Here is a 63,023-nt window from a genome sequence, read left to right as displayed (position 1 = left end):
TTGAAAGTTGGCATGCAGGTACAGCAGGCGGTGAAGAAGAGAAATGGTATGTTGGCCTTCATAGCTAGGGGTTTTGAGTATAGGAGCAGGAAGGTCTTACTGCAGTTGTACAGGGCCTTGGTGAGGCTTCACCTGGAATATTGTGTTCAGTTTTGGTCTCCTAATCTGAGGAAGGACATTCTTGCTATTGAGGGAGTGCAGCGAAGGTTCACCAGACTGATTCCAGGGATGGCTGGACTGACATATGAGGAGAGACTGGATCAACTGGGCCTTTATACACTGGAGTTTAGAAGGATGAGAGGAGATCTCATAGAAACATAAGATTCTGACGGGACTGGACAAGTTAGATACGGGAAGAATGTTCCCGATGTTGGGGAAGTCCAGAACCAGGGGACACAGTCTTAGGATAAGGGGTAGGCCATTTAGGACTGAGATGAGGAGAAATTTCTTCACTCAGAGAGTTGTTAACCTGTGGAATTCTCTACCGCAGAGAGTTGTTGATGCCAGTTCATTGGATATATTCAAGAAGGAGCTAGATATGGCCCTTACAGCTAAGGGGATCAAGGGGTATGGAGAGAAAGCAGGAAAGGGGAACTGAGGGAATGATCAGTCATGACCTTATTGAATGGTGGTGCAGGCTCGAAGGGCGGAATGGCCTACTCCTGCACCTATTTTCTACGTTTCTATGTATTTGGATTTCCAGAAGGCATTCAATAATGTGCCACATAAAAGGTTACTGCACCAGAGCTCTTGGGGCTGGGGGTAATATATTAGCGTGGATAGAGGATTGGCTAACTCAGAAAACAGAGAGTCGGGATAAATGGGTAATTTTCAGGTTGGCAAACTGTAACTACTAGTAAGGTGCCACAGGGATCAGTGCTGGGGCCTCAACTATTTACAATCTCTTAACGACTTGGATGAAGGGACCAAGTGTAATCTAGCCAAATTTGCTGATTTTACAAAGGCAGGTGGGAAAGCAAGTTCTGAGGAGGACGCAAAGAATCTGCAAAGGGATATAGACAGGCTAAGTGAGTGGGCAAAGATTTGGCAGATGGAGTATAATGTGGGAAAATTTGAGGTTATCCACTTTGGTAGGAAAAATAAAAAAGCTAATTATTATCTAAATGGAGAGAGATTACAAAATGCTGTGGTACAGAGGTATCTGGGGGTCCTTGTACATGTAACACAAAGTTAGTATGCAGGTACAGCAAGTAATTAGGAATGCAAATGGAATGTTGACCATTATTGCAAGGGAGATGGCGTATAAAGGTAGGGAAGTCCTGCTACAACTCTACAGGGCGTTGGTGAGACCACACCTGGAATACTGTGTACAGTTTTAGTCTCCTTATTTAAGGAGGGATATATTAGAGGTAGTTTAGAGACAGTTCATGAGGTTGATTCCTGAGATGAAGGGGTTGCCTTATGAAGAAAAATTGAGCAGGCTGGGCTTATACTCATTGGAGTTTAGAAGAATGAGAGGTAATCTTATTGAAACATAAGGGGGCTTGACAGGGTGGACGCAGAGAGGATGTTTCCCCTTGTGGTGAATTCAAAACTAATAGGCATAGTTTCAGAATAAGGGGTCGCCCATTTAAAACAGAGTTGAGGAGGAATTTCTTCTCTCAGTGGGTCATGAATCTTTGGAATTCTCTACCCCAGAGAGCTGTGGAGGCTGGGTCATTGAATATATTTAAGGTAGAGATAGACAGATTTTTGAATGACAAGGGAGTCAAGGGTTGTGGGGAACCGGTAGGGAAATAGAGTTGAGGCCAAGATCAGATCAGCCATGATCTTGTTGATACTGGATTCTTTTCCCTTCAATCTGTTTCAGCGAATTCACTGACACACGAACACTTTTAGTCTTAGCAACCTAAGACCTTTATTCTGTAGATTCTCCGGCCGGGACCTGTTAAGATAAAGGGAACACTCTCGATTCGAGCCTGTCCACCTTTCTCCTGACAAGTCCCGTAACAGTACAAAAGCTCAACACTTATACATTGTTACAGCAGAACACATTTGAGTGACACTCAGTTTATACAATCATTGGTCGATTTCCCCCATAGCATACCCAATTGCAGGCTAACAACTCTTTGACATAGGGCGGGCTGCAGGGATGTGTTTATTGTTTCGATTTTCATAGCATTTCCCTATTTCATGGCTGGATATAGCAGCCCCTCGTCTGACTCATGTCTGACTTTTGCTTTTTCGCGTAACTCGTGTTTGACCACAATCCTTTGTGTCGACAGGGCAAATATCACAGCTGGACAATTTCTCTTGGCCATTTTCCCATAATCCCTTACTAACACATTCTCAAACCTTCTATCTACATTCTCAATCTTATTGAATGGCGGAGCAGGCTCCCAAATGGCCTACCCCGGCTCCTATTTCTTATGTTCTTATTCTCTGGCGTTTAGAAGAATGATAGATGATCTTATTGAAATGTATAAAATTCTTAGAGGGCTCGACAGGGTAAATGCTGCAAGATGTTTCTAGAAGTAGAGGTCACAGTCTCAGGATAAGGGGCAAGCAAGAGGGTTGTGAATCTTTGGAATTCTCTACCCCAGAGGGTTGTTGATGCTCAGTCATTGAGTATATTCCAAGACTGAGATCAATAGATTTTTGGGCACTAAGGGAATCAAGGGATATTGAGATAGGGCAGGAAACTGGAGTTGATGTACAAGATTAGCCATGATCTTATTGAATGGTTGAGTCTAGAACTAGAGGTCATAGTCTCAGGATAAGGGGTCAAGGAGCCATATGGCCTGCTCTTGCTCCTATTTCTTATATTGTCGCTATACCCAAGTTCGTAGAATTTACAGCATAGAAACAGGCCATTTGACTCAACAGGTCTATAACAGTATTTATGCTCCACATGAACTTCCTTCCATCCGCTCCCACCCCCTCCGCTTTACTTCATCTGACCCTATCACCATATCCTATTCCTTTCTCCCTCCTGTACCTATTTAGCTTCCCCTTAAATGGATCATTTAGGTAGAATCATGTACACCCATTTAATTTATGCCCAGGTGAAGAATGACCATGGATTGTCCTGGCAAGGGAAGGCTTGTGTATTGCATGGCTACAAATAAAAGTAAATATGGTTAGTATTCCAACATTCTATGCTAACATATTCACCCTAAGCAAGGCCTAGCAGCCCCTGTGTCTGTCTTAAAATAACACAAAAAAATTAAGAGATAAACTGCAACTGTTAGAAGTCTGAAATAAGAGTAGACAGTGTACAAGTCTGCGAGCACCCGGAAAGGAAAAGTGAACTTGTCCTCCTATTTCACCTCTTAGTTTTCAGCTCTTTCCAGTTTTTTTTTTTAAACCACTTTGCAGTCTTTTCAACCCATGAACTGCTTCCCTGTAACATGTGTTACTAACCCTGGTGGTTTACTGTGGTTCTCCCCTTTTCTCGATCGGCGCTTTAAAGAGATTTTTCTTCCGATCGAGTTCTGGTGGAGTTGTACTCCAGCTGTCAAACTTCTCTTTTCTGATTATTGACGGATGTGCTATGCATGTCGAGCGATTTCTGTACTTTTACCAAAACAATAAGAACTGAGAGGTTATACCTGTCAGGAAAGATTGAACAGGCTGGTGCTCTTGAAGCTGAGGGGTGACCTGATAAAGGTCCTCAAGATTATGAAAGGGTTTGATAAGGTAGACAAAGAGACCAAAACTAGGGGGGCATAAATGTAAGATAATCACCAACAAATCCTCGAGGGAATTCAGGAGAAACTTCTTTACCCAGAGAAAGGTGGAACTCGCTACCACAAAGCAGCCCGTTTGATTGGCAACCTTAAACATTCACTCCTTCCAACACCAGCGCACCATGGCTACAGTGTGAACTATCTACAAGATGCACTGCAGCAACTCACCAAGTTTTGTAACAGTAACCTCCCAAACCCACGACCTCTGTCACCTAGAAGGACAAGGGCAGCAGGTTCATGGGAACGCCATCACCGTCAAGTTTCACGCCAAGTTACACACTACTGATTTCGAAATATATTGCTGTTCATCGTCACTGGGTCAAAATTCTGGTGCTCCCTCCCTAACAGCACTGTGGGAGTACCTTCACCACTTGGACTACAGCGGTTCAAGAAGGCTGCTCACCACCACGTTCTCAAATGCAATTAGGGATGGGCAATAAATGCTGGCCTTGCCAGTGACGCCCACATCCCCTGAACGAATAAAAAGAAAACAAAGAGTATTTGAGGTCAATAGATGCATTTAAGTGGAAGTTAGATAAACATGAAGGAGAAAGTAATAGAAGGTTATGCTGATAAGATTAGATGAATAAGGTTGGGAGGAGGCTAGTGTGGAGCATTGACACATCGACCTATTGGGCTTAATTGCTATAGTTTCTATAGGTATATAAAAAGGAAAAGAGTGGCTAAAGTAAATGTTGGTCCCTTAGAGGACGAGACCGGGGAATTAGTAATGGGGAACATGGAGATGGCAGAAACTCTGAACAAATATTTTGTATCACTCTTTACGGTAGAGGATACTAATAATATTCCAACAGTGGATAGTCAAGGGGCTATCGGGGGGGGAGGAACTTAACACAATCACAATCACTAAGGAGGTGGTACTCAGTAAGATAATGGGACTAAAGGCGGATAAATCCCCTGAACCTGATGGCTTGCTTCCTAGGGGTTTAAGAGAAGTAGCAGTAGGGATAGTAGGTGCATTGGTTGTAATTTACCCAAATTCCCTGGATTCTGGGGAGGTCCCAGCAGATTGGAAAACTGCAACTGTAACGCCCCTATTTAAAAAAGGAGGTAGACAAAAAGCAGGAAGCTATAGCCCAGTTAGCCTAACATCTGTGGCTGGGAAGATGTTGGAGTCCATTATTAAAGAAGCAGTAGCAGGACATTTGGAAAAGCATAATTTGGTCAGGCAGAGTCAGCATGGATTTATGAAGGGGAAGTCATGTTTGACAAATTTGCTGGAATTCTTTGAGGATGTAACCAACAGGGTGGATAAAAGGGAACCAGTGGATATGGTGTATTTGGACTTCCAGAAAGCATTTGACAAGGTACCACATAAAAGGTTACTGCATAAGATAAAAGTTCATGGGATTGGGGGGTAATATATTAGCATGGATAGAGGTTTGTCTAACTAACAGAAAACATAGTCGGGATAAATGGTTAATTCTCGGGTTGGCAATCAGTAACTAGTCGGGTGCCGCAGGGATCAGTGCTGGGACCCCAACTATTTGCAATCTATATTAACGACTTCAGAAGAAAGGACCGAGTGTAACGTAGCGACGTTTGCTTTTCCTCCCATCTTTGTATTATCAGCAATGTGTGAGGAGGACACAAAAAATATACAAAAGGACATAGACAGGCTAACTGAGTGGGCAAAAAATTGGCAGATGGAGTATAATGTGAAAAGTGAGGTTATCCACTTTGGCAGAAAAAAATCAAAGTGCAAGTTATTATTTAAATAGAGAAAAATTCCAAAGTACTGCAGTACAGCAGGACCTGGGGGCACTTGTGCATGAAACATAAAAGGTTAGTATGCAGGTACAGCAAGTGATCAGGAAGGCCAATGGAATCCTGGCCTTTATTGTAAAGTGGATGGAGAATAAAAGTAGGGAAGTCTTGCTACAGTTATACAGGGTATTGGTGAGGCCACACATGGAATACTGTGTGCAGTTTTGGTTTCCATATTTACAAAAGGATATACTTGCTTTGGAGGCAGTTCAGAGAAGGTTCACTAGGTTGATTCTGGAGATGAGGGGGTTGACTTATGAGGAAAGGTTGAGCAGGTTGGGCCTCTACTCATTGGAATTCAGAAGAATGAGCGGTGATCTTTTCAAAACGTATAAGATTATAAGGGGGCTTGACAAGGTGGTGCAGAGAGGATGTTTCCACTGATAGGGGAGACTAGAACTAGGGGACATAATCTTAGAATAAGGGACCCCCCATTTAAAACTGAGATGAGGAAGAATTTCTTCTCTGAAGTTTGTAAGTCTGTGGAATTCGCTGCTTCAGAGAGCTGTGGAAGCCGGGACATTGAATAAATTTAAGACAGAGATAGTTTCTTAACCGATAAGGGATTAAGGGATTATGAGGAGCGGCAGGGAAGTGGACCTGAGCCCATGATCTTATTAAATGGCGAAGCAGGCTTGAAGGGCCGTATGGCGTACTCCTGCTTCTATTATATTCTTATGTTCTTATTAATGACCTGTTTCTGTGCTGTACATTCGATGTAACAAGCCCACCGGCTACAAGGACAGCACTAAAACAGTTAATGTGACAACAGGTAATAAACCATTTTCCATACATCAGGAGCCTACTGTCAACAAGGGCAAACATCATTGACAAGGTCCAGCACCGCCTTCAGTGTGCCAGTGCAGCCTTTGATCACCAAAGGAATAGAGTGTTTGAAGACCAGAACCTTAAAACCAGCACAAAGCTCATGATCTACAGAGCAGTAGTGATATCTGCCCTCATATATGCTTCTGAGAAATGGACTATATACAGCAGGCACATCAAAGCACTGGAGAAGTACCATCAACGCTGCCTCAGGAAGATCCTGCATAGCCATTGGCAGGATAGGTGCACCAATGTCAGTGTTGTCGCACAGGCCAACATCCTCAGCATCGAAGCATTGACAACGCTCAACCAGTTACGATGGACAGGCCACATCGTCCGTATGCCCGATACGAGACTCCCAAAGCAAGCGCTCTACTCAGAGCTCTGACAGGGCAAACAAGCCCCAGGTGGGCAGAGGAAACACTTCAAGGACACCCTCAAGGCCTCCTTGAAGAAGTTCAACATCCCCACCGACACCTGGGAATCCCTGGCGCAAGGTCGCTCAAAATGGAAGAGAATAATCCGTGAGGGTGTCGAACACTTCGAGTCTCTTCGCTGGGAGCAAGCGGAGACCCAACGCATACGGCGGAAGGAGCGCAGGACAACCCAAGCACTTTAAAAAACCAGCACTTCAGTCAACCTACTTTCAACCACCATCTGTCCAACCTGCGACAGAGACTGTAGCTCCCGCATTGGAGTTAAGTCATCTAAAAACTCATTTTTAATGTGGAAGCATGTCATCTCGACTCCGAGGGACTGCCTATGATAATGAATAAACCTGAGTAATAGCTGTCCCTGAAATATCCTAATTGTGGGGACCATTTCTCTTTAAATGAACAAATCAGATGCAGACCTCCTTTGGCTTCGGCTGTGGGGAGGAGCTCGCGTGTTGTGCAAGGTCCACCTTTAACCTCTGCACCGTGCGCTGTTTGGAGGCTGGGGGGAGAGGGAGTGGGGTGTTGAGCTTGTAGATACGGGTAAGGGAGTTAGACAGTGTTAAGGAGGCAGGTATTGTGGAGGAGCGTTTAGCTATTGTGGAGCTGTTAATGTTACAGCCAACTTGTGTGCAGGTGTGGGGTCTTGAGACTGGACCACGGGCCCGAAGGCAGGAAACCAGATGAACAACACTTATCGCTCTACCCACCGCGCATGGCGTGACCTTTGATTTCTGCTTCAGATTAACAATGTGATCGCTTGAATAGATCAAGAGCGAGAAACCAGAACGCCTCGATTTTAACTTCCAGCGCTCAACATGGTCTGCAGATCTCACCTCCCAGCGCAGTTACTGAAACCGCAAGCCTGCAAGTGCGATGTTTGTTCTCCATTGCGCGGGGGGCAGAGCGACATCATGTGGTGGTGTTGCTCATCTGGATTGCACACCACATTAACTGGAAAACAATACTCTCCTCCCCCCACCCCCGCAAACCAAGTCCGGGTTTGCTGCCCAGCCGGTGCTCAGATCCAAATGCCTGTGCTCAGTATGTTTGGAAGAGCTCAACTTTACTCTATACTCATCCTAGCTGTTATTTGCACAGGTAAATGTTTTCATTTTAACAAGCCTTACATAGAACAAGCTATAAGTTAAACTGAAGAAAAAAAATCACAGTTTATGTATATTGCATTGAATGATATCTCTATTTATGATTGAAGTAGTTTCATTTTGTTCTTTGGAGGCTAACAGTTCCTCTGGTCGCTATATGTTTAAGGGCAGGGGCTAGCGAAACTCTGAAAGCAGCTCGCCAGCACTTAGCGACTAGAGGGGACGTTGTTGCCCCGTTTTCCTCTCGAAGTATTAATTTCCACGTGTCCTCCCTTCCGTAAATAAATGTTTGTGTTTGCAGCCGCCGCCGGCGACGCCACAGTGAATCAGTGGCTTGATAAAAACGATATAATCACAGGACAGACCGCGACTTTTCACTGCTCGTTCCCCCTGTTCAGAGATAAAAATAAAATCGCAGTCCATTGGTGGAAAGAAGGTACGCGGGAATTCTTAAGACAAGATCCCAGGAGAAACTTCAAGGTTGAGAGTAAAGCGAGCGCCACGTTGCGCCTTCTGGACGTGCGTTTCGGAGATGCTGGAGTCTATTATTGCAGAGTGGAAGGTCAATATGTCGGAAATAGTACCGGAGTGAAGCTTAATGTAAGGGGTGAGTGATCATTCTCAGCGGTTTCTACAAATATTGGAAATCGGGCCAGTGAGATAGGATACGGGAGCAGTGAGGTAGGACACCGGGCCAGCAAGATAGGACACCGGGCCCAGCGAAATGGGACACTGCGCCAGTGAGATAGATTACCGGGCCAGCGAGATAGGACACCGGGCCAGCGAAATGGGACACTGCGCCAGTGAGATAGATTAGCAAGCCAGTGAGATGGGGCACTGGGCCAGTGAGCTAGAATACCGGGCCAGTGAGATAGATTACCGGGCCAGTGAGATACGTCAGAGGGATGGAGTGAGAGAACGGCGGTGTGGGATAAAGCGAATTGCCATTAATTGCTCATTTACGACTCTTCATTATGGGACCCTTACAGACTAAGCAGTGCACGGCAGACCGTTGTGGCGGTGACTGGGGAGCTGAAAGAACTTTGGTGCAGCTGTACCCAGCATCAGTCACTGTGGCTACGGGAGGCCGGGGCTTTTGTTCATCTTCGAGTGAAGGTTGAGAGAAGAAAGCAGAGAGCTGAATATTTCACAACTCATCTCTTACCTCGGCATTCGTCTGTTGTTACCGCAGGCTCCTACCTTAACAGCTATTTCAACATCACTTACTGCAGAAGATAAAACGTTATTTTTAAAGTACATTCCACAATCGTCTCTGGCAGTTACAGGATGTTGATTTGAAATGAAACGAGCGTTTCTTATCCATCACCTCCTGTCCAGTGAAATCTCTAACTTGCCCTCCAGTCTTGCATGTTTTACATTAGAATGAAATGTGGTAATTAAAATACAATCTAAACATTTCATTCTTACCCCTTAAAATCAGTTCGTCGAGGTTTTCCGAACGGAAAATCGCGGGCTGGGCAGCACAGAAGCGGAAACCTCGGCCAAGTCTTTGCCTGGTCGGCCGCGGATCGAAAATATTTCAACTCGTACCGGGCAACATTGAAGCTTTGTTGGGCAAGATTTCTGTAAGGAAAACTGCAATGTTTTCTGCAGATTAGTGGCTTTAAAAATACCCGCCCAGTTGGATTCAGTTACAATGTCTTGCAGTGTAAGGTGGCTCTGCCCATGGAAGGGAATCTCACAACCATGAAAACAGAATTGAAAGTAAGCTGGGAATTTCAAGGCTGCTGTCCAGGATACATTGAGAAACTGCCAGCGAAACTGAAGCCAATTAACAGATACCCTAACCCACGGGAGGGTGAAGCAATGATTCATTCTAAATGGCCCCGGGGTAGGATTTCTCTCTTCCCGTCGGTGTAGACACGAGTGGAGATTTCCTCTGGTTAGGCATCTCGAGTGAAATGGTTGACACTATGTACCAGTTTGCGCCAAATAACCAACGAATAAATTCCCCGAAACTCTGTGTAATTCCACACAGGGATCAGAAGAATTATTCAGGGATGGCGGGTTGCTACCGGATTATGGCATACCGCCGACTGCAGTCATTGCACGATCTATGCTGTAAATCAAACATGAAAAATATTACCGCGACCTATTCATTAGCACAGGCTGTATTAAGTGTATGTTTAGCTCTTCTGCCTTCATTTAATTTAAAAAAATGCTGAATAGATGTAGAACAGGCGGCGGATCAAATATCGTCTATTTTAAACAAACGCCAAAAATCGCTGTGCATTCAGAGGGACGTTTCTCTCAGGAGTCGGACTGTGAAGAAAGTGGGGGTAATTTTGACTTTGTGCATTAGTTAAAGGGATGATAGCGAATCGACAGCTCACTTTACAACTCTCTCAAATTTTATTTCCATTGATCGCACAAAGTTAAAATTACGCCCAGTGGTCCTTAACTATTGTTGCAAAATTATTATAACAAATTGCAACTCATTGGCTGTCTAACTGTATCACTTTGTATATTGGAGCAACATATAAGGAATCACAATAACAAACACCCACGTTCCAGGATTAAACAGGAGAGCAATTCCTCCCTAAATTAAGTTCCAACATCTATTTTAAGGTGTGCTGGTGCTGCGGCCGTCAATTCAGGAGTGGCCTTCAAGAGGGCGAGTGTCTCAAAGGGGAAAGGATTGTAAGGGTTCGTCCACTGCATCTGGCCCGCCGGCTTCAGCTTGCACTCTTCTGGTCTAAGTGAAACAGTCATTGGATTAGTCCTAAATCTAAATAACAAACCCTCCGATCCCTGAAAAGCAATAGGAAATATTATTCTAAACCTGAAAACGCGGTATTTAAATGTTAAACATATAACCATTCAACTTCATTTCAAATGTATGCTCCTTCCAAACTATTAACGGACAATTCAACGGGTCCGAACAGAGCCACCTCACATTAGCGTTTCCAACCTTGACGCGCCCCTGTGGAACAGCTCTCACGAGCAGAGGTGCCAACTGTAATTCGGTAAGAAAATTCAAGGTCCAATTTTGCGAAATTGGAGTTTAATGGTCATTTGAATCAGGGCCACATTGGGGATAACCTGGGATTTATTTTGTCATACAAACTATGTCCTGTCATTTATGATCTTAGTATATGCTGGTTAGCTTCCAGCTATCGTTTCCAATTTGTCATTTCCATTATTCGATGGGATGCTGATGTAGTTTAAAAGTAGTCACTGGCCGAGGTTAAACAGCTCCGTTGTAAATGCAAAAAATGTGACGACTTTTATACAGTCATTTTCCTCAGCATTCTTCTTTTACCGTAACGTTCAATATATCTTGAGATATAGAGAATTGACAGATTAACATTCAACCCGGCAGCCTATCTTTAACCATCGCACCAAGCTATTGTTTAATTAAAGATTGCTTCATATTGCTGAAAGTAAATTATTTATAGCATAGAATGACAGACATAACGGAGAAAAAGTCATTCAGCCCACCTAGTCGGTGTCATTCTAAATTCTGCACATAAGTAGTAGTCCCTATCTCAAATACCCGCCATTATCCCATTATCCCCTTTCCTTCACCCTCCATTCAAACTATTATAAGTTAACATGGTCTCTGCCTGAATCACTAACTCCAGTAGTGCATTTATTCTACTGACACACAACCCTCTTCGTCAAAAAACATGCTTTTTCTGCCCTTTGTCCCAAATTTCTCACATTTAATCTTATATCTATATTTCCTGGTTCTAGACTAATTTATTATAGTTTCATGGAGTTGCTTTAATTCTAGATGCAGATGTTCTTACTTATCAGCCTTGGTTCAATGGTAGCACTGTTGGGTGTGAGTTCAAGCTGCACTCCAGGATCTTGAGCATGTAATCTAGGCTGAAAGTTCAATGCTGTACAGACAGAGCGTTAAACCAAGTGCATGACACCCCACTCAGGTGAAATCATAGAAATTTACGACACCGGAGGCCATTTGGACCATTGTGTTTGTGCTGGCCGAAAAAGAGGTCCGTAGCCTTGTGGGTTACAACATTTCGAGTGCATATCCACAAGTACTATTTAAATGCGGTGAGGGTGTCTGCCTGTAACACCCTTCCAGACAGTGAGTTCCAGATCCCCACCATCCTCTGGGTGAAAAAATTCTCTTCAACTCCCCTTTAATCCTTCTCCCAATTACTTTAAATCTATGCCCCCTGGTTATTGACCTCTTTACTAAGGGAACTAGGCCCTTCATATCCACTCTAAGGCCCCTCATAACTTTATACACCTCAATTAAATGCCCCTCATTCTGCTCTATTCCAAAGAAAACAATCCCAGCCTATCTAATCTTTCCTCATAGCTAAAATACTCCAGTCCTGGCAACATCCTCATAAATCTCTTCTGTACCCTCGCTAGTGCAATCACATCTTTCCTGTAATGTGACCAAAACTGCACGCAGTACTCTAGCTGTTGCCTAACTAGTGTTTTATACTGTTCTAGCATAACCCTCCTGCTCTCATATTCTCAACTTGGCTAACAAAGGAAAGTATCCTGTCTGCCTTCTTAACTACCTTATTTATCTGTCCTGCTACCTTGAGGGATCTGTGGACATGCACTCCAAGGTCCCTCTGTTCCTCTAAATTTCTCAGTATCCTACCATTTATTGTGTATTTCTTTGTCTTGTTCGCCATTCCAACTTGCTTCCCTGGATTTAATTCCACTTGCCACTTTTTGTCCACCTCACCAGTCCATTGCTATCTTCTTGCCGTCTACAGCTTCCTTCTTCACTATCAACCACATGGCCAATTTTTGTATCATTTGCAACTTCCTAATCATGCTCCCTACTTTTAAGTCTCAATGATGTATACCACAAAAAGCAAGGGTCCTAGTACAGAACATTGTGGAACTCCACCGGAAACAACTTTCCAGTCACAAACACCCGTTGATTATTGCTCTTTGCTCCCTGCCACTAAGCCACTGTTGGATCCCACTTGCTACTTTTGCTTGGATCACATGGGCTTTTATTTTTCCAACCTGTATGCCATGTGGGACCATATGAAAAGTCTTGCTAAATTCCATGTACACTACATCATATGCACTACCCTCACGACCCTTCTTGTTACCACCTCAAAAAATTCAATCATGTTAGTCAGACACGATCTTCTCTTAATAAATTCATGTTAACTATCCTTGATTAATCTGTGCCTTTCTAAATGACGATTAATACGGTCCCTCAGAATTTGTTCCAATAATTAGCCCACCACTGAAATTAGGCTGACTGGCCTATAGTTATTCGGTCTATCCCCTACTTCCTTTTTAAACAACAGTACCATGTTAACAGTCCCCCAGTCCTCTGGCACCACACCTGTACCCAGAGAGGATTGGAAAATGATGGTCAGAGCCTCAGCTATTTTCTCCCTTGCTTTTCTTAACAGCCTGGGGTACATTTCATCCAGGCCTGGTGATTTAACTACTTTTAAAGATGCTAACCCCCTTAATCGTTAGTCTCTCACTATTTTTATCCGTCCAATATTTCACACGCCTTCTCCTTAACTACAATGTCTGCATCATGCTCCTCTTTTGTAAAGTCAGACGCAAAGTATTCAGTGAGAACCATACCCACATCTTCCGTCTCCACACACAGGTTACCTTTTTGGTCTCTAATAGGCTCTACACTTTTCTTAGTTATCCGCTTGTTCTTTATGTAATTATAAAACATCTTTGTAAAAAATCCCATGGCACTATTTGAAGAAGAGCAGGGTTGTTGTTCCAGTGTCATGGCCAAAATTTATCCCTCAACCAACATCATCAAGAACTGATCATTTATTTCATTACTGTTTGTGGGAACTCTCTGTGGACAACTTGGTTTTGTTAGCTGCTTTGGAACATCGTGAAAGATGCTCAATAAATGCAAATTTTGCTTTGACAGTAAAGTGAATTTCATCTGACAATGGGAACAATGCAGATGCAAATATTTTAGCATTTTAGCTCCTGAGAAAATATAACATCACAAAGCTCAGCATTCTTTTTGTGATTTAAAAAAAAAAATAAAAATGTGCTCATCAAGGTTAATGCTGGTGAATGGAACACTTCCCATTTCCGGTATCCAGTGTTAGCATCAAACACTCCCAGATCAGGTACAGCATAGCCAATGCACAGTAAATCTCTCTTTGCTCTGCTCCAACCATCTGCTCCAGCCCTGATCTCGGAAGAGCACTCCTCTACTGCAACAGTGTGGATTTTTTTCCATCTTTCATAGCAGCTATAATGTGGTCACTCTGTGTGACAATTAGTGTGGCTTTAGGGACAGTTTTGTGTTGTAAACCCATGCCCACTAGCAACTCGACGGACTCCATGTTCATTTCACATAGGACGTTCACAGCTGGCGGTCAGAGGGTATTCTTATCCCATCAATCTGGGTGGGATTTGAACCCAGATCCCGGAAGAAAAAGGCCAGTGCCTAAACCACTATGGCACCCATTTCCCTGTTTGCTGCAAGCAATTGATATAATGATAGGCACGTTATTTATGATGCTAATTACACTAGGTATTGGTTGAATATGAATGAGCAAATCACAAGTTTCTAGGGGGTAATTTTACCTATGGGTGATAGCGAATAAGCCGCCCATTATACACCAAGCCCAATTTTGTTTTCTTTGAAATCAATGGAATGAAATATTGGGCGGGGCTATAGTGGGCGACCAATTCATTATTGCCCATTTTATACCATTGCTCAGAGTTAAAATTACTCCAAGTCTTTAAAACTAAGTATTGCAGACTAACTTTTGAAATTAAATAATGAAATACACAGTGTGGAGAAATAAAATGCTAGAGGGGAGAGAGACATTTCTTCTGTGGGCTGTAGGTAGCGGAATGGTAAGTGCATTACTCCTGGGCATGAAGCTGGCAGGCTCCCTACCCAAGATTGTCTGCGGGAGGCCTGGCTGATATTAACGGCTGAGCCTCATACGGATCTGTGCTGACCAGCTGCCCGCAGGCAGCAAATATGTGTGAAGAGGTAGTCGCCTGGCTGCCAGCAGGCATAGATCGGGCGGCCCGGGGGCCTCCAGTTGTCACTGGTGCAAGTTTGGGGGAAGGATTCTGCAGGGACCTGCAGTTGGGAAGTGGGGGTTCTAAGGCACCAGAGGCCAAGGCTTTCTTTGTGGGGTCCAGATGAGCGCTCCTGCTCTTTCTAGCCCAACATATGTAAGTTTAAAATACTTCTTCGTTGGCGAGTTTTGCTGAGCTGGATGCCCATGGTGGGTGCTCTGCTCAGTATGCATTAAAATGCCATTGGGATCCTATGCACATCATTGGATCCTAATTGCCATTTATAATTGAAGCTCCTGTCTGAATTATGGGGTGACTCACCTACCGGCAAAAAGGTTAAATGTGCTTTAGAGCAATTGGGGCAGTAAATAGAGCTGCTCTATTTTAAACCCTGCTTGGGCAGAGGGAGTTAAAATTCCTCCTGTTGTCCTGCTTTAAGGCCACTTACCTCCAGTTTTGTGAAAATGTTCAAATCAACATGGATTCAAAATTTTGTATTTTAATTACGTTTGCATGTCTCTAAGACACAAAGTGATACAAAGCTGAAAGATAAAATGAATATGAAGAGGTAACATTTTAGAAAAACAGTTTGAGTTTCATGTGAAATACTGCATGCAGTTTGGGTGGAGATAAGGAATAATAAGGGGAAGAAGTCATTGGTGGGCGCAGTCCATAGGCACCCTAACAGTAGCTACACTATTGGATGGAGTGAATATAAATCCAAAAATAACAGAGGCTTGTAAAAAAGGAATGGCAATAATCATGGGCGATTTTAATCTTCATATTGATTGGACAAATCAAATTGGCTAAGTTAGCCTTGAGGAAGAGTTTATAGAGTGTATCTAGGATAGTTTCCTTGAACAGTATGTTGCAGAACCAACCAGGGAGCAGGTTACCTTAGATCTGGTGCTGTGTAATGAGACAGGATTAATAAATGATTTCCTAGTAAAGGATCCTCTAGGAAAGAGTGATCATAGCATGGTTGAATTTCAAATCAGTTGTAGGGTGAGAAAGTTGGATCTCAAACCAGTGTCCTAAGCTTAAATAGAGGAGACTACAAAAGTATGAATGCAGAGCTGCCTAAAATGGACTGGGAAAATAGATAAAAGTGTAAGACGGTTGATGAGCAGTGGTGGACATTTAAGGAGATATTTCATAACACTCAACAAAAATATATTCCAATGAGAAGGAAAGACTTTAAGAGAAGGGATAACCACCCATGGCTAACTAAGGAAATAAGGGATGGTATCAAATTGAAAACAATGGCATGCAAAGTGACCAAGAATAGTGGGAGACCAGAGGATTGGAAAACTTAAAAAAAAACAGCAAAGAACGACTAAAACAATAATGAAGAGAGGGAAGATAGATTATGAAAGTAAACTAGCAAGAAATATAAAAACAGATAGTGGCTGCAGAGATAGTGGAATCATTGGTTGTAATCCACCAAAATTTCCTGAATTCTGAGGAGGTCCCAGTGGATTGCAAAACCGCAAAAAATGAGGCAGACAGAAAGCCAGGAAACTATAGACCAATTAGCCTAACATCTTTCATTGGGAAAATGCTGGAGTCCATTATTAAGGAAGCAGTAGCAGGACATTTGGAAAAGTATAATTTAGTCAAGAACATGGTTTTATGAAAGGGAAATCATGTTTGACAAATTTGCTGGAGTTCTTTCAGGATGTAATGAGCAGGGTGGATAAAGGGGAAGTAGTGGATGTGGTATATTTGGATTTCCAGAAGGCATTCGATAAGGTGCCTCTAAAAAGGTGACTGTACAAGATGAAAGTTCACGGGTTTGGGAGTAATATATTAGCTTGGATAGAGGATTGGCTAACTAACAGAAAACAGAGAGTCGGGATAAATGGGTGATTTTCCAGTTGGCAAACAGTAACTAGTGAGGTGCCACAGCGATCGGTCCTGGGGCCTCAACTATTTACAATCTATACTAATGATTTGGATGACGGGACCGATGTAATATAGCCAAGTTTGCAGATGATACAAAGATGGATAGGATAGCAAATTGTGAGGAGGACACAAACAATCTGCAAAGGGATTATAGGCAGGCTAAGTGAGTGGTCAAAAATTTGGCAGATGGAGTATAATGTGGGAAAGTGCGAGGTTAACCACTTTGGCAGAAAAAGCAAAAGAGCAAATTTTTATATCAATGGAGAAAAATTACAAAATGCTGCAGTACAGAGGAACCGGGAGGTCCTTGTGCATGAAACACAAAAAGTTAGCATGCAGGTACAGCAAGTAATCAGGAAGGCAAATGGAATGTTGGTCTTTATTGCAAGGGGGATGGAGTACATAAGCTGAGAAGTCCTGCTATAACTGTACAGGGTATTGGTGAGCCCACACCTAGAGTACTGCATACAGTTTTGGTCTTCTTATTTAAGGAGGGATATTCTTGCATTGGAGACAGTTCAGAGAAGGTTCACTTAGTTGATTCCTGAGATGAAGGGGTTGACTTATAAGAAAGGTTGAGTAGGTTGGGCCTGTACTCATTGGACTTCAGAAGAATGAGAAGTGATCTTATTGAGTATAATATAATGAGGGGGCTTGACAGGGTAGTTGCAGAGAGGATGTTTCCACTCATGGGGGAATCTAGAACTAGGGGGCATAGTTTTAGAATAAGGGATCGTCCATTTAAAACTGAGATGAGGGGGAATTTCTTCTCTCAGAGGGTTGTAAAACTGTGGAATTCTCTGTCACAGTGAATTGTGGAGGCTGGGTAATTGAATATATTTAAAGCGGAGATAGACAGATTTTTGAGTGATAAGGGAGTAAAGGATTTATGGGAGTGGGCAGGGAAGTGGAGCTGAACCCAGGATCATATCAACCATGATCTTATTGAATGGCAGAGCGGGCTCGAGGGGCCGTATGGCCTACTTCTGCTCCTATTTCTTATGTTCTTATGCTGCTCAGTGCCAAAATGCATGGTGTGGTGTGGTGGGGGAATGTGTAGCACCATGCAAATGTTGTCATAAAGATTTCCTCTGGTTGGTAATTCTAGTTAAATCATAACGGATACCTTCACAATTTTACTAGGAACTCTGACCAAAGACAATCTTCAGCCTTGACGTTATACTGTGGGTTAATGTGTAAATGCGTAATGCACTTATATGAAATAGACCTACATGAACGCACTTGCAGTTTCGCTACACAGAGCAACCAGCATTGCTCTTCCTCCATGATATCCCAACAGCTAAATAATAGTGGTTGAAGCAGATAGCATTGACACATTTAAGGGGAGGCTTGATGCATACATGAAAGTGTCGGAATAGAGACATATAGAGCAGGAAGGGAGGAGGTCTTTAGAGTGGGAAGAGGGTGGAGTGGAGTATAAACACCAACATAGACTGAATTTTGCCGAATGACATGTTTCTGTGCTGTAGATTCTAGTCCTGGGGCTTCTCCTGTGAACTTATCTGCAACAATGTGCACCAAATGTTGAAATTAACAATTATTATTCATGTTAAAACAATATTCTGGACAAAAGGGTCCCAGCTAATTTAAAGTTTTTGTTGATCCCAACTAATTCAAATTTAAACTAACTAAATGTAACATATTGTACAGAAGCAGATGACATTGTTTACCATTATCATCCAGCTTTCTCTCTATTATCTGTTCAACAGCAATAGTGTTCAAATGTCCAATATGTTAGTCTGGACATGAGTATGAGGGAACGTTACAATTAAGCCCAATTATATCCTGACTGGATGTTCTCAGGTGGCCACTTCCACAGGTGCTACTGGGTAGCAATTTGAAGAATGGGCTGATTCGATTTTCCCTCCCTAGTACATTGTTGCCACCCAAGATGATTAATCCAGGACAGACCAGAGATTGAAGCAACAAACAACGCTTTCACCCAATGAGCCCTTGGATAATTACATTTTTGTATGAAAGAAAGACTGGCATTTATATAGTGCCTATCATGACCACTGGACATTCTAAAGTGCTTTACAATCAATGAAGTACTTTTTAAAGTGTAGTCACTTTTGTAGTGTAGGAAATGTGGCAGCCAATTAGCGCACAACAAGCTCCCACAAACAGTAATGTGATAATGACCAGATAATTTGTTTTAGTGATGTTGATTGAGGGATAAATATTGGCTAAGGCACCCTGCTCTTCTTCGAAGATAGTGCGATAAGATCTTTTACGCCCATCTGCGAGGGCCAATGGGGCTTCGGTTTAAAGCTCATCTGAGAGATGCCAGTACTGCACTGGATTGTCAGAATAGATTTTCTTTGTGCTCAAGTCTCTGGAGTGGGACCTAAACCCACAACCTTCTGTCTCAGAGGTGAGGGTGCTGTCATGTGATATGCACTGTTCCTACATGACAGCGTGTTATGAACACACCAAGTTTCTCTTACTTTATTGCTTATGTCAGAATGTTCTCCTAGTCATCCAGGCTGTGAAAATGAATACAAAGTAATTCACGATCACATCAGCAAGCAGTTTCTCTGAACTGTGGAGCAGTTAAATATTAATAAGTAAAGCACTACTGCAATATTGTTAAATTATACCAAGAGGAATATATCAATATATTCTACCCAACATTGAACTCAAGAAATTAATTTGTTTTTTAATTTTTCTATAGCTTCTCCAGAACCTCTGAAGATTTTTCCAACCCTGTTTGCAAATGGTTCTCTAATGTGTTTGTGTAAAACGTCTGGGTTCTACCCTGCTGATCACACCATTGCTTGGCGTAAAGATGGTCAAGAAGTTGCGACTGGAGTAACAAAATTCGTTGAGCTGAATACTGAGGGACTATATGAAGCTTTCAGTTATTTGGAAGAGATACCGCCTATTCAGATTGGGACTGTTTATATTTGTGAGGTATCTCACCCTACCCTCACGGGTCCAACTTGGGTCAATTACACGGTCGGCATTGCAGGTAGGAGCAACACTTTAGTAGGGTGTAAAATTGTTGTATACACCGCTTACACTGCATTAACATTTTGCTCTGTAATACAGGGGTAATGCCAAACAGAGTGTGCAGTGCTGCTGATTTTGCAGAAATCGGTGGAGCTGGCTTAGACTGATAGATGCAGCTGCTGAGCTCAGTGACATGATGTTACATTACTTTTAAAACTTACTTTTACTCAATTTTTCTCCTTTTCTCTCTTCCTTTCCTGGTGCACTGTCTCTTGCTGAGATACTGTTGCACAGTGGTTGGAAGCCCCATGGTACCTCAGTTAATTGCTCGTTCTCCAAGTGTGTTCAGGATATGGAGACCACTGCAACTTCTGTTCTCAGCCTAGGCACACCCATATGCACACATATTCACATACACACATGCACACACATACATGGTTGCACACACAAACACACACACAAAACACACACAAATTCCAGTATCACTGGAAATAAATCATGAGCTTTGGCTGATCTGTTCTTTTCCCCTCCCTGGATGAACGGCAATGAGGCTATTTGGGTACAGTTGTGCGACGGGTCACATTAAAAGAATGCCTATTTCGAGTCTTTACATGGCTTATCCACGGTGCAAAGTCCAGCGAATCATCACAGGCTAAGGAGGGCTGCGGATACTCGGGTGTTAGGAAGAACCGGGTAGATCTTTAATGAATATGGGCGGACAACACAGGTCTCACCAAGCATGGAAGCCACCACCAAGGTAGAGGCGAAACGGAGTCGCACTGATGCGTACGAAGTTTTATTATAACAGACACAGGTTACTATAACAAACAATACAACTTTTTACACTCCGTGTGGAATCCGACCTGGTTCCATACCCGCATCTTGGGGCTGTGGTCTTGAAATCTCGGACAGTTTTTGATAACACAGAAGTGCTTTTCCCCAGTGTCCTTTTTGACATTGTCAACTTGGAGAATCTTTTCGTGGCCCCTGATCCCTTGGAATAGTGGCGACTTCCTATCTAGGGTAACCCGAGTTGATTAACTGCTGTTGATTGCATTTAAATTGTCTTTACTCTCGCCTGGTCACGGTCTTAATTGGCAGAGTCTGGTTTGTCAGCCCTGTCTGACCCCCATCAGCAAATTTGACACAGGGCTTTTGTCTGGGCCCCATCCCAGTTTGAACACCACGGAAATCAAAACGGACCATTTTTCTTAGGTTTGCTATCCCCTCCTACGGGAAGCCACTCTGATTTACTCGGCCAGTCAATCTGACGGACCGCGTGCAAGTATGACTCACTGAGACTTAGTACTCAAAAGATGGCACAGCTACCTCGTAACCCTTGACTCTCCAACATTAAGACGGAAGACTTACTGGCTGAGACCTACTCAAAAGCCCTGCGGTAACTTTTTGAGAGGTTGAGGCAGTTATGGTTACCCTGCCTATTTTGAGTTACTCGGCCAGTCATTTAGCCAACATCGAAATGTTGCCCAGCAGGACCACGTGGAGGTAAGAGTCACTGTGATTTAGAACTCAAAAGATGGTCACAGCTACTTTGTAACCCTAGGCTCCTCGAAGAGAATCATAGTTACTCCTCCCAAACTTGTAGCACCTCAACAGCTATTCTGTCTAGCTAACCTAACACAGGCCAGGAGTTGAACTTGTGACCTTTTGCTCTGTAAGGTCAGATCTGAACAACAGTAGTGAAAAGGCAGAAGACAAAAAAAGGGCAAAAAATAAAATAACCGTTGTGCTCTACAGTCAACAGTGGATAGACGAATAAGAGGAACCAGAGTCAGGTGTTGCCCATTGTCCCAGTCTGCCTTTTTGAGTGGTTGAATTACAGACCTTAGATGGTAAGTACTGAGGACCACATGACATAATTGACATGGTAATTTGCAGATGGTAATTATGAAAGATTAAGGCAAGAGTGAAAGTAACTGGGAAACAGCAGTTCACTCCCATAAGCCAACCTTTTGGATCATCCAATTGAGAGATTATTTATTGCTAATCTGGACTGAATTGAAGACAGTTCTGACCCACACCAACTAGAAACTGGATTGAGATTCTTAAATCATTACACATAAGGCTCATGAGGTGTAATTTTATGAGTTTGGCACTTCTGGCACCAACCATTATGTCCCAGGAGCATTAATTTGAATATTGGGTGTGAAGGTTGGTGTGCCGTTTTTGTGTGGGGAATTCATAATATAAACAGTATAGAGCCACCCGAAAGAGCTGGGGATGTTAGAGGTGAAAGCAGAAAGTGCTAACCTGCTGCACCGTCATTTTCCTTCTGAAAGTGAATGACTTTATTTTTCTGTTTTGTATGTGTCTTACAGATAATGGTGTCAGTGACCCTTTGCCTTGGTGGATCTATCTCTGTGGAGCAATAGCTCTGCTGCTCCTGATTATTGCAGCAATACTTTGTTGTAAATTTTGTAAATGTAAACGTAAAGGTAAGAGAGCCATCTTATTTCATTAATATTGGTTAGATTTCTAGATTTAATATTCACCAATTTTACAAATACGGAAATTAGAACAACAACAACTTTTATTACATAGCGCCTGTAATGTAGTAAAACATCCCAAGGTGCATCACAGGAGTAGCATGAGACAAAGAACTGGACACCGAACCACATAAGGAGAAATTGGGGCAGGTGACCAAATGCAAGGTCAGAGAGGTTGGTTTTAAGGAGCGTCTTGAAGGAGGAAAGAGAGGTAGAGAGGCAGAGAGGTTTAGGCAGGGAATTCTAGAGCCTAGGGCCGAGGTAACAAAATGCAAGGCCACCATGGTTGAGCGATTTTTTAAAAATCAGGGATGCTCAAGAGGACAGAATTAGAGGAGTGCAGATATAAGAACATAAGAACATAAGAATTAGGAACAGGAGTAGACCATCTAGCCCCTCGAGCCTGCTCCGCCATTCAATAAAATCATGGCTGATCTGGCCGTGGACTCAGCTCCCCGTAACCCTTAATTCCCTTATCTATCAATCTGTGACTTGAATACATTCAATGAGCTAGCCTCAACTGCTTCCTTGGGCAGAGAATTCCACAGATTCACAACCCTCTGGGAGAAGAAATTCCTTCTCAACTCGGTTTTAAATTGGCTCCCCCGTATTTTGAGGCTGTGCCCCCTAGTTCTAGTCTCCCGACCAGTGGAAACAACCTCTCCGCCTCTATCTTGTCTATCCCTTTCATTATTTTAAATGTTTCTATAAGATCACCCCTCATCCTTCTGAACTCCAACGAGTAAAGACCCAGTCTACTCAATCTATCATCATAAGGTAACCCCCTCATCTCCGGAATCAGCTTAGTAAATCGTCTCTATACCCTCTCCAAAGCCAGTATATCCTTCCTTAAGTAAGGTGACCAAAACTGCACGCAGTACTCCAGGTGCAGCCTTACCAATACCCTATACAGTTGCAGCAGGACTTCCCTGCTTTTGTACTCCATCCCTCTCGCAATGAAGGCCAACATTCCATTCGCCTTCCTGATTACCTGCTGCACCTGAAAACTAACTTTTTGGGATTCATGCACAAGGACCCCCAGGTCCCTCTGCACCTCAGCATGTTGTAATTTCTCCCCATTCAAATAATATTCCCTTTTACTCTTTTTTTTCCCAAGGTGGATGACCTCACACTTTCCGACATTGTATTCCATCTGCCAAACCTTAGCCTATTCGCTTAACCTATCTAAATCTCTTTGCAGCCTCTCTCTGTCCTCTACACAACCCGCTTTCCCACTAATCTTTGTGTCATCTGCAAATTTTGTTACACTACACTCTGTCCCCTCTTCCAGGTCATCTATGTATATTGTAAACAGTTGTGGTCCCAGCACCGATCCCTGTGGCACACCACTAACCACCGATTTCCAACCCGAAAGGACCCATTTATCCCGACTCTCTGCTTTCTGTTCGCCAGCCAATTCTCTATCCATGCTAATACATTTCCTCTGACTCCGCGTACCTCAATCTTCTGCAGTAACCTTTTGTGTGGCACCTTATCGAACTACACCACATCCATCGATACACCTCTATCCACCATGCTCGTTATATCTTCAAAGAATTCATTAGTTAAACATGATTTCCCCTTCATGAATCCATGTTGCGTCTGCTTGATTGCCCTATTCCTATCTAGATGTCCCACTATTTCTTCCTTAATGATAGTTTCAAGCATTTTCTCCACTACAGATGTTAAACTAACCGGCCTATAGTTACCTGCCTTTTGTCTGCCCCCTTTTTTAAACAGAGGCACTACATTAGCTGCTTTCCAATCCGCTGGTATCTCCCCAGATTCCAGAGAATTTTGGTAGATTATAATGAATACATCTGCTATAACTTCCGCCATCTCTTTTAATACCCTGGGATGCATTTCATCAGGACCAGGGGACTTGTCTACCTTGAGTCCCATTAGCCTGTCCAGCACTACCCCCCTAGTGATAGTGATTATCTCAAGGTCCTCCCTTCCCACATTCCTATTACCATCAATTTTTGGCATGGTTTTTATGTCTTCCACTGTGAAGACCGAAGCAAAATAATTGTTTAAAGTCTCAGCCATTTCCACATTTCCCATTATTAAATCCCCCTTCTCATCTTCTAAGGGACCAACATTTACTTTAGTCACTCTCTTCCATTTTAAATATTGGTAAAAGCTTTTACTATCTGTTTTTATGTTTTGCGCAAGTTTACCTTCGTAATCTAGCTTTCCTTTCTTTATTGCTTATTTAGTCATTCTTTGCTGTTGTTTAAAATGTTCCCAATCTTCTAGTTTCCCACTACCCTTGGCCACCTTATGCGCATTGGTCTTTGATTTGATACCCTCCTTTATTTCCTTGGTTATCCACGGCTGGTTATCCCTTCTCTTACCACCCTTCTTTTTCACTGGAATATATTTTTGTTACGCACTATGAAAGAGCTCCTTAAAAGTCCTCCACTGTTCCTCAATTGTACCACCGTTTAGTCTGTGTTTCCAGTCTACTTTAGCCAACTCTGCCCTCATCCCACTGTAGTCCCCTTTGTTCCTTTGTATAAGCATAGTACGCTCGTTTCTGACACAACTTCCTCACCCTCAATCTGTATTACAAATTCAACCATAATGTGATCACTCATTCCGAGAGGATCTTTTACTAGGAGATCGTTTATTTTTCCTGTCTCATTACACAGGACCAGATCTAAGTAGCTTGCTCCCTTGTAGGTTCTGTAACATACTGTTCTAAGAAACAATCCCGTATGCATTCTATGAATTCCTCCTCCAGGCTACCCCGTGCGATTTGAGTTGACCAATCGATATGTAGGTTAAAATCCCCCATGACTACTGCCGTTCCTTTTTCACATGCCTCCATTATTCCCTTGATTATTGCCCGCCCCACCGTGAAGTTATTATTTGGGGGCCTTTAAACTACGCCCACCAGTGACTTTTTCCCCTTACTATCTCTAATCTCCACCCATAATGATTCAACATTTTGTTCATTAGAGCCAATATCGTCTCTCACAACTGCCCTGATATCATCCTTTATTAACAGAGCTACCCCACCTCCTTTCCTTTCTTGTCTATCTTTCCGAATCGTCAGATACCCCTGTATGTTTAATTCCCAGTCTTGGCCACCCTGCAACCATGTTTCTGTAATGGCCACCAAATCATACCCATTTGTAATGATTTGTGCCGTCAACTCATTTACTTTATTTCGAATGCTGCGTGCGTTTAGGTAGAGAGTTTTAATCCTAGTTTTTAAACCATGATTTTTAGTTTTGACCCCTCCTGCAGCCCCTTTATATTCAGTGGCCCTTTTTGTTTTTTGCCTTGGGTTTCTCTGCCCTCCACTTTTACTCATCTCCTTTCTGTCTTTTGCTTTTGTCTCCTTTTTGTTTCCCTCTGTCTCCCTGCATTGGTTCCCATCCCCCTGCCATATTAGTTTAACTCCTCCCCAACAGCACTAGCAAACACTCCCCCGAGGACATTGGTTCCGGTCCTGCCCAGGTGCAGACCGTCCAGTTTGTACTGGTTCCACCTCCCCCAGAACCGGTTCCAATGCCCCAGGAATTTGAATCCCTCCCTGCTGCACCACTACTCAAGCCACGTATTCATCTGCGCTATCCTGCGATTCCTACTCTGACGAGCACATGGCACTGGTAGCAATCCCGAGATTACTACTTATGAGGTCCTTAAATTTGTCTCGTAGGACCTCATCCCTTTTTTTACCTATGTCGTTGGTACCAATGTGCACCACGACAACTGGCTGTTCTCCCTCCCTTTTTAGAATGTCCTGCACCCGCTCCGAGACATCTTTGACCCTTGCACCAGGGAGGCAACATACCATCCTGGATTCTTGGTTGCAGCCGCAGAAACGCCTATCTATTCCCCTTACAATCGAATCCCCTATCACTATCGCTCTCCCACTCTTTTTCCTGCCCTCCTGTGCAGCAGAGCCAGCCACGGTGCCATGAACTTGGCTGCTGCTGCCCTCTCCTGATGAGTCATCCCCCTCAACAGTACTCAAAACGGTGTATCTGGTTTGCAGGGGGATGACCGCAGGGGACCCCTGCACTACCTTCCTTGCACTGCTCTTCCTACTGGTCTTCCATTCCCTAGCTGGCTGTGGACCCTTCACCTCAGGGGGTTGTGGGGCTGGAGGAGATTACAGAGATAGGGAGGGGCGAGGCCATGGAGGGATTAGAAAGGAAGGATTAGAATTTTGAAATCGAGGCGTTGCTTAACCAGGAGCCAATGTAGGCCAGCGAGCACAAGGGTGATGGATGAACGGGACTTGCTGCGAGTTAGGACACGGGCAACCGAGTTTTGGATCACCTCAAGTTTATGTAGGGTAGAATGTAGGATGCCAGCCTGGAGCACATTGGAATAGTCAAGTCTAGAGGTACCAAAGGCATGGGAGAGGGTTTCAGCAACGGATGATCTGAGGCAAGGGCGGAGATGGGTGATGTTACGGAGGTGGAAATAGGCAGTCTTAGTTATGCTGGGGATATGTGGTCAAAAGCTCATTTCAGGGTCAAATATGGCATCAAGGTTGTGAACAGGATGGTTCAGCTTCAGATAGAATTTGGGGAGAGGGATGGAGTCAGTGTCTAGGGAACAGAGTTTGTGGTGGGGACCTAAAACAATGGCTTTGGTCTTCCCAATATTTAATTGGAGAAAACTTTTGCTCATCCAGAACTGGATGTCGGACAAGCAGTCTGACAATTTAGAAACCGTGGAGGAGTTGAGAGAAGTGGTAGTGAGGTAGAGCTGGGTGTCATCAGCATACAAGTGGAAACTGATGCTGTCTTTTCAGATGATGTTGCTAAGGGGCATCATGTAGATGAGAAATGGGAGGGGGCCAAGGATAGATCCTTGGGGGACACCAAAGGTAATGATGCGAGGGTGGGAAAAGAAGCCACATATCCGCAGCATATCCAAAGCCGCTTATTTCTACCTCCGTAACATTGCCCATCTCCGCCCCCACCTCAGCTCATCTGCTGCTGAAACCCTTATCCATTCCTTTGTTACCTCTAGACTTGACCACTCGAACGCACTCCTGGCTGGCCTCCCACATTCTACCTGACATAAACTTGCAGTCATCCAAAGCTTGGCAGCCCGTGTCCTAACTCACATCAATCTTCAAAGGGACATAGACAGGCTAAATAAGTGGGCAAAAATTTGGCAGATGGAGTATAATGTGGGAAAATATGAGGTTATCCACTTTGGCAGAAATAATAGAAAAGCAAATAATAATTTAAATGGAGAAAAATTGCAAAATGCTGCAGTACAGAGAGACCTGGGGGTCCTTGTGCATGAAACACATAAAGTTAATATGCAGGTACAGCAAGTAATCAGGAAGACAAATGGAATGTTGGCCTTTATTGCAAGGGGGATAGAGTATAAAAGCAGAGAAGTCCTGCTACAACTGTACAGGGTATTGGTGAGGCCACATCTGAAGTGCTGCGTACAGTTTTGGTCTCGTATTTAAGGAAGGATATACTTGCTTTGGAGGCTGTTCAGAGAAGATTCACTCGGTTGATTCTGGAGATAAGGGGATTGACTTATGAAGATAGGTTGAGTAGGTTGGGCCTCTACACATTGGAGTTCAGAAGAATGAGAGGTCATCTTATTGAAACTTATAAGGTAATGAGGGGGCTCGACAAGATGAATGCAGAGAGGATATTTCCACTGATAGGGGAAACTAAAACTAGGGGACATAGTCTCAGAATAAGGGGCCGCCCATTTAAAACTGAGATGCGGAGGAATTTCTTCTTTCGTGGGTTGTAAATCTTTAGAATTCTCTGCACCAGAGATCTATGGAGGCTGGATCATTGAATATATTTAAGGCGGAGATAGACAGATTTTTGAACGATAAGGGAGTAAAGGGTTATGGGGAGCGGGCAGGGAAGTGGAGCTGAATCCATGATCAGATCAACCATGAGCTTATTGAATGGCGGAGCAGGCTCGAGGGGCCAAATGGCCTACTCCTGCTCCTATTCCTTATGTTCTTATGTTGGTCCCGCTCACCCATCACCCCTGTGCTCGCCGACCTCGCCGACACTGGATTAACTGGGCCTTTATACACTGGAGTTTAGAAGGATGAGAGGGGATCTCATAGAAACATACAAGATTCTGATGGGACGGGACAGGTTAGATGCTGGTAGATTGTTCCCGATGTTGGGGAAGTCCAGAACCAGGGGACACAGTCTTAGGATAAGGGGTAGGCCATTTAGGACTGAGATGAGGAGAAACTTCTTCACTCAGAGTTGTTAACCTGTGGAATTCCCTACCGCAGAGAGTTGTTGATGCCAGTTCATTGGATATATTCAAGAGAGAGTTAGATATGGCCCTTACGGCTAAGGGGATCAAGGGGTATGGAGAGAAAGCAGGAAAGGGGTACTGAAGGAATGATCAGCCATGATCTTATTGAATGGTGGTGCAGGCTCAAAGGGCGTAATGGCCTACTCCTGCACCTATTTTCTATGTTTCTATGTTTCCCGCTTAAGCAACGCCTCGATTTCAAAATTCTCATCAAAATTTGCTTACAAATCTCTCCATGACCTTGCCCCTCCCTATCTCTGTAATCTCATTCAGCCTTACAACCTCCTAAGATGTCTGCGCTCCTCAAATTCTGCCCTCTTGAGCATCCCTGATTATAACTGCTCAACTATTGGTGGCCATGCCTTCAGCTACCTAGGCCACAAGCTCTAGAACTCCCTCTCTAAACCTCACCGCCTTTCGACCTCTCTTTCTTCCTTTACGACGCTCCTTAAAACCTATCTCTTTTACCAAGCTTTTGGTCAACTGTCGTAATTTCTTCTTATGTTGCTTGGTGTCAATTTATTTGTTTTGTCTTAAAATACTCCTGTGAAGCGCCTTGGGATGATTTAGTACGTTGAAGGCGCTATATAAATACAAAGCTTTGTTGTTGCAGGTGATTCTCTGGCTACGATTAGATTGATAAGAATGGAACCAGACGAGTGGAGTCCCACCCACCTGGATGATGGTGGAGAGGTGTTGGGAGAAGGATAGAGTGGCCAATCATGTCAAACACTGTAGACAAGTTAAGAATGATGAGGAGGGATAGTTTGTCTTTGTCACAGTCACAAAGGATGTCATTTGTGACTTTGATTAGAGTCGTTTTGGTACTGTGGCAGGTGCAGAAACCTGATTGGAGGGAGTCAAGCATGGAATTACAGGAAAGATGGACACGGATTTGGGAGGTGACAACACGTTCAAGGATTTTGGAGCGGAAAAAAAGGTTGGAGATGGGGTGGTAGTTTGCAAGGACAGAGGAATCAAGCATTGGTATTTTGAGGTGAGGGGTGATGATGGCAGATTTGAGGGAGAGGGGGACAGTACCTAAGGAGAGAGAACTGTTAACAATATCAGCTAACATGGAACCAGCGTCAAGGGAGCAGGAAGTGGGTGTCATGGACAAGATGAGCTCTGAGTGATCATGAGGGATGTCCAGCGAGAAACTGGAGAAAGGTGTGAAGTCAGGGCTAGGGCAGGGGGGGGGGTCTTCAGAGGAAGTTTGGCCTGGTGAGCTAGGGGAAGGAAGGGAAGAGGCAGTGGCGGCCGAACGGATGGTTGCAACCTTAGAGTCAAAGAAGGCCATGAGCTCCTGACACTTATTGTCGGAGGTGAGGGTGGAGATTGGGGACAGGTTTTTAGGAAGATGGTTAGCAGTGGAGAATAGAAGCCAGAGTTTATCTTTGCATTCCAGAATTATTCTGGAATAGTGAGCAATTTTGGCAATTGAGAGCAGGTCCCGAAAATTCTTTATGTGGTCCAGCCAGGTCTGGCGGTGAATAGCTAAACCAGTTGTCTGCCGTATCCATTCAAGTCTGCGTCCCTTGGACTTAAGGGAGCGAAGATCATGGCTGGACCAGGGAGAACAGCCAGGCTGAGAGAGAGTAATTGTTTTAATAGGGTCTAGGGCATCAAAGGTGGTGGTAAGGGTGTGATTGAGCAGATCGGTAGCTGCAGAAATGTCGTAGTGAATGGAGGGCTTGACAGTTGTGAGTTCATAAGCGCAGTTATAAGGGATGGACACAGAAGGAGGTAGGGTTAGGGGGAGGGATGGAACTTTGATTTGAATGGAGAGCGATATGAGGAAGTGACCAGAGTTGGCCTTATCTGCGGTTGACACGATGGGAATAGTGAGGCCACGAGAGATGGCAAGATCGAGGGGCTGGCTGTGAATATAGGTTGGGGAGTTTACATGGAGGGAAAGATTAAGGGAGGATACGAGGCTAGTTAACTCAGAGGAGCGAGAGTATGATCAATTGAGATGGAGGTTGAAATCACCGAGGATGAGAAGCCGTTCGGTGCAGAGGTTGAGGGAGGAAAGCAGTGAAGAAATATCGGTAATAAAATGTTTATGGTACTTGGGTGAGCGGTGGAGAATGAGAATTTTAAATGGGAGGTGAGAGGAGTAGATTAAGGTGAGAGGCTCAAAGGAGGAGAAAGTGCCGGAGTAGTAAGGGGACAGACCAAGGTGTGATTTGCTGATGAGAGCCACCACGGCGGTCTGAGCGGGACAAGTGGTGGAAGGAATAGCCAGGCAGTGAGGCTTCATTTAAGGGTAAGGTGTCATCACCCCTCAACCAAGTTTCCGCCAGGGCCATGATGTCGATGCAATCATCCACGATAAACTCATGGATGACAGGGGCCTTGTTCGCAAGCGATTGGACATTCTGGAGGGAGATGTGGAGAGGGTTGGTGATGGCTGGCCTACTGCCAGCATCTACTGGGCCAGCACTGGGGGGAATGAGTTGGATGGGGAAGAGATTGGCAAGATTAGCCCCCAGTGGGCGCACTGGGCGGGAAGGTCGGCGAGAGAGTAGGATGGGACTGTTGGGGTTGCTACTTGTAAGGAGGCAGTGACGAGTGCCTCGATGGGCTCTTCGTAGGATGTCGAGAGGCAGAAAGGGAAGTTCTAGGCTTATCTAGGAGGGAGTCAAGCCTGGGTGGCGGCAGGAGAGTTGGAAGGTTAAAAAGTACTGAAGAATTGGAGGCGGGATTTGGGAGGGCAGAGTATGTGAGATTGGAGAGATGAAAGGAGGCACGCTGACAGGAGAGAATGATTAGGGAGGGATAAGGAGAAAAGGAAAGAGAGGGAAAAGTGGAAAAGTGTTGAATAGCCCGAGTCCGGAGCGGCAGCCAAAGTGTGTACGGGAAAAGCTCAGATAAGATAGGCCTGTTTAAATGCAATAATTAATGGGATAACAAGCTGAAAGGATAATGAATTAATCATATTAATCTGAAATAACTAGGCTTCCAGATCAAAACAATTCCCCCAATTTTTAAATTATGTTTTGTGTGAAGAATGTTAGCGCTGCAGATTAGAATATTTCCATTCTGGGCACTAAGAACCCCCAGATTTGGTGTAGCACATTTAAAGGCAGGGTTGAGTTTCCCCTACTCTTCCCAGAGATATGCTTCAGTGTCCAGCTCCACAGAGTATCCCTGCTGCAACAATGCGACATTTTTCCAGTTCCCACACCACACATCCTGCAATGAATTTGCCAATTAATGATTATTTAGGGCAGTTTGTGCTGTGCTGCCTCATAACCACTGGAACTGAAATGAGAGTGCCCAAACCCACTACTTGTAACATCCTTACAGTCAACAGACAGAGAACATTTTCATCCCATCAATCTTGGCTGATTCGAACCCAGGTCCCAGAGGTTAAAGGGCAATGTCGAATCCCTACATCACTGTAAGAGGGTTTCACCTCAAACTTAAAGATTCGAACTTGACTCTATACTGGTAACGATAGGTATTTATTGGTAAGTACAGTAGCAATCAATACAGCCAAAAGACTAGTAGTTTTTCATGGCAGTAATTTACAGTTCCGAACAAGATTACCCCGTTCAATCACTGGACAGAGTAGCGTGCGATGACTCCATTGTTCTCTCCTAATCCAGTGTTCACCTAGCAGAGAGGGGTGCTAGGCATTCGCCAGCATCGGTCCATCCTTCAGGCTAGGGTACTTGAGTGGTGTTGGGCTCAGATGGCCAGCATGGATCCACCACTGCAAGTAAGTGCTGTTCCTCTACAACTGTGCATCTTAGGTTAAACTGTTTCCTTATATTCCTTTGGGCCCAGTACAACAAATTCTTCTTATCCAAGTAAGGGAGTGCCAGGCTTATCGCACAGGTTCATTGCTCCCTTGATGATCCAGATAGGTCCCCTTCATATTGCAGAGCCTGCAGTAATCGCTCTTCCTTTTAAGAGAAGGAAGAGCCCAGTGTGCAGCACTGCTGAGGTGACCGCCCTGCCTGCTTCCTTTAGTGCTCCAAGAAGGAAGTGGAGAGCTTGGTTTAGCACTCCACTTCCTTCTTGGAGCGCAAACGGCAAATTTTTAAAAAGTTTTAAATCGTTAGCGCCTGCGCTAACTTTTCAAACTTTTAAAAATTAGCGCCCCATGAATTTCTCCCTCTATTTATTAATCCCCTCTCCGTTCAGCCTTGGCAAAGGTTGCTAAGGGCTTGAGATGGATTTTGAGCTCGTCATAGGCTTTCTGAACTGTTGTCACCTATTGTGACACTGCCTTTAATTGTCCCACCCCTTTAAATCTGATTAATGCACAAATTTCCTCTCTCACCATTACTGTCCTTTCTAGACTTGTCTGACTTGGCACCTTGTCCTGTAAATAATTATGCAAATAAATTTACAACAGTGCAACAAAAATCTTAGTTCTTTTTCAATTCATCAAAGACAGTTTCTTTAAGTCGCTCATAAATAGAACAAGTATCACCCTTCCTGTTTGTTCAATCTTTAGTCTTTCATCCACCGATCTCTTTGTCTTTGTTATCTCTCTTTATCTCAACTGAAACTCCTATATCTCCACCGCTAAATGTTGCCTCCAAGACGCTTGACTTCCCCTTTAATGCCAAACATTTGTGCTACATTCAGCAGTTCTTTGTGTTCAATAAAACCCATGACTTAAATTCTGTTGCTATATCTAGAGAGGCTCTCCTATGACCAATCTCAGTCCTATCTCTTAGGGTGATCCTTCTTTCAATTCTTGTCAACTCCTCTCTCTCCATTGCACCTTTTCTCATTTTATTTTAAAGATACTACAATGTTCAGTTATCTATTGAATTGTTCTCTATTGTTTCTAAGTTCTAAATAAGTCAGTGCATACATTTCCTGCAAACTCATTTTGTTGAAATGAAGTCCATGGCACTGTCTCTAACGCTAGCTCATTCTTTCCCAAAACTTCAAACTGCAGATCTCCTTACTTCCTCCTACAATCTACAGGCATTTGAAACCCAAGCTTGGCATCGACTAATTACTACTTCTTGAATTACATTGTCTTCTCTTTTATTCTCTCCAACTTTAGTTGTATCCTATTCTGAGAGTTTTGGTCCTTAATATAGTTTCCTCAATTGAGAAAGAAATCTGTCTGCTCTCACAGTATAGTTATAAATTGTGTTTTATGGTCTTTTAAATTATGAAACAAAAATTGCTTTAAGTGAGCATTTCTTCTGAATAAAAATGGAAACCAGATCCCATATGTTTGTTATTGCAACTGAATTATTTCAGCTGTTAATTCATTTTCAGTAAGTACCCGCTCCATTCGCAAAATATCAGAAGCTCCATTTGTCTTTGGCCCATATCCTAACTGTCGCAATTTAATTCAGAAGTTCTAATTCTGATTTTGAGAGTCTTTTTTGCATTTAATTTTCCCCGAGTCGATTGCAACTTCTAGGAATTCTTTTTGGAGTTATGGGAGTTGCTGGATGAAGAATGTATGATGCTTAACTGCAATTCTCAGTCAGGGATTAATATTTTATTATATTTTGGGAGTGCATTGTTAAAGTCTTGAACTAAGTACTATCAAAATAATTGGCAGGTGGTAGGGAGATTTCTCTATGCATTTTCCCACTTATCTGCTGTAGCTTCCATGGACGTACCATGGAAACACTGGTAAAAAGCTGTTTACACTGTTATTCCAGGGTATCCACTGCTCTTCTGCTGAAGTTACTGTGGATGAGTGGGAGAACCTCAGAGGAAATTTATCCTCATGATAGCCGTGCTTTGGAATTGTGGAAACCTTAACAATGCTTTAAAAAGTGGTTTAGAAGCAAATAGTAGAAACATTTAAATAATAGGTTATTCAAATATCATGTTACATATAGTAAAATAAAAATGTTCCTCCCTTTTAGAGCCTATGGTATTGATTTCTGGTTTGTAGGTTAAGGTTTGCATTAACAGCATTTTGTAGCTGATAATATACTGTTATTGATATTGAGGCATCTCTCCTGCAGCGCTATTTCAATTCCATATTCTGCGTCAACTATCCTTCAATGGAGAGGATGATACTCGTAAATTATGGCTGTATGACTAATCAGCAGTTACATGGTGTACCATAGTGACTAGAAAGAGACTTGAGCACATAATCTCACACTCCATTGCGAGGGTGTGCTGCACTGTCGGAGATGCCATCTTTCAGGTGAGGCATTAAACTGAGGCTCCGTCTGCCCCCTCGGGTGAACATACAAGATCCCACAGTGCTATTCCAACAAGACCAAGGGATTTTTCTTGTGCTCCAGCTAATATTTATCCCTGAACCCACATCACTAAAATAGATTATCTGGTCATTATCTCATTGCTGTTCATGAGACATTGCTGTGACAAATTGGCCGTTATATCACAAAAGTACTTTTTACTTCAAAAAGTACTTAATTGGTCGTACCCCGCTTTGGGACGTTGTGAAAGGTGCCATATAAATGCAACTTCTTAGAAAATGATTCATTCAATAATTGACAAAACAAGCATAAACTTTAAAGCTTTGCAGTGCAGTCTGGAAATCATAGCAAGGAGGCAGTGGCTCGAAAATTGCGGCCTCTCCGGGTGCGTACGATGTGCGCACGCGCCCGAAGACGCCTTGCCAATGCTGGTTCTCAGCTCACGATGCACATGCGCCGAGAACCGGCTTTTGCAATCACACGCATCCCCGGGAGAAGGACATTTGCAGGCGAAGATTTGGGCTATTTGCCCAACTCTTGCCCAGCGAATGTCCTTCAAACTCTTACGCCTGGTAAAAGCAGGCACGGAGTTTACTTTTACCAACAGAAGAGTTTTAAAACATAGAAAAATTAAATGTTATTACTTATTTTTATATTAAAAACCCTGTATGAAGGTAAGTTTATTTTTAACACTATTAAAACATTTTTTACAATTTTTTTTTCCTCAAACATTTAACTTAATGCAATTTCTATTAATCTTAAATTTCTTTAAATTTATGTTGGTGCTTTATTTGATTTTAGGAGTATTCTCATTGATAGTAATGGGAGCTCAGAGCTTCCATTGCTATGAATGGGAATACAGGTACAACGTCTGAAATCCGGTGAACTTGGGACTGAGACCGTGCCGGTTTTCGGATTTTGCCGGATTTTGGACCTCGTTGGCAATCCTCGCTGCCCGCCAATGCTCGCCGTCTGCTGATCCTCCACTCCTCACCGCTCACCGATCTATCGATCCTCGCCACTCGCCAATCCTCCGCTCCTTGCCGATCTTCCACTCCACACCACTTGCCGATCTATCGTTCCTCGCCGCCCGCTGATCCTCGCCGCCTGCCGATTCCCGCTGATCCTCTGCCACTCGCCGGCTCACCAATCCTCACCGCCCACCGATTCCCGCCGATACTCGCTGCCCACAGCTCCCCGGCGCTGCATTTTATACCGTTTTTTACCGGTTCCCTCGTCCCTCACTGATGTCGCCATCTTGGCTGCCTCAAAAATGTCCGATTTTCGGACAGCCGGATTCGAGACATTGTACCTCTACTGCATTGTGATTGGTGGTTCAAGCCCATGATCCCAGGATACGCATACGCTCCTGAAAGACGTGTTCCCTTATGCGGAGTGCAATTCTACATTCCTCCGGGACCTCCAGGTATTTTCGTAAAACAAATTTCGGTCAGAGGCGTCCGCCCTCAGGAAGCCTCCGACCGCAATTTTCGGGCCATAATCTTTGCATGTGTTTCTTCCAAATTACCTTTCTTCATTTGTAACGCTCACCAAGCCATTAAGCTGTGGGAGGCAGCTCCTGATCCTGCTGTAAGCTGATTTTTCACACGTGCACTTTGTAACAGCAATGACAGCAGTGGAAATTCTGCCCGACGTTCCCACTTCCTAGCCCATGGGTGCGGAGGCCCTACCACCTTGGTGAGATTGCAACATAGATCTTCCTGGTCAACACGGTTCAGTACTACACCATGCAGTACATTTACTGACGCATCAGGGCCATTCCCGCATCATATTTTCAACAAACATGTTGTCCCTTAAATTTCATGCTGTTTTTTTCCCACAGCTCGTGAAGACAACATTCAAATGAGGCCTTGCATACGCTGCTCTGATCCAATAACGGCAAAACGCAAAGGCAAAGAAGAGGCAGAAAAAAAAGGCAACACCCAGCTACCACCGAGGAACCCGAACAGAGTAGCAAAAGTTAATTACACCACACCAAAGCTCAAGAAACACCATAAGAGAGACAGGGACGCTCTGTGTGCCTGATCTCGTGGCAAAACAAATCTCAAAAGTATTTGATAAAGATCATAGTATTTCTTTAAAGAATACCTTGAAAGTATATGTGCAGCTTACACCATAAGGGAGTCAACAAGAGAATTCAGAGTGCCTGTTAGGTCATCAGATTTCTGTATTTTTCCACTTATTAAAAAATAATTTCTGTTCTCGGCACCAATATTTCTGAATTGATATTCTCCGACCGTTTTTGGTAGTTAGGACATGGGTCTTCAGAAGGATGTTCATATTTTACTGGTGATCTCTCTGTGAGTGCATCAATTTTTGAAGGAGTCCCACACATCAGAAATCATGATATACACAAACCTAACCCAATTCCAGTTATCCAGCCACACACACTGTATGGAATTATTGTGTCCATTCACTTGCAGTTTATAGAATAAATTGCCTCTTTCACATCCAGTATGCAGAATTTGAATCCCCATTGACATCCAATATATAAAATTTCAGTCTCCATCCATACCCTTTGTATGGAATTCAGGGCCTTATTCGCACGCTCTGTGGGGTAATTTGGAGTTTGTTTGTGTAAAATGGGTGATCGCGAATCGACAGCCCGTTTTACATCTCTCCAGATTCGTATTTCCGTTGATCACACGGCTCTGGGTGGAGAGAACTCTGCTGTGTGACATCACAGATAAGGCAGGTAAGTGATTGGTAGTGACTGTGGGCTAAGTTTTTCTTTTAAATTAATGTACAGCATATAACTAAATTCAAAAAATAACCTTTATTTATTTAACTAATTTAATAAACTATATAAGGTAAATACTTTGATTAACACTAAACTAATTAATTTAATTAAATAATGGGAAAACAGGAGATGTTTTGCTGCTGCAATATGTGGGAGCTTCTGAACGTTTTGGTCCAGGGCGACAACATCTGTGGTAAGTGTATGCGGCTCGACGAACTTCGACTCTGAGTTGAGGAGCTGGAGTCCGAGCTGCAGAAATTACGAGACATCAGGAGGGAAAAAGTTACCTGAACCTTTTATTCCAGGAGGCAGCCACACTCTCTAGATTAAATACTTTAGAATTGGCAAGTGGTCAGGGACAGGAGGGTGCGATTGTGAGTGAGGCAGATCCAGGGATCCAGGAGGTAGTATTGCAGGAACTTCAGTCCCTGCACTTGTCCAATAGGTTTAAGTTTCTTGCAACCCTTGTGGACAAGTGTTGCAAACTGCGGGGTGGATGAGCAGACTGACCAAGGCACCGTGGTGCAGAAAGACATTCAAGTGGGGGGAGTAAAGAGGAAGGTGGTTGTAGTAGGGGACAGTATAGTTAGGTGGATATATAAGGTTCTCTGCAGCCAAGACAGCGTGGGTCCTGAAGGCTGTGTTGCCTGCCCGGTACCAGGGTAAAGGGCATCTCCTCCGGGCTGGAGAAGAACTTGGAATGGGAGGGGGAGGATCCAGTTGTCGAGGTACACGTAGGTACCAATGACATAGGTAGGACTAAGAAAGAGGTTCTGCTGAGAGAGTTTGAGCAGCTAGGGACTAAATTGAAAAGCAGAACCACAAAGGTAATAATCTGCATTATTACCTGAGCAACGAGCAAATTGGCATTGGGTCAATAGAATCAGGGAGATGAATGCGTGGCTCAGAGTTTGGTGTGGGAGAAGTAGGTTTCGATTCATGGGGAACTGGCACCAATACTCAGGAAAGAGAGAACTGTTCCGTGGGGACGGACTACACCTGAACTATGCTGGGACCAGAGTTCTAACAAATCGAATAATTAGGGAGGTAGATAGGGCTTTAAATTAAATGGGATTGGGGAGGGGGGGGGGGTGTGTGGTGGGGGTCGCTGGAGAGAAATCTAGAATGCTAAAGAGAAAAGAAAAGGAAGCAATGCAGGTAAGTGATTGTGGTAAGGATAACCAGATTATGTCAGGAAGGGACAGAGCCGACAAACAAAAGAGAGCACTAACAAATGGGGTCCAGGTAAGAAAAAATAGCGATAAGACAAATAGGGCTATAGTACAAAATAATGTTAAGATGTCTAATAATGTTAAAAAGTAAAATCTAAAAGCACTGTATCTGAATGCATGAAGCATTCGTAATAAGGTAGATGAATTAACAGCACAAATAGATGTAAACACATACGATATAGTTGCAATTACGGAGACATGGTTGCAGGGTTGGGAACTGAATATCCAAGGATATTCGATATTTAGGAAGGACAGGCAAAAAGGAAAAGAGGGTGGTGTTTTTGTTAGTAAAGGATGAAATCAGAGCAATAGTGAGAAAGGATATTGGCTCAGAAAATCAAGATGTAGAATCAATCTGGGTGGAGCTAAGGAGCACCAAGGGACAGAAAACATTGGTGGGAGTTGTCAATAGGCCTCCAAACAGTAGTGGTAATGTAGGGGATGGCATCAAACAGGAAATTAGAGATGCATGTAAAAAGGGTACTACAGTAATCGTAGGTGACATAAATCTACATATGGACTGGCCAAACCAAATTAGTAATGATACTTTAGAGGATGAATTCCTGGAGTGTGTACGATATGTTTTTTTTAGACCAGTACGTTGAGGAGCCTACTAGGGAACAGGCTATCCTACATTGGGTATTGTTCACTGAGAAGGAGTTAATTAATAGCCTTGTGTGGAGTCCTTTAGGGAAGAGTGACCATAACATGATTGAATTGTTTATTAAGATGAAAAGTGAAGTAGTCCAATTCGAAACTAGGGTCTTAAATCTCAACAAAGGAAACTACGAAGGTATGAGGAATGAATTGGCTATGATAGATTGGGAAGATTAATTAAAAGGCATGGCGGTGGATAGGCAATGGCGAACATTTAAGGACCGAATGCATGAATTGCAGCAGCTTTACATTCCTTCCTGCTGCAAAAACACGAAAGGAAAAGTGGCTCAACCATGGCTAACAAAATAAATTAAGGATAGTATTAAATCCAAAGAGGAGTCATACAAAGTTGCCAGAAAAAGTAGCAAGCCTGAGGATTGGGAGCAGTTTAGAATTCAGCAAAAAAGGACCAAGAGATTGATTAAGAGGGGAAAAATAGACTATGAGAGTAAACTTGCAAGGAACATAAAAACCGACTGCAAAAGTTTCTATAAGTACGTAAAAAGATTAGTGAAGACAAATGTAGGTCTTTTACAGTCAGAAACGGGTAATTTATAATGGGGAACAAGGAAATGACAGAACAATTAAATAAATACTTTGGTTCTATCTTCACGGAAGAGGACACAAATAAGGTCCCAGAAATGGTAGGGAACCAAGGGTCTAATGAGCAAGAGGAATGAAAGGAAATAATTATTAGTAAGAAAATAGTGCTAGAGAAATTAATGGGACTGAAAGTCGATAAATCCCTAGGGGCTGATGATCTGCATCCCAGAGTACTAAAAGAGGAAGCCATGGAAATAGTGGATGCATTGGTTGTCATCTTCCAAAATTCTATAGATTATGGAAAAGTTCCTGTAGATTGGAGGGTGGCAAATGTAACCTCACTATTTAAAAAAGGAGGGAGAGAGAAAACAGGGAACTACAGACCCATTAGCCTAACATCAGTAGTAGTGAAAATGTGAGAGTCTATGATAAAGGATGTGATAATGGGACACTTAGAAGATATCCATAGGATTAGACAAAGTCAGCATGGATTTATGAAAGGAAAATCGTGTTTGACAAACCTACTGGAGTTTTTTGAGGATGTAACTAATAGAATAGATAAGGAAGAACCAGTGGATGTAGTGAATTTGTATTTTCAGAAGGCCTTTGATAAAGTCCCACGTAAGAGGTTAGTGTGCAAAATTAAAGCACATAGGATTGGGGGTAATATACTGGCATGGATTGAAAATTGGTTAACTGACAGGAAACAGAGAGTAGGAATAAAATGGTCTTTTTGGGGGTGACGGGCAGTGACTAGTGGGGTACCACAGGGATCAGTGCTTGGGCTCTATCTATTCACAATATATATAAATGATTTGGATGAGGGAACCAAATGTAATATTTACAAGTTTGTTGACGACACAAACTAGGTGGGATTTTGAGTTATGAGGAGGATGCAAAAACGCTGCAAGATGATTTAGATAGGTTGAGTGAGTGGACAAACACATGGCAAATGCAGTATAACATGGATAAATGTGAAGTTATCCACTTTGGTAACAAAAACATAAAGACAAAGTATTACTTAAATGGAGATAGCTTGGGAAATGTTAATGTACAAAGGGACCTGGGTGTCCTTGTACACCAGTCATTGAAAGCAAAAATTCAGATGCAGCAAGCAGTTAGGAAGGCAAATGATATGTTGGCCTTCATAGAACATAAGAACATAAATAGGAGTAGGCCATACCGCCCCTCGAGCCTGCTCCACCATTTATTATGGTCATGGCTGATCCAATCATGGACTCAAGGTCCACTTCCCTGCCCACTCACCATAACCCCTTATGTCTATCTGTGTCTTAAACTTAGTCATTGACCGAGCTTCCACAGCTCTCTGAGGCAGTGAATTCTCAGAGAGAAGAAATTCCTCATCATCTCAGTTTTTAATGGGTGGCTCCTTATTCTAAGATTATGCCCCCTAGTTCTAGTCTCCCCTATCAGTGGAAATATCCTCTCTGTATCCACCTTGTCAAGCCCCCTCATAATCTTATACATTTTGATAAGATCACCTCTCATTCTTCTGAATCCCAATGAGTAGAGGCCCAACCTCCTCAACCTTTCCTCATAAGTCAACCACCTCAACTCTGGAATCAACCTAGTGAACCTTCTCTGAACTGCCTCCAAAGCAAGTATATCCTTTCATAAATATGGAAACTAAAACTGCACGCAGTATTCCAGGTGTGGTCTCACCAAACCCTGTATAACTGTAGCAAGACTTACTTGCTTTTATTCTCCATCCCCTTTGCAATAAAGATGACGATTCCATTGGCCTTCCTGGTCACTTGCTGTACCTGCATACTAACCTTTTATGTTTCATGCACAAGTACCCCCTGTACTGCAGTACTTTGCAATCTTTCTCCATTTAAATAATAACTTGCTCTTTGATTTTTTTTCTGCCAAAGTGCATAAACTCACACTTTCCAACATTACACTCCATCTGCCAATATTTTGCCCACTCACTTAGACTGTCTATATCCTTTTGCAGATTTTTTGTGTCCTTCTCACAATTTGCTTTTTCTCCCATCTTTGTATCGTCAGCAAACTTGGCTACGTTACACTCGGTCCCTTCTTCCAAGCCATTAATATAGATTGTAAATAGTTGAGGTCCCAGCACTGATCCCTGTGGAATCCCACTAATTACTGATTGCCAACTCGAGAATGAACCATTTATCCTGACTCTCTGTTTTTTGTTAATTAGCCAATCTCCTATTCATGCTAATATGTTACCCCCAACCCCGTAAACTTTTATCTTGTACAGTAACCTTTTATGTGGCTCCTTGTCAAATGCCTTCTGGAAATCCAAATACACGACATCCATTGGTTCCCCTTTATTCACCCTGTTTGTTACAGCCTCAAAGAATTCCAGAAAATTTGTCAAACATGGCTTCCCTTTCATAAATCCATGCTGACTCTGCCTGACTGAATTATGTTTTTCCAAATGTCTTGCCAGTGCTTCTTTAATAAGGGACTCCAACATTTTCCCAACCACAGATATAGGCTAACTGGTCTATAATTTCCTGCTTTTTGTCTGCCTCCTTTTTTAAATAGGGGCGTTACATTTGCAATTTTCCAATCTGCCGGGACCTCCCCAGAATCCAGGGAATTTTGATAAATTACAACCAAAGCATCCACTATCCCTGCCTCTACTTCTCTTATGACCCTAGGATGCAAGCCATCAGGTACAGGGGATTTATCTGTCTTTAGTCCCATTATCTTACTGAGTACCACCTCCTTGTGATTGTGATTGTGTTAAGTTCGTCGCCCCCCTATAGCCCCTTGACTATCCATTATTGGGATATTGTTAGTGTCCTCTACTGCAAAGACTGATACAAAATATTTGTTCAGAATTTCTGCCATCTCCATGTTCCCCATTACTAATTTCCCGGTCTAGTCCACTAAGGAACCAATATTTACTTTAGCCACTCTTCCTTTTTACATACCTATAGAGACTCTTGCTATCTGTTTTTATATTTCTTGCTAGTTCATTCTTTGTTGGCTTTTAAAAGCTTCCCAATCTTATGTCCTCCCACTAGTTTTGGCCACTTTATATGCCCTTATTCTTAATTGGATACCGTCCTTTATTTCTTTAGTTAGCCACGGATGGCTATCTTTTCTTTTACACCCTTTCCTCCTCACTGGAATATATTTTTCTTGAGAGTTGTGAAATATCTCCTTAAATGTACACCACTGTTCATCAACCGTCCTACACTTGAATCCATTTTCTCAATCCACTTTACCCAACTCTGCCCTCATACCTTTGTAGTCTCCTTTATTTAAGCTTAGTACGCTGGTTTGAGATCCAACTTTCTTGTCCTGCATCTGAATTTGAAATTCAACCATGCTATGATCACTCATTCCAAGGGGATCCTTTACTAGGAAATAGTTTATTAATCCTGTCTCATTACACTGCACCAGATCTAAGATAGCCTGCCCACTGGTTGGTTCCATTACATACTGCTCGAGGAACCCGTCCCTTATGCACTCTATGAAATCTTCCTCAAAGCTACCCAATTTTATTTGTGCAATCATTGTGGAGGTTAAAATCACCCATGATCATTTCTGTTCCCTTTTTACAAGCCCCCACTATTTCCTGGTTTATGTTCCGATTAACAGAGTTGCTACTGTTAGGGGGCCTAGAGACAAGCCCACCAATGACTTTTCCCCGTTATTATTCCTTATCTCCACCCAAACTGTTTCAATATCCTGATCATTTGAGCCATTATCATTTCTCACTATTGCAGTGATTCCATCCTTTATCAACAGAGCTACCCCACCTCCTTTTCCTTTCTGTCTGTCCTTCCAGATTGTCAAGTACCCCTGAATATTTAATTCCTAGTCCTGGTCACCTTGCAACCATGTCTCTGTAATGGCTATCAGATCATACCCATTTGTATCTATTTTACCATCAACTCATCTATTTTGTTACGAATGCTATGTGCATTTAGACAAACAGCTTTTAAATTTGTTTTTTTACCCTTTTTTCCTCCTTGTTTCCACTCTTCTTCAAACTCACTTTCTTTATTTTTGCTTTCTAATTCCAGCTTTACTCCCCTCCCTTCATTGCAGGAGGATTTGAGTACAGGGGCAAGGATGTCTTACTACAGTTATACAGGGCCTTGGTGAGACCAGACCTGGAGTATTGTGTGCAGTTTTGGTCTCCTTACCTAGGAGATCATTACTTGCCTCCTTATTTGCCATAGAGGGAGTACAACAAAGGTTCACCAGACTGATTCCAAGGATGGCAGGACTGTCGTATGAGGAGAGATTGGGTCGACTAGGCCTGTATTCACTTGAGTTTGGAAGAATGAGAAGGCATCTCATTTAAACATATAAATTTCTGATGGGGCTGGACAAACTGGATGCTGGAGGATGTTTCCCCTGGCTGGAAAGTCTAGAACAAGGGGTCACACTATCAGGATACCGGGTAGGGAATTTAGGACTGAGATGAGGAGAAATTTCTTCACACAAAGGTGGTGAATCTGTGCAATTGTCGACCAGAGAAGGCTGTAGAGGCCAAGTCACTGAATATACTTAAGAAGGACATAGATTTCTAGACACAAAAGGCATCAAGGGGTATGGGGAGAAAGTGGGAATATGGTGTTGAGATTGAGGATCAGCCATGATCATATTGAATGATGGTGCAGACTCGAAGAGCCAAATGGCCTACTCTGCTCCTATTTTCTATGTTTCTATGTTTTCCATCTGTAAATGTTGGAAGTGATTTTCAACTGCCAGCTTCCAGTTTCTCGCATGAAAATTGAGCATGCGCCTCGGCTGGCCCATTGATGCACAAGTCCCACCTAATACGTTTTTGAGGTGGGCTTGTAAATGAGCAAGCAGCCCGCCTGCCTGTTTTTGGTTGGAGGCTTCTTAAATATGTAAATTGTGGTCATGTGCTGATCCAAGGATCCTGATCGTACTTTTCTGGTGCAAATGGGTCGCACTGACTCTGTTCGACCCATTTCACGATTTGAACGGCCTTAAAAGGCATGCTGGAGGCTGCTGAAAAAGAGGCCAAAGAAGTTTCTAATTTTGCGTTTCGCGAGACCAGGAGGAGCAGGTGTCCACCTCCTGTGCCCACAAAAACTCCGTCGCTCTGCAAGCCATCACCACCTGGCTCCCGGTTTCATCTCCACCTCTTCCCAGGCGCAACCGGCCAGCTGGCTCAGCCTGGGAGCCAGCCGATTTTCTAACCTTCCCAATTGGTGCTTGCAGCTCCCCACTGGCATCTAAATAGGGGCTGAACCCGAAGATTTTTGCCCCTGTTTCGAGCAGAGGTTGAAGATCGCCCCCATTGCATTTCTGCTGCACTCTTGTTGCTCTAGTGCCCATCACCTACCTGTCAACTACTGCAGATTTTGGTCTTGTTCCATTTTTACATTTACTATTCCCAATCCCTTATCCAGTTTCCGCAGTCATAGTTTTTTGTGCTTTCACCCAACCCTATGTTGATGAAATTAAAGTAACCAAATCTATTCTCAAAGCTTTTGAGCAACGTAACTCATGAATTTTGTGTATACTTGAAAACATGTCTTTTTTTGGAACTAAACTGGCTGAACTTGGTCTTGTGAGAGCCGGTTGACCACGCAACTGAACAATTGGACGTCTTGAGCTCAAGGTGCCAAAATCTTAGCCCCAGATGGATACATTTTATAAAGTAGATGCCAAGCCTAGAAATAATTGTGTGATATTATGCTAAAACATTAATTACTTTGTCAACAACTGCACTAAACCATTTACACTAAATGGGCTAACCTCATTCATATAGCAGGCATAGAAATACGTTATCTTTCTTTAACCTATGAAAAGTTAAGAGTCATTGGAAGTTTCTCCTCTGTGGGAGAAGCTGACATGTGGGGATAAGATTCCACAGGCCCCGGTTAACAGCCATAACCTTACCTAAGTGGTCATTTTTCATGACTGAATGTGGACGGTGAATAACAAAAAGCATCTCCATCATGGATAGCAACATGGCTAATTCTGATCCTGTTCTCACCCAAATATTTTGGCAGGATGAAAAATGTATTGCTGAGCTGGGTAGTTTGAAACATGTTTGTGTTGCAACTAAGCGAAACCGTGTAAATATTTCCTGGGTCATCATTTGAATTTGGTAGCACGAGAGATTGTGCAATTGAAGTTGACAGCATGAGAGATTGTGCAACTAAACAGTTGTAGGTTAGATGATAAAGTTGCCATTTCCTGCCACTCAGAACCACAATCTAAGAGGTGTAATTTCAATAAAGCCTATTTCTAACCTGGAAAGGTGTACAACATTATTTTGTCAGTATTTTAATGGAGACACTTGTTCATTTATATATAAAGTGAATACGATTGTTTGCTTCAAGATTAAAATTCTACTTTGTATCATTGGAGTATATACTAGAAGTAACATAGGGTACCCAATGTATACTCCTGACCTTTCTGATGAGCTAAAAAATACTACAGCATCGGATCATATACTTCAGGCTAAAATAGGACTTTTGTTTGTTTTGAGATCCAATTTCATACAGAAGGAAAATATACCACCTGATCAAGAGCAAAAGGGTACTGAACTTTCACCCATACTCAGGACTATTTTCTGAAGCTAAAGTGACAGTTCCTCAATTCTTAAGTCTGCAAATTGAACCTTTGATATTCTTTGTTGAATATGGATTTGTCCGCACAGAGTTGGATCTCACTGCTATGATGTGGAAATACAGGTAAACTCAGTGAACTCAAGAGTCCAGGTTCCCCAGGTCTCTCCCTAGGTATACCTCGATTTCTTTGAAATACAGGCAGGTTCTTTGAAGAATAACCCCGCCCCTGACAAAGCAAATTACAGGTGTGTCACAGGTGTTCTCTGCAGATCTTCTGAGCACAATCCACTGATGGTCAACTATTACAGGTGACATTTCTATCTCATCTCTGTGGCAAACTTGAATACATTCTCTGAGGGGTTGGTCATTTTGATGAGATGGAAGCTGTCAGTAGACATTGGCTCGGATTTTGTGTTAAGAATAATGGTGAGGCTAATAGTGCTCACCATTGTCGTGAAGTAAATCGGACAGCAACTTCTGGAGTCTGCACATGCGCAGTTAAACACAGAAATCTGAAGTTGCTGCCTGAGTTGCCCTGCCCCTCCACTAACATCACAACACCGGTACCTTGCCAGTAGACTGGTTTGAAATCCATGTGAAGGCGTGCGCTTCTGTACTTGCCCACTAAATACGCCAGAAGAAGTTAGGGCGGGTGCATTCAAGTGTAGGTGAATTTTTAATTGTGTGATAAATCTTAATTACTGGCAAACAATCTATCTGGCACTGAAAATTTAATTTTACATGTGGCATCTCATTCCTTCAGAATTTAATTATAATTGGAGATTTAAAAAAATAAAAAATTGAAATTTTTTTTCCTTTTCCTTTCTGTCTCTTATCTCCACTCTCTCTTGATCCCAACTGTCTTTAAATCACTTTATTTTGCTTTCTGTATTTGATTTAAATTAAATATGCTAATTTATGCTTCCCGATTTAGAATTTGCTTGTCTCAGCGAGTATTCGTCAATTTGATTGGTTGAGGAGCCACGCTGCTCCTTGATCTGCTTACACACACCACAGACCTCTGTAGAGGGTGTTGCACTGGATCAGACTCCTGCAGACAGCAAGTTGCCACTCAAAAACCTGATAAAAATTGTGTGTATAGCTGCAAGTGCGCCGCTGACCACTAAATCCTGGCCATAAATGTAAACAAAGGTGGGCTGCCCTCTTTGAACCTTGAATGTTGAGAAAACAGATGTGGATTAGTTACACTCAGGCCCTCACTTCAAGACAAATGACAATTCTTCCTGAAACATCAGACACCGCTGCATTCGTAAATGAATCAATTGGTCAAGTAACAGGTTGACATGAACAGATTGATAGCAGAAAAGTAGTTTATATAAGAATAGATACCATGCCTCTTTCAGGACTGTGAACAATCCAATTCACGCGGCACAAAAAGTAACAAACCTGTAAAATTTTAAAACTAGTTTCTAGGGTCTAAACACAGTCAGTGGCAGTAACCCCTTCCAATTTTCTCTCCTCTCCTTCAGGAGTTGACGTATCCAGGTGAAAGTTTCCACGGGCACTAGCCATCTTCCACTACTTTTGCTAGGTGGTCATTTTTTAAGACTTCATATAGATGGTGAATATCTTCAAACTATTGAATTGTGGAGGGAGCAGCCATTCTAAACTTGTTCTCACCTGAGTTTTTATTTGGCAGAAAGAATGATTTTCTGTTGTGATGAGTATTTTAAAACATGTCTTGTATTAGAACTAAACTGTGCATTTGTTTCTTGTGTAATTGTCTGAAGTTGGTAGAATGATAGTGTCACATCCAAGTCCAAGGGCACTGAGGTCAATTATAGCAGCTACTCTGGTTGAGATAAGTTAACTCAAGAGTTTAACTTGGGACCTTTTTGTTCCCAAAAACTGTGGCTCAGTATTAATGGACATTTACTAACTGAACCATGGGAGGAGTGAGTGAATGCAATCTAAGCTGGTATCAGTAGAAGTGACCATGTAGCTGTTGGATTGTTTTAGTACCCAACTCTCCTTATCTAGTCTGGCCTATATGTGACTCCAATCCCACACCAGCTCACTAAAATGGACATGCAAGCCATTTAGTTGTATCAAACTGCTACAAAGAATTCTTGCAGTTCAAGAAGGCACATCAGCACTTTCTCAGGACAACTAGGGATGTGCAATAAATACCTGTCTTGCTCGCACCCCCCACATTCCGAGAATGAATAAAAAATTGCATGGCAATTCCACCTCATCACTAACTTTTATATTAATGTGTAAATTCATATTTGTTGTCAACACAATACACTTTTTCACTTTAACTGCTTTTCCAGTAATGAAAGAGTTAAATGTTAAGCTAAACTACCCTTTACTGTTTAAACTGAAATTTACCGAAAAAGGAAGCAGCTGCAGTTTCTACTTCAATATATGTGGTTTGTATGATACTCCAGGGACCTTCTCACTGTTCATAACTATTGTTTGGAGATAATTATCTCACGCTAAAGAAAGGAAATGATTTTGCGGCTACTCAGCTTTGAGCAGATGGTCAACTATTTAGGTCACCATGTTGCAACATAGTGGAAAAAATTGCATGTTCAATGGTCATTGCGAATGTTATATATATATATGAAACAACACAGTTGAGTCAACTTAAAACAAGGAAGTCCAACCTTTTGTAGATGGGGCCGAAATTCTCCTGTCAAATGTGAATAAAGTCATCCCTGATCACACAGAAAATTCAAACCGCCATACACAAAAATCAACAGACCACAAACATAAAAATCAGGACCCCTATCACACAAACAGTCAAGACTCCCAACTCAAACCAGAAGCCATTCTGCAAAGAAGCCCTTACACAAAAATTCCAAGCCCCAAAATACAAAATATTCAAGCCCTCCTCAGTTCCTATCAACTTCACCCTCATCTTTCTCCCTATCCTGCCCCTCCAATGATACCTTAAAATTGGGAAGTTTCAGAGACCTGGAATTTCCACTATGGGTACAACCCTGAAGTTGGACCTGGATATGTGCCCATTCCTGTGCCAATACAGACGATGCCAAATTATGTTCAAATTCCTGGCTAACCTCATTAGAATTTTCCCAAACATAAAAATGGACATAAATCAGTGTGAACAATTGGGGCCCAAAGAAAGCACCATACTCACATTGTATATTCTTTCTTCAAGTATGAAAAATAAAGTTTCAATTCATTCATGCACATTAGACACCGCATATTTAAGAACCTGCAATCGGGGAGCTTTTCAATTTTTAATGTGATTTTTATTTATACAATAAAAATGTATTAAAAGAAACAGAAAACACAGAGCAGGTCTCAGCGAGGATAATTTTTTTTAAATGGAAATAAAATACCATAAAAATGACTTTATTTCCTGCTGCGTCTGGAGAATCTAAGCAAGCACAATAGCAGGGAACTCATTTTCTAACTTGGGGTCACGGCCAGTTTTATGGACAGAGATGTATTCGGGTGGAGGGATTGATTGCCGATTGGAACATCTCGAGGAGAGTTGGGTACTGTAGTTAGGCATGTAACTCACCTAAGTCCAAAGTTCTGTGATGTTTTAAGTCATATAATGGCCCTGATTGCGGTCGGAGGCGTTACTCCGAAGTACATCTCCGACCCATGAAACATCTATGAACTTACCACCTGGCTCCAAAGCTACGGAAAGTTTGGGTCCTGGGCCTCCAGGCGCACGCCTGCGTAAAGGCCCATGGATCCCAGGGACACACGTGGTTCATAAGTGTCCCTGGGATCATGTCGGCCAGGTCCTCCAATGAGAAAGGAGGAATGGAATCTCCTCTAAATCCTACTGGAATCCCCAAATAATTAAACAATTTAGACAACTCTAATAAATATAAATGTTCTGATTTTCAAATTTAATTAAAAGTCCCTTCATTGCAGCAAATACAATAAAAATGTAATTTTTTGAAAACTAATTTGTATCATTTTAATCTGGGTCAATATTTGCATAAATTAATTTTAAGTGTTTGTGCATCGTTTTTTATTAAAACATTTTTAATTTAAGATTTATAATAGCCCTTCAGCCCTAAGCCTGCTTTTACCAACTGTAAGAGTTTCATGGGCAATTGCTGGGCAGTAGTTTGGCAAATAGCCCAACTCTGCGCCAGCAAAAGTGATTTTCTGGTCGGTTATGGTGTACCTTGACAGATCGCAAGTTCTGGGTTTTCGTGCATGCGCAGCACATGCAGAATCCCAGAACTTGCAGGGCCTTTCAGAAGGCTTACTATGGCATGCATTGAGCATATACCATCGAAGACACCATAAATTCTGGGTACTCAATTGATTTGTGATCGGGTCACGCATGTCTCTGAGCGCAAATACAGAGGAAATTCAAGACTTTCCTCTTTAAAATTCCTGGGCTGGTGCACTGATTGATGCACGAAGGCTGCTCCATGATTGGTCGTAATCCACAAATGAGCGCGAATACTTATCCTAACTCTAGGTCGGGAAATTTAAATGGCTGCAGATGACCCATTCATCTCACTTGCCCTTCCCATGTTCAGCACTTAAAGCCGATTTCAACTACCGTTCATTTCAGCTCCCAGAAAAAGTCACATTTGTGCATCTAGTACTGGAAGTGGGAGCCCAATGAAAGTAACTTGTAGCCTAAAATTGCTGGCAGCTTGCCTGTTGAATACTGCTGACATAAAGGTCATAATTTTCCTTACAGAGTCGGGTCTGGTATGTGGGGGCCACATGGTGAGACAGAACCATGTTGTATTGATCAGTCTGCCCCTCAGATCGACCTTCAGTTAATGGCGCCGATTAAGGCAGTCATGCGCGCTTCCTGGCCCTATTAAATGGTGTGGGTCTAATAACATCATCGATGATTCATTTCCAGTGTGGATATTTAAAGCAGCTTTGGCCCCATAGCATTAAAAGGTACATCTAGAAATGTGCAGGGAGGATATTTCAGGATCTTTATTTGCTCAAACTTCAAAACATGACTTTACAGAGACAGAGGGCTGCACCCAGGTTTTCAGATGACTCCTGACATTTTCTTGTGGAGGGAGTCAGACCACGCAGAGAGATCCTCTTCTCTGCTGATAGGCAGAAAACACCTTCACAAGAGACAAAAAGAGCCTGGCTCCAAGTAGCTGAGAAGGTGAACAGCAGGGATGAGGTGAAGATTTGGGTGCAGTGCCGGAGGCGTGTCAATGATCTCATGAGATCAGGAAAGGTGAGTGCAAAGCCACACTCCTGCTGTGCCTGTTACCACATCCCCATCACTCTGCCTTCCCGAGCCCACTCCTGCACATCATTCCTCACAGCAATAAACCTTGCACCTCCATCCATCCCTCTCTAAGTACATACCCACATCCCACTCTGACGAACCACCCCTCACACTCTCCCTTACCCTAATGCAGTCACACCAAGTAACACCACCCAAGGAGGCCATTTGTCATTGTCACTTTGGCATTGGCCCCACATTCCCTCATAGTTACCCTCTACAGATGTAATCCACACATTCCTTATACTCATGTCATCACTCTCACTCAAACTTCTCTTTTTTTCCTCCTTGTAGGAGAAATGAGCACACAACAACAGGGAGAGAGAACTGGAGTTGGCCCTCCATCCTTCACCGTTTTAACTTCAACTGAGGAGGTCACCCCGGAGGTGTCAAGAGTTTTGGTGCTGCTGGCAGTGGGAGATGGAGAGAGGAGGATTTCTCAGCAATCTGGTGACAGATTAACATCTCATACAGCCACATGGCATACAGCAGTCACTCATATGGTGATTGATGTCAGCAGCCAGTGAATGTTCATCATGCGCAAAATGATATCGTTACCCATTCTTAATATAACATTTCTAAATCATCTCTTTACTCTGCCACAGGTCCATCAAGAGCCCCGCCACCTCCCGTTGCCACGCGCTGTCCAGTCGGACAGGGAAGACCACTCATCAGAGAAGCCTCCAGCCTTTGAGGGTGCACCATCGCCAGACCTAAGCGCAACCAGCACCAGCGCAGATACGCACACCTCAGTGGGTCCTATGCAAGATAGAGCAGTGTTGTCACCTGGTGCCTCAGCTCACAAGTGAGCAAGAGCAGATGGTGGAGACAGGGACAGCAGTGAAGACTCCTCACCAGAGGGAGCAGGACACTCCCAGCTCTGTTCAGCTGCATGCAGGCGCTGAGCCTCAGGAATCTTCGAGAAATAGGGTGATCCTGGAGGTGCAGGAAGAAGTGGAGGAGGCTCCGTCTGGTTTGCGGCTATGATCTCTGCAAATGTGCACAGAATAGAGGAATCCATTTCCAACATGAGGACAACCATGTGGCAGACAGTGGGGTGATATGCTCTTCCATGGAAAGGATAGCCACCTGTGTGGAGCAGCTAATGCACCACTCACATAAGAACATAAGAAATAGGAGCAAGATTAAGCCATACAGCACCTCGAGCCTGCTCCTACATTCATAAGATCATGGCTGATCTGATCTTGGCCTCAACTCCACTTTCCTACCTGTTCCCCTTAATCCTTAACTCCCCCATAGATCAAGAATCTGTCTATCTCAGCCTTGAATATATTCAATGACCCAGCCTCCACAGCTCTCTGGCATAGAGAATTCCAAAGATTCATAACTCTCTGAGAGAAGAAATTCCTCCTCATCTCCATCTTAAATGGATGACCCCTTATTCTAAAGCTATGCCCCCTCATTCTAGAGGGGAAATATCCTCTCAGCATCTACCCTATCTAGCTCCCTCAGAATCTTATATGTTTCAATAAGACCACCTCTCATTCTTCTAAACTCCAATGAGTACAGGCCCAACCTGCTTAACCTTTCCTCATAAGACAAACCCTTCATCCCAGGAATCAACCTAGTGAACCTTCTCCGAACTCGCGAATGCAAGTATATCCTTCCTTAAATAAGGAGACCAAAATTGTGTGGCTTCACCAATGCCCTATATAGTTGTAACAAGACTTCCCTACTTTTATACTCCATCCCCCTTGCAATAAAGGTCAACATTCAATTTGCTTTGCTAATGACTTGCTGTACATGCATGCTAACTTTTTGTGTTTCATGTCGGAGGACACCAAAATCCCTCTGTACTGCAGCATTCTGTAGTATTTCTCCATTTAAATAATATTTTGCTTTTTTTAATTCTTCCTACAAAAGTGGATAACCTCACATTTTCCCACATTGTACCTCATCTGCCAAATTTGTGCCCACTCACTTAACCTATCTATATCCCTATGAAGACTCTTTGTCCTCGTCACAACTTGCTTTCCCACCTATCTTTGTATCATCAGCAAACTTAGCGACAATACACTCGGTTCCTTCATGCAATTCATTAATCTCGATTGTAAATAGTTGAGGCTCCAGCACTGATCCCTGTGGCACCCCACTAGTTACAGTTTTCCAACCTGAAAATAACCCATTTTTCCCAACTCTCTGATTTCTGCTAGTTAGCCAATCCTCTATCCATGCTAATATTTTACCCGCAACACGATGAACTCTTATCTTATGTAGCAACTTATTATATGGAACCTTATTGAATGCCTTTTGGAATTCCAGTACACTAAATTTACTGATACAAAAGCAAAATACTGTGGATGCTGGAATCTGGAATAAAAACAGAAAATGCTGGAAATCTCAGCAGGTGAGGCAGCATCTGTGGAGAGGAAGCAGAGTTAACGTTTCGGGTCGATGATCCAAAGATTCTGATGAAGGGTCATCAACCCAAAACATTAACTCTGCTTCCTCACCACAGATGCTGCATGACCTGCTGAGATTTCCAGAATTTTTTTTTATTACGCTACATCTACTGGTTCACCTTTAGCCACCCTGTTCATGATCCGAGGAGGCATCTGGGGCTCTGACTGAGGGGAGAGCAATGGGGGAGAAGTGTGAGCATTTTGAGAGGAGCCCACACTTCCATGTCCCCTCTCATCATCATCCCTCTCGTGGGCCACCCTCACTTCCCTGCTAGCAAAGAGCTGAAGAGCACCTTACTGCATAGCAATGGGGCCATAAGGACCCAAGTTTACGTTGACATACCTCCTAGAGAGGAGGTCTATGAGCCTCTGCCGTCTGTTGTCCATAGATAGCTGGGTCAACATGGTTTTATGAAAGGGAAATCATGTTTGACAAATTTGCTGGAGTTCTTTGAGGATGTAACGAGCAGGGTGGATAAAGGGGAACCAGTGGATGTTATGTATTTGGATTTCCAGAAGGCATTCGATAAGGTGCCTCACCAAAGGTTACTGCACAAGCTAAGAGCTCACGGGGTTGTGGGTACTATATTAGCATGGATAGAGGATTGGCTAACTAGCAGAAATCAGAGAGTTGGGAAAAATGGGTCGTTTTCAGGTTGGCAAACTGTAACAAGTGGGGTGCCGCAAGGATCAGTGCTGGTGCCTCAACTATTAACAATCTTTATTAATGACTTGGATGAAGGGATCGACTGTAATATAGCCAAGTTTGCTGATAATACAAAGATAGGTGGAAAAGCAAGTTGTGAGGAGGACGCAAATCATCTGCAAAGGGATTTGGCAGATGGAGTATAATGTGGGAAAATGTGAGTTTATTCACTTTGGTAGGAAAAATAAAAAAGCTAATTATTACTTAAATGGGAAGAGATTACAAAATACTGCAGTACAGAGGGATCTGGTGGTCTTTGTACATGAAACACAAAAAGTTAGCACGCAGGTACAGCAAGTAATTAGGAAGGCAAATGAAATGTTGGTGAGCACACCTGGAGTACTGCATACAGTTTTGGTCTCCTTATTTAAGGAGTGATATACTTGCACTGGAAGCAGTTCAGAGAAGGTTCATGAGGTTGATTCCTGAGATGAAGGGGTTGTCTTATGAAGAAAGGTTGAGCAGGTTGGGCCTATATTCATTGGAGTTTAGAAGAATGAGAGGTGATCTTATTGAAACGTATAAGATTCTGAGGGGCGTTGACAGGTTAGATGCAGAGAGGATGTTTCCCCTTGTGGGGGAATCTAGAACTAGGGGGCATAGTTTCAGAATAAGGGGTCGCCCATTTAAAACGGAAATGAGGAGGAATTTCTTCTCTCAGAGAGTTGTGAATCTTTGGAATTCTCTACCCGAGACCTGTGAAGGCTGGGTCATTGAATATATTTAAGGTGGAGAAAACAGATTTTTGAACGATAAGGGAGTTATGGGGAGCAGGCAGGGAAGTAGAGTTGAGGCCAAGATCAGATCAGACATGATCTTAATGAATGGTGGAGCAGGCTCTAGGGGCCAAATAGCCTACTCCTGCTCCTACTTCTTATGTTCTTATGCAGAATTTTAAGTAAATCTGGCCATCATGAGGCCATCTCTGGTCTCCCGGGCAGCAATGTGCTCATCATGCTGCTGGCATCTGGACCTCAGGTTCCTCCTGCTGTTCCTCCTTATCTTCTAGCTGATGCTCTTCCTCCTCCTCTGAAGAGGCTGTGCGCGCTGCGCTTTGCTCTTCATACAGCTGTATTTCTCGTTGCCGTACTATGTTGTGCGAATCTAGAGACCCTGGATAGTGCAATCGGAAGGGCTTCTCCAGATCGGTCAAGGCATTTGGAGGACATCTTCAGCATGTCTATTGTTTGCTCTATGACACATCTGGTGGACATGTGGCTTTCATTATAGCACTCCTGAGCCTCATTGCGTGACCTCCTGAAGGGCGTCGTGACCTACATCTTCAGTGGATAGACCTTGTCTCCAAGCAGCCAGCCGGTAAATTTGTTTGGTGGTGCAAAGAGTTAAGCGAGTGTGGACTGGCGCATGATGAACAGCCATGACAGCTGTCAGAGCATTTGGCGCACACATGCCTGATGATGGTGCCACATAAAAGGTTACTGCACAAGATAAAAGTTCACGGAGTTGGGGGTAATATATTAGCATGGATAGAGGATTGGCTAACTAACAGAGAACAGAGTCGGGATAAATGGTTCATTCTCTGGTTGGCAACCAGTAAATAGTGGGGTGCCGCAGGGATCAGTGCTGGGACCCCAACTATTTACAATCTACATTAATGGCTTGGAAGAAGGGACTGAGTGTAACGTAGCCAAGTTTGATGACGATACAAAGGTGGGAGGAAAAGTAATGTGTGAGGAGGACACAAAAAATCTGCAAAAGGACATAGACAGGCTTAGTGAGTCGGGAAAAATTTGGCAGATGGAGTATAATGGAAAGTGTGAGGTCATGCACTTTGGCAGAAAAAAATCAATGAGCAAGTTATTATTTAAATGGAGAAAGATTACAAAGTGCCGCAGTACAGCGGGACTTGCGGGTACTTGTGCATGAAACACAAAAGGACGATATGCAGGTACAGCAAATGATCAGCAAGGCCAATGGTATCTTGGCCTTAATTGCAAAGGGGATGGAATATAAAAGCGGGGAAGTCTTGCAACAGCTATACAAGGTATTGGTGAGGCCACACCTGGAATACTGCATGCAGTTTTGGTTTCCATATTTACGAAAGGATTTACTTGCTTTGGAGGCAGTTCAGAGAAGGTTCACTAGGTTGATTCCGGGGATGAGGGGGTTGAGTAGGTTGGGCCACTACTCATTGGAATTCAGAAGAATGAGAGGTGATCTTATCGAAATGTATAAAATTATGAGGGGGCTTGACAAGGTGGATGCAGCGAGGATGTTTCCACTGATGGAGGAGACTAGAACTAGAGGGCATGAGCTTAGAATAAGGGGCAACCCATTTAAAACAGAGATAAGGAGGAATTTCTTCTCTCAGAGGGCTGTAAATCTGTGGAATTCTCTGCCTCAGAGAGCTGTGGAAGCTGGGACATTGAATACATTCAAGACAGAAATAGACAGTTTCTTAAAAGATAGGGTGATAAAGAGTTATGGGGAGCGGGCGGGGAAGTGGAGCTGAGTCCATGATCAGATCAGCCATGATCTTATTGAATGGCGGAGCAGGCTTGAGGTGCCGTATGGCCTACTCCTGTTCCTATTTATTATGTTCTTATGATCTTCCTATGGTTGCAGACGAGTTGCACATTGAGGGAGTGGAAGCCGTTGCAGTTCAGAAACACTCCTAAATGATGTCCTGATGACCACATGTGTGCAGTCGATAATGTCCTGCACGAGTGGGAAGCCAGTCAGAGTGGCAAAGCTGAGCGCCCATTCAGTAACATTGGCTTCATCAGTGGCAAAGTTCACAAAATAGGCTGACTTGTTAAACATGGCATCAATGACCTGTATGATGCACCTGTGGGTGGCCGACTGCGAGATGCCACAAATATCTGCTGCAGATCCCTGGAATGAGCTTGAGGTGAAGTACTTTAGGGCGCTGGTGACTTTGACAGCCACTAGCAAGGCATGTGCACCAGTTCCTCTGGGTTGCAGCTCTTGCTCCGGCAAACTGCAAATGTCGGCGATAATCTGGCGTGACAGCCTGAGCCTCCTTTGGCACTGCTGCTCAGTCCTGTTGAGGAAAATCATTCTCTACCTGTGCACCCTGTGTTGGGCTATTGCCTCCAATGCAGTGCAGCCATGCGCTCATGCCGTCTGTCCTGTGGAGCATCAGGTTGTTGAGGAGAAGGTTAGTGGTGTTATTATGCTAGTGATGGTGAGCCTGCTGCTGCTGGTATTGGGGCTGATCCTGGTCCGATTCTGAGGATCAACATGAGACTGTATAAATGGCACCCATGCTGATTTAATTGATGGCAGGTCAAGTAGAGATCAGAGGAGCAAACTGTCAGTGTTGTGATAGTTATTAGCAATGTGGTGCGAGTGGCTTCCAGGGTTGCAGAAAAGACTTGCAAACTCTAGACACCTGAGTCTGTTCTCAAAAAGACCCTTTCCTTCAGACAAGTAAGGAGGTGTCATGTGGGAGTAATTATTTAGATTTCCATGCTCTGCACTAATGACCTCGATCAATGGCCGCTGAGCTGCCACCTCAGGTTGACACATGTGGTTCCTGAGCTGCATAATTCCCGTGGTCATCCAGTGGAATTCAAAAGTTCTGGTTAAAATCCCTGTTGAGGGTCTCACAACAAAGTTTTAATGACATTAATTAGATCGCTCACCTCTACTGTTTGGGTTGGCGGTGCACTTGCAAATCTGCCCGAATTAAAGCCATGAGGAGGTGGGATGATGGTGCTTTCTCAAAGCCCTCTAATTTGCTGCGACTTTTATTACAGACACACTTCCAAACTCACACTCATGGCAATGGAAAATTCTGCCCAAAGGATCTATGTACTTGCATACTGTATAATGGCTCAATAAGTTAAAGGGACATGTTTGAATGTTCATGTCCCTTCACAGGGTTTAATTCAAAAGACAAAAGTGCCATCCTGTAAAGAACTGAGCACAAAATGCTGTTGGATGCAGTGAACTACTTTTTCAGCGCACACATGCACAGTTGTCTTGATTTAGCCAAATCATAAAATCTTACAGCGCAGAAGGAGGCCATTTGGCCAATCATGCCTGTGCTGGCTCTTTGAAAAAACTGTCCAAATTAATCCCACACCCCAGCTTATTCCCATAATCCTGCAAATTTTTCTTCAACTACATGTCCAATTGCCTTTTGAAAGTTGACAGGGAATCGATTCCCACCATACTAGTTCATTCCAGATCTTAACAACCCTCTGTGTGAAAACAGTTCTTCTTATTGCCCCTCTTGTTCTTTTGCCAATTATTTTAAATCTGTGACCTCTGGTTACAAACTCACTTGCCAGAGGAAACAATTTCTCTCTACCTGCTCTATCAAGACCCCCCATAAGGTTGAATGCTTCTGTTAGGTCTTCCTTTAACTTTCTTTGCTTCAACGAGAACAATCCAGCTTCTCTAGTCTCTCCAAATAACTGAAGTCACTCATCCCTGGTATCCTCCTGGTAAACTTCCTCTGTACCCTCTCCAAGGCCTTGACATCCTTCTTAAATATGGTGCTCAACATGGCTGAGCCATAACCAGTGATTTGTAAATGACTAGTATGACTTCTTTGCTCTTGTATTAAATGCCCCTTTTTATAAAGTCAACTATCCCATACACTTTCTTAACTGTCTTATTAATTTGCCCTGCCGCATTCAACGATTTGTGAATATTCACTCCTTGTGCATATGTGCTCCCCTCCTCAAATAAAGCAGGTAATTTGAGTAATAATGGAAACTGAACCAATCACAACACTGCTCTCACTGGCCATTGATAATACCTTTCTGGTGTCCTTTTTAATGGTGTTGAACTGCTGGATAAAAGGTAGCCTGAGCACAGATAATATGAGCAATGTTCGTAGTCTTGATGCTGGCAGCACATATCAGGAACTTGCAGGCCGCCCATTTGGATGGACAATTATGAGCAGAGTGCCCACGACCTCACCATATATGTTACAGGCAAATGAGGCTCCCTGTCAGCAAGCACCTCAAATAATTAACTCAAAAATAAAGGTCCTCACTCATAAAATTGGTTCTAATGTGTATAGATCTCCCCATTCAGAAAATCAATCCGAATATGTACAGAGCTCCGCCATTCACTGGATCGACTAGGCTTATATTCATTGGAATTTAGAAGAATGAGAGGTGATCTCATAGAAACATATAAAATTCTGACGGGACTGGACAGGTTAGATGCAGGAAGAATGTTCCCAATATTGGGGAAGTCCAGAACCAGGGGTCACAGTCTAAGGATAAGGGGTAAGCCATTTAGGACCAAGATGAGGAGTAACTTCTTCACTCAGAGAGTTGTTAACCTGTGGAATTCCCTACCGCAGAGAGTTGTTGAGGCCAGTTTGTTAGATATATTCAAAAGAGAGTTAGATGTGGCCCTTATGGCTAAAGGGATCAAGGTGTATGGAGAGAAAGCAGGAATGGGGTACTGAATTGGATGATTAGCTATGATCATATTGAATGGTGGTGCAGGCTCGAAGAGCTGAATGGCCTACTCCTGCACCTATTTTCTATGTTTCACAGAATTGCTTCTAATATATAAAGCTCCCCCATTCAGAAAGCCAGTCATAATGTGCATAGAGTTCCCTCATTCACAGTATTGTTTCTAATGTGTATAGAGCTTCACATTCAGAAAATCAGTCTTAATGTGTACAGAGATCTCCTACTGCCAAAACCAGTCCTAATGTACATAGCGATCCCTATTCTGAAAATCAGTCCGAATGAGCAGTAGAGCCCCTCCATTCAAAAAATCAGTCCTAATGTGTGTAGTGATTTCCCCATTCAGAAAATCAGTCCTAATGTGGATAGAGCTTTCCCACTCAGAATCCTTGAATCAATCCTAAATCATGTACCTTTCATCACCTCCATTATGGTCTGCCTGATGATATTTGGGGTTAATTGCATCTCATGACTGTTGTATCTTGGATAAAGAGTCAGACTAGATACTCAAGCTCAAAGTAAGGTGTGACCGTAGTCCTTTATTACAGATCTCAGAGTGCCTCTCCAGCCTGTGAGGCCTCCTTATGTACAGGTGCTCCGAAGGGATTGTGGGATCCCTTGGGACTCCAGGGGACAAGCCCTCTGATGGTTAGACATGTTAATTACAGGCTCACATACATAACAACACTCCCCCCCCCCCCCAAAGTCAATAGTGTAACTATTTACAATATGAGTCGATGTGGGGCCTTCCTTTCCCTGGTTGATCATCCCTGGTGTTGGTGAGTCGTTTGTTGGGCCCTTGCTGGGCTGCTGTGCAGCTGGCCTTGCTGGGCTGCTGGGGGTGGTAAGTCTTGCTGGGCTGCTGTGGGTGATGGGTTCTGCTTCGTGGTCAACCGCTGGGTTGGTTGCCACTTGTATGTGTGTTGGAGGGTCAAAAAAGGTAGGGTCTATTGTGGGTTGTTCTGGATAGTCCGTAAATCTGAGTTTGGTTTGGTCCAAGTATTTTCTGCAGGTGAGTCCATTTGCAAGTTTGACCACAAAGACCCGACTCCCTTCTTTGGCCAAAACAGTGCCAGCAATCCACTTGGGACCTTGTCCATAATTCAACACAAATACAGGATCATTTACTTCAATTTCGCGTGACACATTTGCGCGATCATGATATGTATTCTGTTGAAGCCGCCTGCTCTCTACCTGTTCATGTAGATCAGGGTGGACTAACGAGAGCCTTGTCTTAAGTGCCCTTTTCATGAGCAGTTCAACGGGAGGGACCCCGGTGAGCGAGTGAGGCCTTATGCGGTAACTAAGCAGGACTCGCGATAAGCGAGTCTGCAGTGAACCTTCAGTTACTCTTTTCAAGCTCTGCTTGATTGTTTAAACTGCTCGTTCTGCCTAACCATTGGACGCTGGCTGAATTAGGGCAGATGTGACATGTTTGACCCCATTGTGAGTCATGAATTCCTTGAATTCGGCACTGGTAAAGCACGGCCCATTGTCACTCACAAGGACATCAGGTAGCCCGTAGGCTTTCAATGGTGGCAGCAGACGTGCTTGCAGACATTATCACACATTCAATCCACTTGGAATACGCATCGACAACCACTAAAAATATTTTTCCCAAGAATGGGCCTGCATGGTCGACATGAACCCTAGACCACGGTTTGGTGGGCCAAGAACATAAACTTAGTGGCGCCTCCCTGGGTGCATTGCTTAACTGGGAACATGTGTTACATTTGTGCACGCAGGACTCTAAGTCTGCATCGATACCGGGCCACCACACGTGGGATCTGGCTATCGCTTTCATCATTACAATGCCTGTGTGGGTACTGTGGAGATAACTAATGAAAGTGTCCCTGCCCGTTTTTGGCACAACTACCCGATTACCCCATAGGAGGCAGTCTGCCTGTATAGACATTTCATCCTTGCACCGCTGGTAGAGCTTTATTTCTTCCTGCATCTCTAACGGGACACTAGATCAACTCCCATGGAGCACACAGTTTTTTTTACTAAGGACAGTTAGGGGTCCTGGTTCATCCAGATTCTAATCTGTTGGGCGGTAACAGGTGATTGCTCACTCTCGAATGCTTCCATACCATAATTAAATTTGCAGGCTGCGCCATCTCCACCCCGGTGGTGGGCAATGGCAGCCTACTGAGAGCATTGGCACAGTTTTCTGTGCCTGGCCTGTTGCGGATGGCGTAGTTGTATGCGGACAATGTAAGCGCCCATCTCTGGATTCGGGCCGATGCATTTGTATTTATCCCCTTATTTTCAGAAAAGAGGGATATAAGCGGCTTATGGTTGGTTTCAATTCAGATTTGAGCCCGAACAGATATTGATGCATTTTCTTTACCCCGCAAACACATGCTAACGCTTCTTTTTCGATCATGCTGTAGGCCCTCCCTGCCTTAGACAGACTTCTGGATGCATAAGCAACCGGTTGTAATTTCCCAAATACATTAGCTTGTTGCAATACACACCTGACCCCATACGACGACACATCACATGCTAATACCAAATATTTACATGGATCGTTACAACACAAGCAATTTGTTTGAACATAACAGCTTCCTAGCTTTCCCAAAGGCATTTTCTTGGCTTTTACCCCATACCCATTCATCTCCTTTACGCAGTAAAAATTGCAGGGGTTCTAACAATGTGCTAAGACCCGGTAAGAAGTTGCCAAAATAGTTCAGGAGTCCTAGAAACGACCGAAGCTCCATCACGTTCTGTGGTCCTTGTGCGTTTTGATTGCCTCTGTCTTCGAATCGGTGGGCCTG

General features: G+C 43.3%; 1 protein-coding gene across 3 annotated transcripts; it reads left to right on the top strand.

Moving 5' to 3' along the window:
- The first annotated feature begins 7,753 nt into the window (after positions 1 to 7,753).
- LOC139278059 (tyrosine-protein phosphatase non-receptor type substrate 1-like) lies at positions 7,754 to 36,917 on the top strand. 3 transcript variants are annotated; one of them, XM_070896718.1, is made up of 5 exons: positions 7,754 to 7,858; positions 8,165 to 8,470; positions 19,466 to 19,762; positions 22,083 to 22,199; positions 36,543 to 36,917. In XM_070896718.1, the coding sequence occupies exons 1-5, from the start codon at positions 7,789 to 7,791 to the stop codon at positions 36,743 to 36,745; spliced, it is 993 nt and encodes a 330-aa protein (XP_070752819.1). In that variant the 5' UTR covers positions 7,754 to 7,788; the 3' UTR covers positions 36,746 to 36,917. The 3 variants fall into 3 exon arrangements, with proteins under 3 accessions (XP_070752819.1, XP_070752820.1, XP_070752822.1); XM_070896719.1 differs by lacking the exon at positions 36,543 to 36,917 and adding an exon at positions 33,460 to 33,591; XM_070896721.1 differs by lacking the exon at positions 8,165 to 8,470 and having other exon boundaries at positions 36,543 to 36,916.
- Positions 36,918 to 63,023: the final 26,106 nt, after the last annotated feature.

Source organism: Pristiophorus japonicus, chromosome 13 (genome assembly GCF_044704955.1).
Source record: "Pristiophorus japonicus isolate sPriJap1 chromosome 13, sPriJap1.hap1, whole genome shotgun sequence".
In the NCBI taxonomy this organism is placed as follows: Eukaryota; Metazoa; Chordata; class Chondrichthyes; family Pristiophoridae; genus Pristiophorus; species Pristiophorus japonicus.
The sequence above is the reverse complement of the archived record's forward strand: the minus strand, read 5'-3'. Positions and strand labels throughout refer to the sequence as shown.

Excerpts from the sequence above, each read along its gene's own strand:
- LOC139278059 (XM_070896718.1), top strand. The coding sequence starts at position 7,789 with ATGCCTGTGCTCAGTATGTTTGGAAGAGCTCAACTTTACTCTATACTC. Across the intron at positions 8,471-19,465 it reads AGTGAAGCTTAATGTAAGGG|CTTCTCCAGAACCTCTGAAG; the intron begins GTGAGTGATCAT and ends ATTTTTCTATAG. Across the intron at positions 19,763-22,082 it reads TTACACGGTCGGCATTGCAG|ATAATGGTGTCAGTGACCCT; the intron begins GTAGGAGCAACA and ends TGTGTCTTACAG.